The sequence below is a fragment of the Hydra vulgaris genome, chromosome 02 (genome assembly GCF_038396675.1).
Source record: "Hydra vulgaris chromosome 02, alternate assembly HydraT2T_AEP".
NCBI classification, from domain to species: domain Eukaryota; kingdom Metazoa; phylum Cnidaria; class Hydrozoa; order Anthoathecata; family Hydridae; genus Hydra; species Hydra vulgaris.
This window is the reverse complement of record NC_088921.1, coordinates 37,932,546-38,004,634: the sequence shown is the minus strand read 5'-3', so window position 1 is coordinate 38,004,634 and position 72,089 is coordinate 37,932,546. Positions and strand designations below refer to the sequence as shown.

Genomic DNA, 72,089 nt, shown 5'->3' with positions numbered 1-72,089 from the left:
TTGGTTTAGACTTTGGATCATTAGCTTTTGTAGAATTTGATACTTCAATGCATTTGTTTGCTAATACTGCAGAGTATGCTGGAAATGCTTTTTCATTTTTAAAATTTATTTTATCATCATGATTTAACACAGGTAATACACAGGCGTTTTTTTTAAAAGCTTGCTCTATTGTTGTTTCCCATTGCATAGGTGTGTATGTTGTTCGATTTCGATATTGTTCTTCAATAATTGAGTGAGTGACATCATTTCAATCTGACTGTGTCCTGGTACAAATAATGTAAGCTTAGTTAAATCTAATTTGAATAGAGTCAATGCATCTGACAACATTATGTTCATCATTTTACTATGATTTTGGCCCCCACATCGATCACAGAAGAGATAAAATTGTGTTGCTCCTTCTTTGCTTTCAGATTTAACAAATTTTAATACTCCTGTACTTACTTCACAGTTTGCTTTTCCCCCTTTAATTTCGTTCTACAAATATAAATATGTCTTTAAAGTATCAATTTTTGTAACAGTGAGGTTATGATTTTGTAGACGCCTTGAATTATAAAAAGCTCCTGTTGTACTATATGGTGATAAAAGAACTTGACTAAGTCAAAAGCCGCAGTTACAATCAACTGTGTTTTTATTGCTTGATTCTTCTTTTCTTCTTTATAAGCTCGAATAAATTTTTTGTTGCTAACATGTTTATTATACTTTTGACAATCTTTATCACCCCTTTCTATTTTGTTCGTAAAATTTTTACAAGTTCCACACTGATCTTTCTTGAGCTTTTGGAATTTTAAACGAAGTCTACGTTTAAAAACTGGTATAACTTTTATTCCTCTATAAGATGATTTTTCTCAATGCAGTACCATATGAAGAGCCTATGCATTTCCTTTTAAGGAAATGAAGAGCCTATGCATTTCCTTTTAAGGAAATGCATAGGCTCTTCATATGGTAGAAAATTTACAGTTTCTTCCTCACAGAAAATTTACAGTTTCTTCCTCAAGAGCTTTCAATTAAAATTGAAAGCTCTTGAGGAAGAAACTGTAAATTTTCTGTGAGTCTCACGTAATGGGATTCAACAACTCTAAACGTCTGAACATGATTGATGACATTTTCTTCCCGTTCAATTAATATTTTTCTTAGATTTTTGTGACGACCTCTTAAATCTTTTTTGACATTCTCTGGAGCAGTTTTTTTGCCATCGCTGTGTTTACCGTCTGTTGTGATATGGTTAGAATATTAAGGAACATGGGTGCACAGGTACCCGTTTCAAGAGCATCATTTTCTTGGCATGGAAAGCTGTATGTAAATGTTCGGTGTCTGTTTCTTTCTTTTCCCACAATCTCCTTTTTCCTTCTTTGTTTTAGTTCTTTCTCTGTTTCTCTTGCCACAATGTATTGGCGCCTTTCATCTATACGATATTTCTCCGTAAGATTTACTATACACTGAAACAAATATTTTTATCACATCCTTTTCGCATTTCCTTACCCTGTACCACTACTTCCTTTCCTTTATTCAGGACAGTGATTTCTTTATGTACCAGTCTTCGGTACATAAAGAAATCACTGTCCTGTGTTTTTGAGGTTGTATCACAGAGAGTTGGGATAAGATCTTCAGTAATAAGTTTATTTATAAACAAAATACTTAAACTTTATTTTAATAAATATTGAAATACACTTCTTTTAATAAAATAAGTGCTTGCTTAAACTTTAACCCTCGGGCATATTAGTCAAGTTATGTACGCATTATGTTAAAGTACAAATTGTGTATAGATAAATAAATACAACTATTGATAAACAACAACAATAGTTAAAACACATAAAACACTTTGAAACAAAACACTTAAAATTGAAAAAAATATTTAGGAGGAGACCTTGCAAAAAAATTGAACATTTTAACGACCACAATGCAACGCCATTGTCTTAATAATTGCATAAAAAGTATAAAAATGTTTTTAAAATACAAAAAATATTTTTACTCAAAAATAATATTTAATTTTATTTTTTTGATTAAAAAAAACAAAGCATTATACAAAAAACTATTTTGTAGCAAAAAACATTTTGTCATGACTTTTTTTTCAGGAAGCCGTAACTCTATTCCGTAATATATTGGCGTAATTTAAGGAAGCCTATTTTCTCTATTGCCGTATTTTCAGGTAGCCACAACTCTACGCCTTTGGAATTCGGAGTCTTATTGTATTGTCAAGGAGAAAACTGTCCGCGGAGTAAGTTTTCCTGTCGGACATTCTTATCCGGAGTAGAACGTCCTAGTTTGTCCTATCCATCCGTCTAGGACATTTAACTCATGAACTGTCCAACGTTGGAGTAAATTGTCCTACTTTTTTGCGGATTATTTACTCCGGACCACTCAAGTAATGTGTTTTGGCGTTTATTTAAACGACGGTTTGAGAACTCTCGCATTATTCTACGACATGAAGAAAACTTTGATACTTTATATACTATGCATAATATTATTATAATTAACATAGTAATATTATGCGTCATGGAACTCATGCAAATAAACCTGAAGCTTTTTAGTTTAAGGTCATTTTTTACCGGTTTGAAAGTATTAAAAAATAAAAAATATGTTAACATGTTTAGAACTTTATATTTCGTTTAAGGTTTAAGTTAAAAAACACTAAATAATAAAAATTATTATGTTACCTTGATTGAAATTTATTCTAGATTCAGAATATATATATATATATATATATATATATATATATATATATATATATATATATATATATATATATATATATATATATATATATATATATATATATATATATATATATATATATATATATATATATATATATATACACACACATTTAAACTCAGTATTATAAGTAAAATTGATTTTTTTTAAAGTGAAGTTTTTTCACCATCTATAGCAACGCCCCTAGTAACGGCAATTTCCTGACTTTTTGCGACCTTTATTTCAATTTATTTATTATTTAATTAATTTTTGCGACATATATTACAAATACATGTTTTTAAATGTGTTTAAATGCAAACAGAATTCTTTCTTTCGACCTTATACAAAACATAAAATTGAAAATGAAAACTTGAAATTTTCAAGGTGTGCTCTTTAATAATTAATTGAGGGACTGTAGCAGAATCACAGAAAACTCATGATAATATTTTAAGTTTTGAACTATTGTCTGAAATAAAAAATGGATTTTTTCTTTTTGCTTTAACCGTTTAGATCTGTCATTTTGATAGAAAAATTTTTATCGAAAGTTTCCAGACCAGTTAAAACGTTCTGAAACCTTGTAGTGCTTGTTCTTCCAAGGTGACAAGTAGGATGTTTACTATGACAGAAACAAATAATTTACTTTCTCTGCTCTTTGCTAAAAATAATCTCAACCCATAAACCCTTCTTTGTCATATATTTTAATTGATTACCTTCCATTCTAAACCAGGAAAATAAATAAAAAATTAGTCTAAAACACACAAAACTTTACTGTCTTGCAAATGAAACAAATTGAAATACTGTGTGTTCAGTTTATATAACTTGTATAAATCAAAGATATAAAAATTACAAATGGATAATTTTTAATAAAAGTAATTAGAAACATTTTTAATGTATTTAAATAAAAAAAAAATAAAAAATAAAAAATAAAATAAAAAGTCCTTTCTAAAATATATGGTTAAAATCATTGAATTTTTTTATGCACCGCCGATTCGGTTCGTAAAGTCCGCAAAAAGTCAGGCCGACTTATTTTGCGGATTAAAACAGTCTGATCGTTAAATTTTTTACAAACCATAATCCGAAAAATAATTTATGAACTGCTAGCAGATTTTTATTTTGCGGATTTTTTTTGATGTTCGGATTATTAAACCGAAAAACTTTTACGAATCAATTTAACTTTAATTTGCTTAGCGAATTAAAGTTAAATTGACCGTTCGCGTCACCATTAAATGGTGTGGTCCAAATAAATTACATTTTTATTGTGCGCGTCCTATAAATAGTAGATTTCTTTTTTATTTTCAATCATTCCTATTTGGAAATCTTAAGCCAAAAAAAAAACGGTAAGCCATTATTATATTATTTTGATTTAAAAGTTAAGAATTTTTCAAACTCAGTTTTTGCGGGTTTTTTTTTTTTTTTTTTGTGGATCAAATTCTTTGGCGAATTAATTCGCTTTGCGGATTGCTTCAATTATTGAATTGATCCGATAAAAATTTTATTGTTTTATTTCTTCTACTTAAATAGAAATAGAAATAAAAATAGATAAAAATAGAAATAGAGATAAAACTAGTTTGAAAAATTGTAACGTTCATTTCAACAATTAAAGCAAATAATTAGTTCTTTTGTTGAAAACGTTATGCATGTCTTTAAAATATCATTTATTGTTAAGACAAATATTTAGAAAAATTTTCAAATAACTTTTAAATAATTAGTTCTTTTTCGGAAACTGTTGGGGTAGACCCCTTTAGTTAAGTAAATATTAACATGGAGAAAGTCTTGTTCTTCTTTTTCATCATTCACTTCATCCATTTTATTTAAGAAATTAAAGTAAGTTTTTTAAAAATTGCATCTACCAAACTGATTGACTTTTGTCAACCAAATTATATACTTTGACAAAAAAATCTTATAATGTAGGTCATTTACGAAAAGTTTAAGTAAATACCAGCTAATAATATTAATGATACAAATAACAATGATAAAATAAAATAACCAAATGAAACAATTGCAAGAATGATAAGATAGTTTTATAATTAAAAAAAAGCAGTATTCATTTTTAAACAACAATAATTATAAACTAAAGCAGTTGGAAACTGCTTTAGCTTATTACTATTCTAGTTAAATTCTATTAAATAAACCGTTCCATTAATGACATACAACTGCATAAACAACAATGACATGTTTGTTTGATTAGATAAGTTATACTTTATGTGGTTTAAGAAATAGTACAGCAGACATAATACAGGAGAGTTATACAATATTTCTAAGAGCACGTTAAAAGTAATTAGAATCTACAACACAACAAACACAATAACATTACGGTATAAATTATTACAATAACACGTAAATGGTATAAATTATTACTGTAAATAAATGGTACAAAACAGCAATAAGATATTATATAACTACAGTTAAATGATATTTTCAATGTTACCTGAAAATTAAACTAATCCTGAATTAATTGAGTTGAATTCAATTTTTCCTTAACTATTGGCAAATGATTTATAAAGTAATCTTAAATTCTAAGAAGTTTACTAAATAAAAACCATATTTCAACATTCGGCAAACTAAAATAAATTAATGGCAAAATTAAAACCAATGCACAGTGAGACAGAAAGTGCCAAAATACCAAATAATCAATATCAGCATTGTACGGTGAAAATTTATTATAATGGTGAAGAGATGTTCATTAGAGGAAATATCCAGTTAAAAAAACATTAAATATTAATTTAAGCGTAATTTTATGCGGTTATTTACACGTTAGTTTGACATGTGTTCCAAACCGCTATTTTGCATTTTTTATTTATCAACTTTCTTACGCTACTATTTTTTTAAATTAACTTTAACTAAAACAGACAGTTTTCGATATTTTTTTTGCTACTAACCTTTACTATTAGGTATCAGATAAACTATCCTTTAATATCCTCCAAACATTTGACTATGTAAATCTCATGATAAATGTATGTAAATATCATAAATATTTTGCAACTTGTAGCTGTAAAAAAATGTTATAACAAAAGATTGGTCTTCGGTTAATGGTCAGTTGATGAGAAATACTGAACATGTAAAAAAGATGTTTTGCACACAAAGAAAATCTTTCATTACTGTTATAATATATAAGTTTTGTAAATATAAATCTAAAAAAGTTATTTTATGACAAAAACATGCATTGAAAAGTAATATTTTTAATGTTTACACTGATAAAAGTTATCTTCTTCATTAAAAATATTTCGTATTTTTCACCAAAATAATTAATTTTTTCAATATTGTTTTTTATATTATATAATTACATGTTTATTACTTTATTCATGTATTTTATATATAAATATAGCTATTCTAATAAAAAAAACTATGAAAATAATTTTGGCACAAAAAAATCCGATTTTGTCCCACTGTGCAATGGTAACAATTTGTTACATAAATATACTATAGTTAGGTACGTGATATGAAAATTTTAAATTGATTAAACACTAGGACGTTATATACCATTATAAAGCCCTCTAATACATTATCTTAAAGACGAAAAAATTATCAAAATGGGACAATTCTACAATAAGTTATGCGATTTTAGTAGCAAATTTGTGATATACGGAATTGTTAAAGAAACTGCGGTCAAAATTTAGTTTTTCTTCACAAAAATTGTTATAACTTTATCAATTTTTATCCAAATGCCTAAAACTTGGCATCAAAAGATAGATGTAATAGTGGGCTACAAATATTTAATAGCATCCACCCATCAGGGGTATCCAGGAGGCTAGAGGGGGTGTTAAACCACCATCTTTACCGTCCCAAAATGCATGTCTTTCATAGAAGAGCGTCTTTTTTGTAAAGTTGGTAACTTTTATATATAAAAACTCAATGTAATTTATTTTTCTACCACCACCAAATATGATAGGTGTACTTTTATGTTAGGGTGGATAAAGAGATGGTGGTTTAACACACCCTTCTTTCAAAAATGTTTCATTCCCATAAATACTTGTATATTTATTAAAAAAAGAAAATTTAGTATCACAAATGAAAATCATATTCCACTTATTTACGACATATACTAGAGGTGAATACAGACTTATGAAAGGAGTGTCTCCCCACCCACCCCCCTTCCTTTTCCAACCTATAAAAAATACTGATTATTAAAAATATGAATATCTAAAAAAATTCTGATTATATACATAGAGAGAAAATAATATAAAAATATTTACCATGATGATGCATCCAAGTGACCATTTTTCAGGAAAAGGGGCAAAGGTGTGTATTTCCAATCCCCCCCCCCCTTCCTCCCTCTTCTTTAAATCTAAAACAACAATAAAAAGATTTTAAATATGATTATTTACTAAGAGAAGTTGATATTAAAACATACTTTACTTCAATACAAGATCCATATAAGTAAACATTTTTCAGAGAAAGGGGCAAGAGTATGTGCTAACCCCCCCCTCCCCTCTCCTCCTCAAATCTAAAACAAACGAGCAAAAAAAGATTTTTGAATGTGATTATTTGCAAAGAGAGAAAATATTATAAAATTTACTAAATATATTATTAAAAAACATATAATATCCTTTTGTTCTTGGAGGACATTTAAACCCCCTCCAAGAGAAAAGGATCTGAACAATTTAAAATTTTTTTAAATTGTCAAAAAATCAAAAGGATTACAACATTATTGATTACACGTATTGTTATACGCTTAGTTGTTTTTCATCATATTAATAGGTGGTATAATTAAAAAAAACTTTTCTTACTCAATATTTTTTTTATTTGATCTACATGAAAACAATAATACTAATAAAAATAAAACCAATAACCTTGTTTGCAACAATATAAAATCATTAAAAAAGCCTAATGTCAGTAAAAAACAGGAAAAAAAAATAAAGTAAATACCGAAGAGGAAAGCAGTAAAGAAATAAAAGAAAAAGGACTGTGTATAAAAATTGCATAGAAAAATAACTTTACTTAAATCTGTATTTAAATAAGAATAATATATATATATATATATATATATATATATATATATATATATATATATATATATATATATATATATTATATATATATATATATATATATATATATATATATATAACTATACTACAATTTATATTTTTGAAAAAGGTCTTAAAATATATAATACTAAAAAAATAACTAAACATAAGAAAACTGACTTATCCTTTGAAGCACTTTTGCACTTAAACAAGCAAACTAATATAAAGACTTTAAAATTTTTAGTAATTTTATTTATAGATCACTTAAAAATCAAAGTGCTAACTAAAAGTTATAGATAAACTAAGCTAACTAGCTGATATTACCTTTCTTCTAAAGTGCAAACCTTTTATTCGTTTTATTTTAATTGTCCTAAGATATTTACTTTCTTTCCATCTCACCCCCCTGACTCTCGAATTCAAGACGAAAAAATGAAATTAAGGTACTAACCAAAAGTGCTGCAAAAAATAGGGATAGTGCTGCAAAAATTAAATCGATGAAATTTGGCATGTGCATAGTAAAGGTGTAAACTTAAAATAAAGAATAGGTTAGAAAAAAAAGATAGCATATCTTCAATATGAACTAAGTGCGAGAAGAACAACTAAGTTTTGAAAGTCATTAAATCCACATAAAAAATTGAAAATTGTAATCAAAAAACACATCGTATTAAAGTTTACTCATTCTAATTTTTAAAAAATATCTATGTTAATATATAATTCTAAAAAGAAACACAAGAAAACATGCTTCTTCCTTGCTGACTAAATGCAGACTCCAAACAACGTGGCATAGAATTTTAGAACAAAAATCAGTTCCGTAAAACGGAACCGATTTTTGTGTTATAATTTTTGTGTTATAGTTTCATATACTAAGTTTTATTTTATTTTATTCTGATTCACTCCCAACAAGGTTGCAAGCAACCACCATTAAGTTGGGAGTTACTGGAAAAAAATAAAAGTGTTATAGAGGAAGGAAACGGTTGACATAAAAAAGTTGAAGGTTGTATGAGTTAGGAAAGCATGAAAATGGAAGAGAGTTCTAAAGCCTTTGGAACTCTCTCCCATTTTCATGTTTTCCTGACTCATACAACCTTCAACTTTTTTTCCTCGCACTTCAACCTAGGCAAAGGGTTGAAGTGCGAGGATTTTAGTTATTACAGTATTAATATTATTGTTGTTGTAATTATTATTGCTGTAAATATTATTATTAAATAACTATAACAACTAATTTCAGTAACTAATAATAATAACACTCTTACAAATAAGAACTATGGTGACAGTATTTCTAAAACTTTTAGAAATACTGTCACCATAGTTCTTATTCGCAAGAGTGTTGTTATTATTAGTTCCTAAATTTATTTACAAATAAAGAAAGTACTTGGAGACTTTATAGAGAAGAAGAGGTTTTATTTTGTATAATTAAAGTTACTTTTAGTAAAAGTAACTTTAATTATACAAAATAAGTCTCTTCTTCTCTATAACTCAATGCAACTAAGGCATGGTACACGTTTTTCCGAACAAATTTTTTCAATTACAATATATGTAAGTTTTTTTTATCAAAAAGTATGGCATATTTGGTATGTATGGAAAGATTATTTTAACCACTATTATAATCTGGTAAAAGTTATGCGGTTATATAAAATCGTCAAGCCTAGTTTTATTTAGAAAAGATGTAGTTTTTAACATAAAGTACCTTGGGGCTCGGCTATAGATAAGTTTATGGATTTGATTTTTCATAAAAGCATGTATTGGTGTTTGTTTTCAATGAATGTAACTTGACATTTATCCATCAAAAAAAATTATCCATTAAAAGCCATTTTATCCATGAAAATTGAAGTTATTATTTTCAATACTACACCTAAATGAGTATGTTTAACGATAATGTCACGTTAGATTCAGATAAACTATGGTAGTGTTAATTTTTCTACAAAAGTTCTTTTTTGCATAAATAATCATAACTTTAAGCCCTATTTTAAAAACTATTTTCTGTATTTAGTATCATTTTTTGAAATACTGGGGACTTAATCGGCCATCTTGAAAAAATAATTTATTCCATTCAGAATGCGTAAACAATTAAAAAACAGAGGCGGCAAACTTTATAAACAAGTTACTTTCATTATCATACTCGTTTCGTTTTTATGTCAGTTGTAAACTTCAATTAACATTTGGTTTCTTTTATTTTTGTAACAATAATTTAAAATTAACATAAGTTACATTTAAATTATTGTTATAAAAACAATTATATCTTTGAACACTAAGTGGATAGAAATATCTATTATGGCTTCAGTAATGTATAAATACTTTTTGTTGTTAGCACAGCGCAAAATGAAATATATATTACATAATTCATTCCAACTACTTTTGAATGTAGCATATTTTTTTAAATATACCAACACAAATGTATCAATTTGTAATTAATTTGTAGGTTCATACCAATAAACTTTTTTTTTACGAGTTTGTTTGTTCTATGCCTTAGTTGCATTGAATAAAGTCTCCTAGTACTTTCTTAATATGTCTTACTTAAAAACGTCCGCAATCTTTTTTAAGCTACTTTGTCTGACTTTATTCAAAGCGGACAACTAACTCCAATGTAAGACAATCTACTCCGGAGTAAAATGTCCTACCGGACAGTTGACTCTGACGGACAGTTTTCTCCGTGACAGTATAGTCATAAGAAATATATTTATTCTTATGACTATGATACGCGCATTCATAATGACACTTTCGTTAAATATAGCTGTTTATTGTTTAAAAGTGAAAGTTAAAGCGAAAGGAATTTTATGGAATTTTGTGCCAAAAGTACCACGCCGTATAAGAGTCTATTTCTCATAAGACGATTTTGTCCAACTAATGTTGCATGAAAATAAAGTTTAGACTATCTATAAAATTTTAACAAGTATGTTAAATTTCATCATTAGGGATGTACAAAATAGATTTGGTTTTGCACGAATCTGGTTTTTAAATGTTTTTGGATATCATCAAGTAATGAGGCCAAATAATTTTTTCCACTCCGCTACCGTAACATAAATGTAACTACATCTGTGAATTATTATTATTTTTGTAACAAATTCTATTTTTGTAATGAAATATACTGGGTACTATAACTACAGCCTACATGTAAAGTAATTGCTAATTATTTGTTATTTAAAAGCAAAACAGTGTAAGTTACATTTTAAATTAAAGGGAAAATCTTAGTATAGGGGAGATGGGGGCACCTTGATCCTTTTCAGGGTTTATGGTTGATTACTTGAAAACCATTGCAGACAACACTACTATTTCAATATTTTTTAAAAAAGAATATTTATTTCTTTATTCAAATCAACTAGCTAATTTTGGTACAAATAATATTTAGTAAGCTAAAACTCAACTTTATAACATCACCTACAAAGGATCAAGGTGCTCCGTACATGGGGCACATTGATCTGCGCTATGGGGCACTTTGATCCTATAAACAGTTTTTTACAAAATCAATAAAATGTTGGCAATAAAGCATAATTAAAAACATAGTTCTACACATTTCTGCTGAGAGGTTCACATTTAAAGTTTAGTGCAACGGTTTTTTCATCAGAAATCTTAAGAAATGTTTGCAAAAACTGAAAAATCAAAGTCGAAAATCAAATGTCGACCGACACGAGCCGTGCCACCATGCTTCATTGGATCGGGAAGCTTGCAGACGATATCATCTCTGATAAACTGGTGTAATTGCTTACTGACAGAAATAAATTTATATGATTTTAAATTTTCTCTTTTCAAATATTTGAGCATTCACACATTTTCTTCTTCACAGATTTGTCCAACATAATGAATCGTTTTCTTTTTCGTATCAAATTTAACGAGAACAAAATTCTCCACCTTCAGTGCATCAAAGTCAAAGTTCAGGTCTGATGATTCAACTATCTGTTGAGAAGATATCACGTCAAGATCATTTTCACTGTCGTCACTTTCAAGCAGTGGTAGGCCATCAATATTATCAGAATCATTGGAAAGTTCCATTGGCTCATCGTCTTTAACGGCTGCACTTGTAGCATTTTTTTTCTTGATACGTTTTATCTTTCGAAGTCTCAACTCTTCCTCAAACTCATCATCGGATTCTTCAAACTGAAGTCTTGTAGGAGCACTTTTTGTTTTAGGTTTCGTTGTGGTCTTTTTTAAATTTTTCTGAACAGTTGAAACTTTTTTTTTGGTCGGTTTTTTTATTTTGTTTTTTTTCTTTTGCTAAACAAATCTCATTTCGAACTGGAGTGTCTGTCAAAATTCTTGTTTCTTGTTGCCTACTTTTAAGCCGTTACTTTTTAACATATCTTTTCAATGTCATACGATCGACACCAAATTCTCGAGCAACTTGGTTGTTAGGCCTGTTTTTCAATAAAACTTTATTTACAGCGGCTCTCATTGTTTCTGGAGGTATCATTCCTCTATCTGTCTTTCGAATTCTACTTCTTACCATTTTCAGTCTATACCAAATCTAAAATATTGAAAACAAATTCAAAAACATTTTTAGGATTTGATGCAATATGATACAAATTAATGTCTATCAAAAATTCAACAAATTTAAATCGAGTATTATTACTATATCTTTATAAAATAATTTTACCTTTTTATCTAAATATTATTTATTTTATTTATCTAGCAAATAATAATATTAGTTCTTTGTGCAATGAATGCATTTCAATAATTATTTTAATGTAATCAAATACACAAAAACCAGATCAAATTAAGCATGTATTATTATAATTTTAGTATGGGGCACCTTAAACCTCAGATCAACCAGCCCCATGTTAGAGAGATCAAGGAACCCCTATAAGTATACATCATGTAATAATGGCTGTATCTCGCCGATAAATAACATGCGACGCCAAAATCATACCATAAAATATAGGTCAATAAAACACATAGGGACTCCAGTTGATATTTTACAAATATTTAACATAGTAACAATAATATATAAATAATTCTCATGTTCATCAAATTTACCTTTTATCGCGAAAATCAAACTTTTATTTCTTAAAATTCGTAAAATTATTTTTTTTGCAAAACAGCAACAAAAATAAATAGCCGGTTGTCTATGCGGAAAGCAACTTATGACGTCACGCAGATATAATTATAAATAGATGGTGTAGCGCAAAAAGTTCAAGCTGCCCCACAGATCAAGGTGCCCCTATCTCCCCTACAAATAAATTCAGTACATTGTCTCTTTTTAAAAAAGGTAAAGCGTCTTTAAAAAAAGAAACTAACTCGACAAAAATCTTTTTCGGATTTAAATTGTATAAATACTGTCCGCTCCGTTACTGGATCATTACCATACGTCATTAATGTGAAGAAAGTCGTGGTCGCTCACAACATGATTTGCTTCAATCAACAAGATATTCAAATTTTCATCGAAACTAACCAGATCAATGATATTGTTGCTTAAATGTTGAAATTGGTAATCATTGACATCCATTGCATTGGCCGAAGTAATACTTTCATCACTGTTAAAATTCTGCAATATTAAAAAAAAATTCACGGAAGTACTTAAAATAAATTTAACTATTAGGGCAAAGTGACCTAATGGCCACAATTTTTTTATAAAGTGTCGTGTAGGATGTCTTAAACTAATGGTGAATTTTTTTTATACTGCTTTATTAATGAGCAACGCCTACACCTTATACAAACCTTTTTTATTTTTAAAACATTTTTAATTCAGATAAAAATGTATTTAAACTGAGATTTTAAATTTGTACCAATTATTGGCCGGGTAGACCAAATAATAGCCAGCAAATCAAAAAACGTTACCTATTATGAGCCACTTATATTACCTAAAATCAATATATCTAAGAATGCTTATATATCGAAAAGTATTATTCAGACAGACGATTAAAGCCTAATAATGAACTAGGATCTACTTTAAAGAACTACAAACCAAGATAATTTCTTTATAAGTAAAATATTCTATACTTCGCTTAAAAATATTATTTTGGTTGATATTAAAAAAAAAAATTAAACAGTTTTTATTTGTTATTCAAATAAAAAGATAGTCTATCAAAAAGGAAATACAAAATAAGTTAAGAAACTTTTTAATTACTTTTATAGAAAATCAAGCATAAAACAAATTTTAAATAAAAAAATAGCTTCAGCTGTTATAAGATTTCAACTAGCATTTAATAATGCAATTTTCAATATATGTACAATAAGCTTTACAATAATATGTTAGAAGTTTTGATAATATTAAAATAATAAGATGAAGCTTTCACAATATATTGATAATGAACTTAATAATAATCTGTTGATAATAATCTATTTACATTTGCTCATTATCGATGGAGATAATTGCATTATCTGGTACTTTAATACAGATATTTTGATTATCTGAAGAGATATTGAATTCCAATATCTTAGGAGTTGAACTGAATTTTCTCATACTAACTGAGCTAGCTTTTTTAGATAGCTTTTGTATCTCTTTCTCCTGTTTTTGTTGTGCTTTATTTTCTTTTTCTTTTTGTTTTTTCAATTTTTTCTCTTCAGCTGCTGCGACTTTCTTTTTTTTTTCTCCTCATCATTTACTTTAGATTGCATTGCTTCTTGAGAAGTTAATACAAAATATTTTTGAGCCTTTTTTCGATTTTCTTTTGACTTGATAGTATATATCTTTGGATAAGGCAAAATATCATTGTCACTATCATTATTTGAATGGTTTGTACACCACATAATTGGTGTTAGACTAGGCTGAACAATGGCTTTAATTGGCATCTGATTACAACCATTAGTAGTTTTATTTGGAAAAAAACTAGATTGCCCAGTTGTTTCATTTGGCACAGGAACTTGCTGAATAATAGTTTCATTTAGAAATGGAATAGTAACTATAGATTCATTTGGCATCGGAACAGAGTCATCTATTTCTAAAATGGTATTTGTACATGAAATCTGTTTCAGTTTAAATTCTTTATATAATTTATACAAGGGATCTGGGATGTCGTAGCCATTTTGAATATAGAAATTAAAAGTTGTAAACTGCTCATGAGTCAAATGGGTATCCCATATCAAAGAATTATTGTAAAGGTTTATCAAATTATTATCTATTTTAGATTCAGACATATTTCCAGGTTTATTAATTAATTCTACTTCAAAATCAACTTCCTCTTCTATTGCATACTCTGATCTTGTTATTTTAGTGTCAGTTTTGATTGAATGCAGACTTGATTCAAGCAGATCTATTGAGTCAAGTAGCTGTTGTATGGAATAGACAGAATTAGGCAAGTAAGCTATGCTTGGAACAGCAGACGGATTGTATGGAAAAATGCCACATGATCGAAACCCTGAAATAATATTAGCAGCTGTGAGAGCTCGATCCCAGGCTTTCTTAAAAAGGCCACAAAAAGTTGACTTGTCAATAGTAACTCCAGGATATTCATTCATTAATTCATGACATGTTTGATTATAATAGGTTTTAAGAGGACCAAATACTGTGCAATCTAGAGGCTGCAGCCAATGCGAACAATGCGCTGGCATTTCGACAATATAAATGTTATTTTCGATTGCAACAGACAATAACTCAACAAAGTTATGAGAGTCGTGACCATCAACTATGAGAATTTGTGGCCTATCTCTACCTATGTTAGGCAAGAAAGTATTAGTGAACCAAAGAAATGCAATTCCTTGCTTTGTCCAACCTGTCTCACTAAAACTCCAATTTGAGCCTGATGGTGCATTTGCAGTATTAAAAGAATGAAGAGATCTAGCCGTTTTACCTTTTGCTATTAAATGTGGAGATACTAAACCACCTGCAGCATTTACAGCAGCAATAATGGTTATGGTTTCACGTTTTCCAGATGTCAAGCATCAATATAACCTAAACTCCCAGATTTGAAATCTGGGAGTTAGGTTATATTGATGCTTCTGCCTATCGTATATTGACGAACAAAACAGTTTACATAATAATATTAAAGTACACAACAGATCAAAATAAACCAAAAAGACATACTTGAAAGAATATTGCGTTAAAATATGTCTCAAAGTTGCATGAAAAAACCAAAAATTACTTTTTACGGCATAAAATATTCACTTAAACTAACCTTGAGAAAAATAAGATTTAAAATCAAGACTGAAAAAAACATTTATAAAAGTTAGATTAAAACATAGATATATTAAAGAAACAGAAAAGTATAATCAACAACTAGATAAATGTTCCGCCAAATAAATGAATGCAATTAAAGCGGACCCAAATTTGGCTCTTAATAAGACCCGGCTATTATTAGGGCTCTTTGCCCTATAGAAACAAATAAATTAGCAAAATAATAAATTACAGAAATATTTTTTTACCGTGCTAGTGTTTTTGGAAAACATTTATCGCTTTAAATTGTAGCATGTGCAAACTGTAGCCCTCTTACAGAAGCAACTTAAATCTCGATACAAAACATTAAATTTTCTGTCTGTGTGCAGCTGATGCAATTTCATAGTGCCTGTAATAGCCTTTATTGTTTTGAAACATTTTAAGTCAAAAGAAGTAATTTTGGATCCCTCAATAGAGTAAAACTTTATTAATAAATGTCCGTTTTAAGAAAATTATATAAACTTTCTGCATCTGGAAGGTCACAACCCATATTAAGCAATTGATCTTCGTGACGTTTCACAGATCCTCCTATCGTATCTGGTGTTCCCTTGCCATGCCCATTTTCAAAAAAATTCTAACTGGCTAAATTGAATTTTAATTCGTATATCAATGTAGAGAATAAGGAGAAGTTTTGCTTATTCTTATATTGTGTGGTTGGTCCATCAGAAAAAAAATAAAGATATGTAATTTGTGGATTATCTATCTTGAGTTCAATTAGCACGGGTTCCAGATGTGCCCATATAGAAGGAGGATCATGCCTCAAAGAGTCCGATATAGTTGTTAATGACTGATATCCATCCATTTTATAAATTACTCCTGTATGCAATGTAGCTTGTTTGTTACTTGCTCCAAAATGTGAAGATTGAATTGCAGCAAAATTCTTGCACACATAGTTCTCAGAAAAATCTATATGTATAACAGCTTCGTTCGCATTTACTGTTTCTTTTAATTGTTTGTACATTCTGAACTAGTGTCTTATTGTAAAAACATGCTTACATAGCTCGTTTCGAATTGATTCACAGAATTTTAATTTAAGATCTTTAAGTGTTCCACGCTTCACACTTTTCCTGATAACATTTGCTGCTTTCTTTTCTCCCATCTTTTCATACTCCTGTTTTTCTTTTTCCCACTGGAACCAAACTCTAATACTTTCATCTTTTAGAAATCCTTTTGCTTGAAATTGAACACGAGACTTAAAACAAGTGTTACATTCTCTGAACATGCATTCTTTTTTATCAGTACTATAACAAACATGTTTCACTACTTCTTCAATATTTTTTTCTTTCAAAACACGCAGGTAATAAGTTTATCACAAAGTAGTTGTATGTTCTCGTTTTTTTTGCACAGAGATGTATCTCTATCTTTAGCCGACGGTTTGCGGACAAAAAATGGGCGATAACAAGTAAACGTTGTATATGAAATGTTGTTTCTCGTATATTCCGCGCTAAATTTTTCATAAAGATTTATTAATGAATCGAGTAGTAGTCGCTTTTGTTTTTTATCTTTATTTTTCGTTACAGTCTATTTCTTTCCAGTTGTTATTATAGAATTGTTATCACGTGTAAGAAACTCTCTGATCAAATCCTGTGTTTCAGCATCAAGCGATGCATTACCACGATGGCATTCGCTGTTTGGAGTTGTACTTTTTGATGAAAAAGAAGATGTTTTATTACCTGCTAATAAATTTGACATCCTGCTGGTTTCATTTGTAAGAAAACCGTTTTCTACAGAAGAAGTAGATGATCTATCAGTGGTTGTAGGTGAATTTGCTTGTAAACCAGGCAGGAAACTATTAAGCCTTAACCAACGTTTTTTGTATTTTTGGGCTGAACAATTAGCCGTTTCAAACTCGTCCGTTAATGTTTTTATTTTTCTATAAGCCTTTGTTTTTCGGTAAGCAACCTTTGCTCTGCTTTTTTATTTGCGTTCGTTATTCCTACTTAACGCGCGTTCCGGTGACTCTGATAACGATGTTTCAATCTTTCTTTTTGCAGCTCTAAATTTAGCTTTCTGGACGCGCCAACAACGACGAACAGTTTTTCTTTCTGATAATTCTGATATCACTTTAATCTTCTTCTACTCACGCCGCATATGCCAACGTTTGCGTTCTTTTTCACGAAATATATCTGCATTTTTTTCTAATTGTCTGTCCTGAAACGCTTTCTGAATTTCAGCACGAGACTTCTTTGAAGTTTTCGCGTTATATGCCTAGTTGTATTTCTTTTGGAAAAATTGTATAATAACTGTAATTGTTAATACACCTAAAGTTTATTTATTATTTATTTATTATTATTAAAATATATTTCAAAATTTACATTTATTTTAAAAGCCAAACGTATTAGAGTCAAATGTAAATAAAAACCAAACAATAAATGAAATCCTAATACTAAAATACTTACAAATTACTCTTACAACAACTTGAAAGTAAAAGAACGCAGCGTACATATGGTAATCATATTTAACGCTGCAAGGTAATCATATTTTATCGCTGCATTAAGTCCCTAATGGTTGACGTGTTTATTTAATGCAGAAAATAGCTTAGTTTAAAGCTTTTGATTTTTTTTATCTTCGTGATGTCAGCTCCGTTATGTTGTTGTCAACTCCGTTATTAAGAGGAAATCACGGAGTTGACAGTAACGGTGTAGATATAATTATACATAATCAATAATATCTCATTATTACTCATTGGAAAACATCTATAAAATCTTTTATTGCTACATTGTCCAAAAGATATAAAGAGTATTAAAACACGCCATATAACAATTTGTAATTTTACGGAATAAAAAAACGTAACGGAGTAGACTTCGAATAAGAATATCATTTTTAAAATAAGGTAATTAGGCTCTCATTTTTATATAAATAATGCTTGCAGAACGATATAACTTTAAATGTTAATAAATTCCATAGAACTGGACTTTTTTTCATTATTTTAATTGGTAAATAAGTAAAAACTACAAACCTGTGGCTATTTTAGAATATAATAACGGAGTTGACAAAAAATGAGGGGACAGCAAGTTTTTGACAAGAGCTACAACAGGATAAGGTGTAAATTAATACATGTATTAAAATACCATATATTAGCATGTCTAAAGCACCAAATTGTGTCCCCGATTAGCCTTAATACAAAAGAAAAAAAATTATTGAGTATAACAATATAGTCCAAATGCAGGACATCTACGGAGTGGACATTTTTGATTAACAATTGTGCCCACAAAATTTTAAATTTTAGTTGAAAATATCCGATAAAATGCTAGTTTATATTAACGATAAGTACTACTACTACCCATGGTGCTGTTTATGTTACTTGTACAAGAATTTCGTTTTTATAGCTGTAGGACAAAATTTCAGTAACGGAGTTGACTTAATGAGAAAATTACTCATAAATCTTTTTCTGGGAACCGCTCGACAAGCGTTTTCTAGGGTGTTTTTTCAGAAGTATGAATAAATAGTATAAGTAAATAGTCAGAAGTATAAATAAATAAATGGAAAAAAACACATACTGAAACATTTTAGTCCCTGTGTAATAAGTAAGGTAATAAGGTAGGCATTTTTGAAGCATTGTCGTGATGGCGAAAAGTTATGCTGGTGCATTATCATCTTCAGTCCCATCCAACGCTCAAGCCAAAACTCAACTTGGAATTTTCAAATCCAATTCATCCAACAACAGTGCAAATGTGTTGGTGTGCAGATATGGAGATTTAAATATCAGTGTGAACGATTTTTTATTTGCTTTGTCTGGCAAAAATCTTTTATCTAATGTCTGGGGAGTTACAAGGCATTACTCAAATAAACTTTTCGAGTTTGTGGTGATAAACAATTCGGCAGTCGAAGTGTTTCTGAACACCGAAATTGAAATCAAAGGCTGCGCACTTAATTTCCAACAAAAGTTTGTACGTAAGGTGCACGTCCTCGTGCAAAATATCCCAATTGGTATTTTACGAAATGGATGTCAAAGCGCTTTCATCTTGCTTGGAAAGCACCTTGCGACAGGCAGAGGTGAATTTGACTCTTTTTACCTGCAAAAGGTTAAAGTACAAGGTGAAGACATTTACACAGGAAACGTTATTATTATTATAAAAAATTGGAAAAACCCATCTCAAAATCCACTGCCACGCTACCAAAACGTTGATGGGCTTACCCTCAGATACAAACATGTCGGTCAACCAGAAAGCAATGCTCAAAAAGCTGGCCCAACCACTTCACCCTCTGAACTCAAACATATCGAACCCACGGAGGTCAACAATGAAGAAAAGAAAAGTGATGACAAAGATAGTAAAAATTCCGACGAAAACCTTTGCAGAGTTGACACCAATGTTCATAAAGATCCTCAAAACAATAAAGTTTCTTTGAAAACAAAAAATCTACCGAAGACTGTCCAGTCAACTAGAAAAAGACTTGGACAGTCGGAGGGTGAAACTCCCAAAAAAGTAACGAATACAACAATTTTGGTAAATGACACAACGACCTTGGAAACACCAGAAGAAATGAACATGGTGGAAGAATTCGTACGTGAAGAAACAGACCAAAAATTTGATCAGGACGAGGCCAATTTCTTATTCATTGATGAGAACTATCAAAGCCAAACATGTGCGGAAAAGAAATCGTAAGATTATTTCTCTCTCTTATTTTTTCCTTTTGTCTTACTTTTTTAGCTTTGTACTCAAATCAGACTATTATTTCGAATTTTTTGTTCTAAACTTTTATTTCTTTTTTTTCTTCAAAAATTCAATTTTTACGTTCTATTTTTAACTTCATTAATTATGCATGTCACGTTTTTAAATAAGCGCTTAAGCTGTCGTAATTCGTATTGTTGTAGTTCGCGCTTTTTTGTGTAATGTTATGGTCCAGTGAGTCCTATTGTTCGTATTACGTCAGTTCAAACGAAAACTCGTGCTATAAGGTTAAGGTTTACATGTTTATGTTTTTTATGTCAGGTTGTAAAATTATTATATTCATGTTTAAGGTACACGAGTTTTCAAATTAGGAAACCTGATCCTCTCCATCATGGCTATTAATATTTTAACGTGCAACATAAATGGTCTAAACGACCAAGATAAACGCAATAAATTTTTTGGGTTTCTCAAAAAGTCCTCCTTCGATCTTATCCTCCTTCAGGAAACAAAGTCCGGACCGTCCACTGTTAAACAGTGGAGTGACGAATGGACTGGCGAGTCTGTTTGGAACTCAGGTCCGAGTCATAACTGTTGTGGGGTGGCGATACTCCCTAAATCCAATGTTTCTTTGCACGATCTAAAAAGGGACAACAACGGAAGAATATTAAATGTCATGATAAAAACTGATAAACGCGAAATGCAGGTGCTGAATATTTACGCGCCTAATGTGCCGAGAGAAAGGCGCCTCTTTTTTGGCGACCTTGAAGATTTCTTGCAGGACACAGGACTACCCGTCCTGATGGCCGGGGATTTCAACATGGTTGAAAGCCTACCTCTTGACACAGAGGGCACAAACAATGCTAAATATCACACCTATGGCATTGCTGAATTCGGGGTCCTCCAAGGTAAGAATAACCTCGTAGATGTTTATCGTTATAAATTTCCCAACAAAAGAGAATTCACATGGCGCAATCAGACGGTAAATGTAGACTCGACAGAATCTACTGCCCTGAAAAAGTCGCCAAAAAAACCACATACAACAAAATTCTCACCAACCCTTTTTCCGACCACGAGTTCGTGTCAACAACTGTCAATTTTAGTAAAACCCGGAGAGGACCAGGATACTGGAAATTAAACTGCTCCTTTTTGGAAATAGAGGTACATAGGCAAAAAATTGAGCTCTTAATTTAAGATTGGCAAACTAAAAAACGGTCCTATACGTCAATTTTAAAATGGTGGGACGATTGTAAACTTTTTGTTAGGGCTGAATTACAACGCATATCGATACAGGAAAGTGCGAAAAACAAAAAAAATATCAAAAGAATTGAAAACGAAATCCAACGGGAGCGACAAAACGCTAACCCGAATTTAGATAGCATCAAAGAAAAACGAAATGCTCTTTTCTTGCTCCAGTTTCCCGGAGCGTTTATTTGCACGAAACAAAAACTAATCGAAGAAGGAGAAAAACCTTCAAAATTTTTGTATAATTTGGAAAAAGTTCAACAGCGGAACAAGTCAATTACCGAAATTCGCAAGAATGACGGCACATTGACGAGTGAACCTGGTGAAATACTAAACTCCTTAGTGTCATATTATAAAAACATTTACACCATAACTAGTTTATGCAAAGACAGCCAAAATTATGTCATGTCACACATCACTAAACGTTTAAGTGACGATGAAAACCAAATTTTAAACACCCGCCTAACCGTCGCGGAACTAAAAGAAGCCCTTTTTAAATTTGAAAACGGAAAATCTCCGGGCTATGACGGACTTCCAGCGGAATTTTATAAAACCTTTTGGCACATTTTAGAAAAAGATTTTGAAGAACTTGCCAACGAAATACTTTTCGTAGAAAAAAATACCAGCCACTCTATGAAAAATCTATTATTTCACTGATCCCCAAACTAGGAGATCTTACCGAATGCAAAAACTGGAAGCCCATATCCTTAATCGGCGCTGATTACAAAATAATCACAAAAGCGCTGGCCCTAAGACTTGCAAAAGTAATGGGGAAAATTATAGAACCAAATCAAACTTGCGGAATCCCAGGTAGAACAATATTCTCAAATTTACATTTAGTCCGTGATCTTATAGATTACGCGCAATTTAAAAATCTACCTAGTTTCATTTTATCAATAGACCAAGAAACGGCGTTTGATAAAGTCGATCGTGCGTTTCTGCTTCAGATTCTCCGAAAATTCAATCTCGGAGAAAATTTTGTGTCTTTTGTCAACACCTTATATTCAGAAGTTTCGGCATCTGTTCTGAATTACGGTTTCCTGTCAGCCTCCTTTCCTACGGAAAGAGGAGTTAGACAGGGCGATCCCCTCTCCCTCTTGCTGTATGTTTTCGTCGCCGAAGCTCTCGGTTTGGTGATCAGAGCAGATAGCAGAATAGAGGGTTTCCCGCTACCAGGTACACCCAAACCCCTTAAAATACAGCAGTACGCAGACGATTCGAACCTTTTTGCCAGGGACGTAAAATCAGTCCGTTTTTTCTTCGAAAAAGTAAAACTGTTTGAAAAAGCAAGTGGTTGAGTGATCAATGCCTCAAAAACCAAGGGTCTCGCCCTTGGGGATTTTGATCCCAAAATGTACCCTGAATTGGACGGCATAGAGTGGAACAACAACACCGGTTTCAAAATTTTAGGTGTTACTTTTTACACCAGACTGAGCGATACTGCCAATTTTAACTGGTTAGTAACTCTAAACAAAATAGAGAAAATACTCAAGTTTCTGGGACTACGTACTTTGTCACTTAGGGTAAAGACTATATTAATAAATACGTTAGCAATGTCAAAAGTATGGTTTCTGGCAAACGTGCTGCCCGTTCCCGAATGGGTAATAGAATGTCTGCACAGAGTTATTTTCGAAAATCTGTGGCAAAAGACCAATTACAATCCGGTCAAGAGAGAGACACTTTTCTTACCCGTCAAAAGCGGGGGTCTCGGAATTTTATCACCGAAGGAGCAAGGTCTTGCACTTCGCCTCAAAACACTCTTTCAACTGAAAGAATGCAAAGAGGACAAAACTCACGATTATTACTACTTTTCAAAGTATTGGCTGGCGAGTTCACTCATAAAATTTACGAACCAAAACCACAGCTGGAACTTTTTAAAACAGAACGATTTTCCAAAACACTGGGACAACAAAACGTCTCAGTACTACAAAACAGCAATCGAAATGTTAGGCAAAAACGGGTCCCTTTTTGACATCCCCCTAAAAACAACAAAAAATTTTTACTTAGAAGTGGCAAAAAACAAAAAGACAGTCGTGCCAGCAGAACTTTTCTGGAACAGTTCAAAAAAAAACAACGATGCCGTTGACCCAAATTTGGAAAAAAAACTTTACCTCCCACGTATGCGGACCGACTCAAAACATCCTCTTTCGTTTTTTACACAACAGTTTACCTTCTGCAGCCTTGCTAGCCAAAAGCACAAGGCAACAGATCCTCAAAAATAACAAATGCAAAACTTGTGGTAAAATCGAGGACAACATCCATATCTTTGCCTACTGTCCTCCTTCTGTTGAAATTTAGGAGTATTTTAAACATGTATATAACTCCTTGACATCCCGAAACAACTTTTCTCCGATAAATTCGATTTTCTCGATTGAAACAGCAAATTTATCGGTGAAAAACCCCACTTCGCAGCTGCTGTTGACACTCACTCAAACCATAATGAGTGCAATATGGAACAGTAGATGCCACCACATGTTTAGTAACAAAAAAATTGACCCAATGGCAGTGATCAGGGTAATATCAGGAACATCAGGAATATTATTACCTTAAAATATAATTATCATGTCCTTAGAAACACCGCGGACATTTTCTGTGAGCTTTTTTGTATTAAAAATGTTTTCTGTCAATTAGAGAATGGAAGTCTGAAACTAAACATATGAGCTGAATTAAAACAACGGCTCGTTGTATGTTTAGTAAAGACTTCCTTCCCTCTTGCAATTTTTTTTTTATGTTATACAACAAACTTATTATTATATAAAATAAGCAAATCACTGCCAGCCCTTACTTTATGAAATATTATTTTATCACATAAATTTTTTTATCTATAGTGTTCGTAACGTAATGTTCATTTAAAAGTCCTGTAATTCCTTTTTTAATTTTTTTGCATATAAATCATTCCTTTTACCTTAAGAACCTTTCCTTAACCTATTTTAAAATTTCTTCTTTTTTTAACTTAATCTAAACTCTCGATTTCTTTCCGTACAACGGCAAAAAAATAAAAAAACAAAAAAATATTAAATCAAAAAACACAAAAAAATAAAAAATACAAAAATTATGTAATAAAATTTACAAAACAGAAAATGTATATATTTGTGAGAAATTGTAAAACCATATATTGTAAAAACATAAAACCTTTGTTAATGTTATTAAAAAATTGTAAATATTTATTATTTTATAATAAAAGAAAAAAATAAATAAATAAACTCAGATTAATTTAAAAAAAAAAAAAGGTGAAGCTTGATTTTTATGTAACATTTATGTATATTTAATACATTTTTTTAAGTAACCGTTCGACAAATGTTTTTTGCGATGAGTTATATATATATATATATATATATATATATATATATATATATATATATATATATATATTATATATATATATATATTAGGGGCGGATCTAGGATTTATTTCTCCTTTGGCAAATTTTTTTTTGAAAAAATGACGCCCCCCAAGCTCCATAACCAAATTCCTTCCAGATACCAATTAAATACTATCCCTCCTCCGTTAATTATTTGTGAACTCCCCTTCCCCTATTCACTCGGATTCATATTTTAAAAAGTTTCCATTTCCCAGGTGTGGGGGGCTACCAAAGAAATGCAAAGCTCCCCCTATGGGACCACCCTAATTGCATAATTTGAAAAGATTTTTTTTGTAGTCATTGACACTTGGCGATAGCATCCCTTTATAAAAATAAGAACGCAACTTCTTTAGTAATTTTAATTATAATAATCTTAGTGATGTTGAGATTAAAATCAGCGCTATCTTCAGCGCATCATATAGCATCAGCGCTAACAATGGTATTTTTTTACTTGCCGATTTTTAGCCAATTTTGAGGATTACTAATATCATTATTCACATATGACCAAAGATATTTTTCTACAGTCTTATAATGGATTTAATGGAACTTTAATTAATCTGCTTAAAAGAAACTATTTACCTTTTTAAACTATTCATTAAGTTGCAAAATGAAAAGAAAACCAAGAGCTTTATAATTAAAGATAATTTTTTAAATTAAATATAACAATAAATATTAAATATAATATATATATATATATATATATATATATATATATATATATATATATATATATATATATATATATATATATATATATATATATACATATATATATATATATATATATATATATATATATATATATATATATATATATATATATATATATATATATATATATATATATATATATATATATTTATATATATATATATATACACATATATACATACATACATATATACAAGTAAAGTTTATACAAACTCTGAATTACTGAAGCGTTCGTGTTCTCACGAAAGGTTTAACTTACGATTACCATTTCTTTGCACTAATTTTTTAATAACTTCTTGAGTATCTGTCTCTATGTGTATACATCAATGCTAAACCATTCAAACGATCTCCAGACATAGTTGATCTTGACCAGGTTTTAAATCTGCGAAGATTTGAAATAGATTTTTCACAAGAACATGTTGTCACAGGTGAAGTTGCTAATAACTGTAAACAAACAAAAATATTGGCAAAAGTTTTAATACATGAAATTGACTTTAGAGTATCAGACATATTGTTTGGAATGGGATAATTAGTGGTAGTCCAGTATATCTCCCAACGACCACACTCTGCTTCTAAAGCTAACGGATTTGGCAAATCTTCAGAAAAAAAATCTGAAAAAATCTTAATGCTCTCCCTCCAATTATTTTTTTCTGATAGACCATTTAGCAAAGAAATTATTTTATCAGGGATAATACTCAAGCCATGGAACAAAGTTAAATTGTCATTGCAAAACCTATCAGAAAGAGCTAAATCTAAGTGATCAGCTACAGGGATGGTTAAAACGCGTTTAAAATATTCTGATGTATTCTCTGCTGGATGATTATCGCAGTGGATTTGCCTCCCAACAGTTCTTTTTCGACATTCATCAACCCCAATTTGTTCAGCAATAACTTTGGCATCAAGATATCACTTATCATGAAAACTATCAATTTTGTTTTTAATAGTCGTAATTCTATTAGTCAAGCAAAAAATAAGATCTATACAGGTTTGAATATCTAAACTGCTAGATTGTAACATTTTAGTAACTACATGTGTTTCATCAAAAACAGCTCTAGTCACAACCAAAGAAACAATAAATTCAAAGGTGGTAATCAATTTAAATAAAGATGTAGCTGTTTGGGAGTCTGCCCCAAACTTATTTCTGTCATTGCTTATGGCTTCAAGGGAATAAACTATTGGAACATACAACTCCTGAAATGTGTCTAATCCATCTATTCTTTCAAGCCATTTAGTTCGACAAACATCTCTTAGTTTTTTTTTTTTTTTTCATCGGGACGTGTTCTGAAACCATTGTCTCGAGGATAGAATTTCTTTTAATAGAAAGATTAAAATAATAAGAAACCTTTTTTATGTGGTTCATTGCATTACAGAGAAATTGAACTTCGCAAGAATTACACACAGCTAGATTCAATCGATGGCTAAAACAATGAGTGTATAAAGCCTTGTTGTTTAACTTTAAAATTCGTGCAGCAACTCCCTTTTTTGTTCCAGATACAGCTCCAGCACCATTATAACCTTGGCCTCGACAATTAGTAATATCTAAACCTAGGTATGCAATGGTGTCTAAAATGTTAACAGATAAACTTTCCCCATCTAAACAACGTTTAGATGGGGAAAACGTCTTCAACAATGTTATTACCACTGTCAACATAACGCAACACTAAAGACATTTGTGATTTGTTTGAAACATCAATAGCTTCATCTGATAAAATAGAAAAAAATTTGTCAGTCTTTATATTGGAAACAATTTTATCAGAAATTATCTCACCACAACAGAATATTATTTCATTCTGCATAGTTTTTGAAAGATATGATGCATTTTTCTTGTGGTTTTTAAGATGATTTTCTAATTCAGTATCACTGCCTCTAACATGATAACTTCTGAGTGATACTGAGAGTCATCATAATGACCTCTTAGAGCAAGTCCTTGACGGCCACATATTATAATAGTACCAATTATCGACCCAAGTTTTTTTTTATTCTCAGATATCTCTGCAAGGGTGTTTTGATCTAAGATATCATAAATAGGTTTTGTATCACCAGCAGCTTGCCTCATAACAGCATTAAAAAGGCTCTGCGTTTGAGAATGCAAACCATTTATGTTCGGATCACAATGGCGTTTTAAGGCTGGGAAAGCATCATTAAAATTTTTCAGTGGTTCTTTAAACAACACTGAAACCTTGTAATTCTTTGTTGGAAAATCATCTCCAAATAATACACATGGCAAGCAAGATCCACCATTTAATTTTTTAGAATAACAAAGCCAAGAAAATGTCTCTAGCCATTTCATTGAAAACTTTCTATTGTTTTTGCCTTGTGGAAAATTAAAAAAATTATCTGGGATAAACACATTCTTTACTAAATGAAGAATTTTTTGACGAAACAGCATTTTGTTACATTGTAACTCTCTTCGTTGTTCTCGAAAATTTGCAACATCAAACTCGTCTAAAGATTTATTAACAAAGTCAATTGAGCTTTCAACATTAGGTACAATCAAACAATTAATGGTATCACCACTGAAATTATATTTGGCAGACAAATCTAATTCAGATTTTGTTTAGTAGCTCCTTTAGAGGATAAAAAATTCAAAAACAGTTGCTTTTTTTCCTTTGTTGGAGTTTCATCAAATTTTATTAATTTGGCTGGCATCATAACAGAAATAAAATTTCTTTTACGTGACTCTTTAAAATCATAAACAACAAGCGGTACAAAATGATTGGGTGTAAAAGCAAACCCTGATGGTAACTTACCTATCCGACAGAACATTATATTTATTACTTTGTTTCTTGTTGGCTTCAACTCGTTAACCCTTGGTTTTACTAATCTGTTAAATGCAAAAAAAAAACCGATCAAGTCCAAATTCAGGATATTGACAAAAAATTTGTGAATTGACAACAGATGAAAGGCCTAAGATACACATAAAAGATGACCATTGATTTTCAAAGCAGTTATTAATTGCTTCGGACTGAACACATTGTTTATTTTTAGTGATATCTTGATCAACAACAGTTTTAGACAATGTCATCTTTAAAATGTTATCATAAGAAAAAAAATTATATTTACCACTGTTAATTATATCATTAAATATTGGATGTTTTTAATAAAAATCAGCATTAATAAACAATTCCATTGAGGTGAGAACCCTTAAAATATCAACTAATGAATTATTTCCTACAATAACTAATGATACTGAGCTGTAGAGACAGTTACCAGATGAAGTTGATCTAAAATGAATTTAAAAACTTACTTTTACAATTAAAATTACAATACTTACATATATATATGTGGCTTTAATATTACAGATTTCTTGATATATTCTTGATTTCTTTATATATATTATATATATATATATATATATATATATATATATATATATATATATATATATATAAAATATATACACATAATATATATATATATATATATATATATATATATTTATATATATATATATATAAATATATATTATATATATATATATATATATATATATATATATATATATATATATATATATATATATATATATATATATATGTATATATATATATATATATGTATATATATATATATATATATGTATATATATATATATATATATATATGCATATATATATATATATATATATATATATATAATATATATATATATATATATATATATATATATATATATATATATATATATATATATATATGTATATTTATACATATATATATATATACATACATATATATATATATATATATATATATACATATATATATATATGTATATGTACGTATAAATATATATTATGTACGTGTATATATGTATATATATATATATATATATATATATATATATATGTATGTATATATATATATGTATATATATATATATATACATATATATATATATTATATATATATATATATTATATATATATATATATATATATATATATATATATATATATATATATATATATATATACATATATATATTATATATACAAATTTTATATATGTTGCTGTCATTTTAAATAATAAGAACCAACTAAAAAAAACCCGCAATTTTTTGTGTACTTATTTCTTTTTCAATGAAGGACTGTACATTGTAATGTAATGTATTTCTTTGTTTTCTGACCACATAAACAGTAACCGGTTTTGCAAAGAGCCTTTTGTACTGTTGTCGCTATAAATCAAATGCGTGCATTGTTTATATTTGGAAAACTTCTTAATGAACCATGGATAAGAAAGTTTTAATTGTCAGCAAAGAATGCAATTTTTGATGATTCACTGGGATCCAAATAGTGAAAGATATTTTGGGTATCAATAAATACGAAACTAATCTAACTACACTGTTTTGCAGAATAATCAATTATTTTGGGAAATTTTTCTCCCAAATGTTTTAGAACTAATTACAACATTATGCTCAGTTGGTGACCAGCTTCTAAATATGACTTCTAATTGTCTTCATACATTGCAGGATGTCTTGATTTAATTTTATAAATGATAACTCTCTCTTTCTATTACAGCAACATTTAAGGAGATAGCTAGTGCAAAGCTTTACATTATATATAGACAGTAAAGAGCTAGTGATTATGTTTATTGAAGCTAAAGAAAGATCTCCTAATGCAAGAGTTGGTAGTCAAGTGGGTGTTTCTACAGCATGGTTACAAAATATTCTAATTCTATTAGTTTAAAAAAGTAAAATACAGAATTGATATAAACAACAGTCTACCAAGCAACTTTAAGTTTGAGATGTCTAATTGAGTGTCTAGCAGATTTTTTGATAGGAAGCTCTTCCATAAATAGAACTCTGCCATACGATGGAAGAGTAAAAAAAAAAAAAATTAACAAAAAAAAAAATTTACATTATTTATTCCTAAAAAACAGATAAAACTAATACAAAAACTGTTGGTTATTGCATTATAAGAATTATTGTTTTTTAGATAGTAATGTGTATTATTTTTGTATAATGTTAATGTGTATTATTTTTACAATGTTAATGTTTAATAATGCAAAAATAGATATCACAAGTGTTATGACATAAACAAAGGTATAATGAAGTGATGAGTGATAAAATGTGATGAAAATAGCAAAGTTAAGTTTGATAGATAGCTCCAGCTTAGTTTCTTGTTGTGTCTGTTGTTAAAAATAATTTTATCATAGTTTTATTAATGGAGTTTAAATATTTTATTATTTTGTACCAAACAAAACTATATATAAAACAGCCTTAAAATAATTAAAAAAGTTTTTTAGATTTTATTATTACCGAGCAAGCTTGTTGTTAATCGAACTTTTATCAAGTTTCATATAAAATATATTACTGTTAGAGGTTGGTTTTACCTGGTTTTGCTATTTATGATTACTATTTTAATATTACCAGTATTGACTAATCATATCAGTCTCTAAATAGTAGTTGTAAAATATATTGATAACTTTAATCATATTAAAATTTTTATTTCAAAATATTAAAATTTTTTTATTTGGGTGTAAGTGGTAGGTAAAAAAAAGGGTGTCCTTAAGACAATGTACATAAGAATGCATTGAAAAAATAAATGTTGGTTTCTTTAAACGTAATAGCAATAAAAGTTGCCTTTTGCTTAAAAATTATCAAATTCCATATAAAAAAAATAAAAAAATAATATTCTTCAGGTGCCCTGAAAAGGGAGCCTTGAAGTTGTAAAAAAAATTTTTAAAATTTTAAATTTTAGAATCAATTTTTATTTTATCTATTTTCAATGCTAATTGTAAAATGAGCTTTTGGCACCATTTTAACCTCGAAACCATTTTTTAAATTTATAAAAAAAGTTTTTGTTCTTTTTTGAAATTTTCGGATATTGATATTATGTATTTTGAAAGCTAGTTATAAACGTGCTTGCAGTAATTATTTGATTGAAACAATGAAGCCCACATACATTGTGTATCAATATGTGGTTATAAAATTAGTTTGCCACTAATAAAAAATGTGTCGAGTTATGTTTAAACGTTATGGGTTTGGGGTTTTGAACAATCAATTTTTTTGTTTAAAAGTTATATGTTTTTGTAAGATACTATATATAATATGGTTTTAATATATAATACTATATATGCTATATGGTTTTAAAATTAACACATTTTCTCCTCATCTATTAACATATAATTTCTTCTGTAATGGTTTACAATCAACTAGCAGGCCCAAAAATAAGAAAAAAGTTAAAGTGCCCAATTATTGGTTCACCACAAGAATTATCTGAGATCATTTAACCAACCTATGAGAATGTTATGAAATGCTATTTACTTTTTAAGCATGAGCTGAAACCAAACTTTCATACCAAAGATCCTACTGTGTAAGAAATAGCAGAAAAGGTTTTTACAAACATTGAAATATTTGATTGAAATCATCTATTCCGATGATATTTTTTTTTTTTTTTTTTTTTTTTTTTTTTTCTTGTTATTCACCTCCTCAAGGCTGAGAAGGCCACTACAGATGAGGAGGCTATCACATACGAGGGTTTTAAAACTAATCAAGACTTACCACGACCAATAAATGAAACTGATTAAGCCACTCAAGATCCAAAATAATGACAAGAGGTATAAGGAGAAGTGCAAAAAATACTTTTATGCTTCAGAGACGAAAGCAAATTTTGTCTCTAAAGTGGGCTTCGGAAGATTGCAACTGCTGTAAAGTACGTAAGGTTCCAACTGCAGAATAAGAGTCCCTAATCAACCAGCAAACGAATCACTTAATGTTTATTGGCACAGAAGAGGCCTCTACTCTAGCATCACTCATCATAGAATTTAAATATACAGAATCTTGTAACAACTACTGTCCATAACCAAAAATCTTGCTTCGTTTGAAAAATTCAAAAACATTTATAATAAAAAAATTATCAACATCTAGCTATTAATAAAATATTCAAAAAGTCCATTCATCAAGCATCCATTCTAATTGAATGGAACTGTCCAGGTGGGTACTATACTGGTACTAATCTATAGGTAACTTGTTTACAAAGCTCTCTGCACCACCAATAAAGAATCATAGGTAAATGGAAGGATAATCATTGACATCTGTGTGTTTAATTAATAAGGCTAAAAGTTGCAAAGATTGAATTAGAGTTCTAGAAAATAAGGACGGTGTGCTAATATCTGATGAATCTGAGATATGCAACTTGCTGAACAAACAGTTCTTTTCTGCATATAGCAAGCACCTCCCTATGGTGATCCTCCTACTTTTCCTTCAACGCGCGGATGAGATTTTCAACTTAAATGAAAACATCTTTTCTCAAGCTGCTGTCGATTTGCGTTTCTAAATTGCACAAATACAAACCGCGAGGCATTGATGGATTCCATTTGTACATCCTCTCAGAAGCTCGATCTGCACTATCCTTGCCTTTTTCGTTGGTATACAAAATATCTTACACTATCAGTTCTGTTCCTACTTGCTGGAAGCAAGTCAACGTTACACCTTTTTTTAAGAAAGGTAGCCAGAAAAACCCAGCAAACTACCATCTAATTTCACTAACTTCTGTTCCTTGCAAGGTAATGGAGCACCTAATTCGTGATTGTATGCTCAAACATATGATTTACCACAACCAGCTTGACATCAATCAACGTTGATTTGTACCTGGAAAATTGTGTATAACGATCTTGATCGAAACCTTAATAATTATTATGATTTATCTTGATTTTGCTAAAACTTTTGAAAAGGTTAGTCACAGGTTCTAATTTTCAAACTATGCGCATATGGCACAAGTACCTGTGGATAGATAGAAGCCTTCTTACAGTCAAAGAGTTGTACAAGGTGAGTACTTTTTCGATTGGTTAAAGGTCCTTAGTGGAGTTCCGTAAGGTTCTGTACTGGGGTCTCTCCTCTTTGTGATTTTAATTATGACATGCCAGGCCTTACTCATTGCGTTTGTAAGCTTTTAGCGAATGATGTGAAACTAATAGCGGTTCTAAAGAATACCTATGTCTATCAAACTCTCCAAAATGACATAGACTGTCTCATCAAATGGGCCTACACCTGGAGCATGAGTTTTAACATAGACAAATGCAGAATTATTTTCTTTGATAAAAGAATTAACAACTGCTTTAACACCACTTTTATTGACGACCTACTGGGTTTGCACATAATCTTCACTGTGACCGACCAACTTGGTGAGATCAACACACAGCAACAACCACAGCCTTTGCGAGACCATTTCTGAGTGTGACCTTGGCATTATTGTCAACGACCAACTTAAGTGGCAGGATCAAGTCACACACACTGTTGCCAAGGCTAACATGGCTCTAGGTATATTAAAAAGAACCTTCCACCATTTGAATATTAATAGTTTTTGTATATATAATACAACTTATGTACGACCACATATTTAATTCTATTCTTCCACATGAAACCTTTATTATTGCCAAGACATCGGCACTCTTGATGCAAAGCAATAAAGAGCCACTAAGTTTGTGCCTCATCTTAGGTCCTTAAAGTTTTGTCAAACTAACCTCTATAAATATACAATCTCTAGAGGATAGATGGCATAAAGGTGACCTCATCCAATGCTTCAAGATGTACCACAGCCTCAACAATGTCAAGCTCCAAAGACCAAACCAGTTAGCTGCAGTATTAAGTGTGCAGGGATCTGGTAAAAGCCTCTGAGGACAGTGTCATCAAATTCAACACCAAACAGTAGCTAACTATATCCAATGAGAACTGTTTTTCACCAATTGGATTATATCTAACTAGAATTTCCTTCCGAATTTCATCATATCTGCTGGATTATTGAACAACTTTAAAAACAACTTGACAAATATTTTTCTGAATGTTTATTGCAAGAAAAAAAGAACTGACATTTATCAAAGCAGAGCTTTGCTAGTTTACTGCTTGCAAATGCTTAAACATTTTTGTAAATACTTATATTGCTATTATTTTTATTATTATTATTATTATTTTTATTAATTGGAAAAAAAGAAATAACTATTTTTTTTTTAACCTTTAATAACTTTTTTTGCAGATATGGGATCGGTGGGGACTTTAAATATTTTATTTGTAATAATATCCTAAAGGAATGTACCAATTTTCAGCTATATGCGAATTATTGTAAATTGAAATGTTTATTTTGACCGGATTAATATTCTGCGCAGCCATTTCCACTAAAAATCAGCCTCTTAATTTCCTCCTCAAAAATGTAAGTTATACGGCTGCGAATAGTAGACTATGGTGAACATCATTTTGCTAGTTCATCTCATTTTACTTAAAAAGACAACAACATTTAGGAGCGTTTAGATTAATAACTTTACTTTTGCTATTTCATTTTGATCACTTCTTTTTCCCAAAATAAATCAAATTACAGAATTTCTAAATAATTAAGTTATAATCTAGATAAAAAAAAATGTTATGTTCATCATGCAAAATATTTATATAAAAATTTGTTAAAAAAATATTTAAAAATTTATATTAAAATTTAAAAAAAGAAACAGGGTAAGGTGTCCTGCTGTTCATTATGCCCCACTGTTCTCTACTTTATAAGTCAATGGAAGTATAGTGTAGAAAAACATACAATAAATACAATAACTAACAAACGAATAACTAATAACAAAAAATAACTGCTAAAATTTATTTTATTAACTATCGTTATTATCGTTTATTATCGTTATTGTTATCACTTAGATTATTAACTCCCTCGCAGTATTTCAAAGTAAAACAAATCAATATACTTGCTGTCGACTGCTAATTGAGCTTGATACTATTGAAATATTCTTCAATTTGGCTTATTTGATCTCTTAACTCAAAAGCTTGTTCCCTGAACGGTCTAAGTGGTTTGAAACGAAGAAGCTTTGTCAAAGTCATGATTCGTATCGTTGACATTTGCTTTACTGTTGTACCGGTAACTTCGTCCACTTTATTACATAGCTTAGCGTTGAGAACAGTTAACATGTCTAATAGTGACTCACTGACAGCATTTTCTTTTAATACTTCACACAGTGCTTGAATGTACCACGAACCATCTTTCGTATTGCGCCAAGATACAGTACCTACATTATAAAAATATTCAAAACCTTTTGATTCAGATTTAAAAATTTAATATAAAAAACAACAATAAATAAAATAACAACAATAACAAAAAATAAATGTTAGAAAATTACAAATAAGACAATTTTTTTTTTAAAGTAAACTTTTTGCCTTCAAAAGTAATTTAAACTAACCTACATAGATCATAGAAGGGTTTAGGACTTGCTATTTCTAATTAGGCAAATACAACGAAACTTGGAACCTAATTAACGTTTCTTTATTGACAAATAAAAAAAAAGAATACATTTTAATCAAGTGTAAACAGTAGCACTCAAGCTTTTTCAATTCAAAGAGAGCGGTAATTTGTATTCTTACTTAATAGTTCGATAGATATTTACTGCATGAATTTTCTTTATCTTTTTTAGATACAGCTAACCAATCAGTCGCAAGAAAAAAATAAACACGATGAATAGGTTCATTCATTAAAAATTCAGCTCGTTAGGTAAAGTAAAAAGATTATTAGCTATAAATAATTTTATTTTAATTGAAAAATGAGAATATTCGCCAATTAAACATCATCAGCATTTTAAATAAAACCTATATAAAACCCAAATCACCCTATACAATTAGAAGTTAATTTATTATTATAAAAAACTAAATTAACTTAGAATCTGATGATGCACAAAGACAGCATTGATGAAATAAACAATGTTTATTTCAAATTTTAATGAAAAACGTTTTTATTCATTAAAATAGAGATAGCATCAGATGCATAGCTTTAGTGAAATCACATTTAATAGAACTAACCCACATAATTAAAATGCGCATCAAAACTTATTTAAAATGTAGAACATTTTACAGCATGATAAAATATTCAGTAATCTTGTTATCAAACTATACAAACTTGGTTAACAGAACGACAACCATAAAATTTAGCTTTATAATACTGCATTTTTACGCTTATAAAATAGAAGAAATTTTATTTGAAATAAAAAAAATTTACCTGGATTTGCAGAAACAGAAAAACAAAAGTCGGCATTTTCAGGTAAACTTTTTCGACCACCTGAAGTTTTATGCCCATGGTTAATACCAGGGGAGTCAGCAAGTAAAACTTCCTTTTCATAAGCATTTCCCTGACAAGCTTGAATAAAAAAAAGTTTTGGTTTACCAATTAACCATTTAGCAGAACTGCCACAAATAGCAGTTTGCATATCGCTAAAATCCAATTTTTTACCATCAGCCCCATACACACCATCTTGGAAACCATGTGACAAAATACAACACACAAAACAATCAAACTTTTCTTCATTTAAAGGAGGTGCTTTAATAATATCTAGTATGCTCTGAGCATCTTTATCATAATGAAGATCGATTTTAAAATTCAACCATGAAAATGCTTTTACTAGCTCGATCACATCTTTTTGAGTACCAGTGCGCCTCGACAATCTTTCTTTATCTTCAGATTCAACAATTTCATTAAAGCTATTGCTTATAATATGACAGATTCCAACTGGATTTCTATTCAATGTATAATATAATGAAGAGTCTAAAAAAAATTTTTTTATTAGAAATCTCCTGGGTTGTCTGCTTATTGTTTGCAACAGATTGGCAGAGAGATTTAACTACATAAACAGTACCTTTAGGTCTTGTTTCTTGAACAGATATTTCTAGACTGTTTTCAGACGGTTGCATATGATTAGATTTTGAAGGTAGAAACTCACCTGGTTTCATCAGTTTTGGTTGAATGGTTTGGGGTTTAGAATCACGAGAAATAATTAAATTCTTGTTTCTTTCATCTAATAAAATATTTTATTATTTTAGCAAACAGAATACTTCTATAAAAAAAAACTCGAAACTGCTGATTAGTAAAAAATAAAATTTATTTATATTATAACTTTCATATTATAATTATTATAACATTTGTTAATAAAATATTATTAAAACAAATTGTTAATAAAATATTATTAAAACAAACTGTTAACAAAATAATGGCAATTAAAAGGCAATTCTTGTTTAATAAAAATGTTAAATATGCGGTACTAGACAAGTGGTAGAACACTTAATGTGATTCATGTTTTAAAACTCTACTGCGCCATATGTGAGTGTATATATATATATATATATATATATATATATATATATATATATATATATATATATATATATATACCTCCAACATCGCATTAGCAATAAATTTGTAAAAATTTTAATAAAAATCACAATATTTTTTATTCTTGACATGTTTCGTAGTCTTACTACATTTTCAAAAGATTTAATTTACAATTAAAACTCTGGTAAATAAATTTAAAAACTGAAGACGATACAGAGAAAAATTAACGGACAAATAAACTTGTTACAAACCAATTAAAAATTATATTACAAATTATGACAAAATAAACTTCCTAATATTAAAATATTAATAATAATAATAATATAGTAAGTTAGATAGATAAATTTATAATATAATGAGATGTTTGTTTATTTAAAGAAGGATTTTCCCATTTAATATGAAGTGCTTCTTTTATTTTTAATTTGCTAATGGTAGAGGCAGTATCTAAAATCTGAAAGCAATCATAATTAGTTAGTGTTTTACAATTAATGGATGAATTTAAATGTTTAAAAATATGCGATTGCTTGTCACTCGTAAGGTGCTCATTTATCCGTGTTATCAAATGTCTGGAGGTTTCTCCAACATAACTAGCGTTACAGCCAGCACAAGAAAATTTGTAGACAACGTTAGATTTAAGCATCTTAGGAAGTGGATCTTTTATGCAAAAATTGTTTTTTAATTAATCGGTTGTGAATATAAATTTGATTATTACATTTTTACAATACTTTTTAATAATTTTATCAATTTTAGTTTTAGGGAAATTTGAGTAAAATCCAATAAATGGAAGCCTAAAATATCTTATATTAGTATTATCAACAGTATTTATAACAGGTGGATTAATTTTCTTTTCAACATATAATTTAATTTCAGTGTCGATAACTTTTTGCGGAAATTGATTATTTTCTAAAACTAAAGAAAGATTTTTTATATCCTTATCAAATCCAAACCACGTGTTGTTAATTTTATATGTTCGATCAATCAAGCAACGTATAAGACCAGTTTTGTAACATGAAGGGACAAAACTAAAGAAATTTTGTAAAAGACCCGTGTATGTTTTTTTGTGATAAACTGATGTGGAGAGTGAATTCATATTAAATGGGAAAATTCTTCTTTAAATAAACAAACATCTCATTATATTATAAATTTATCTATCTAACTTACTATATTATTATTATTATTATTATTAATATTTTAATATTAGGAAGTTTATTTTGTCATAATTTGTAATATAATTTTTAATTGGTTTGTAACAAGTTTATTTGTCCGTTAATTTTTCTCTGTATTGTCTTCAGTTTTTAAATTTATTTACCAGAGTTTTAATTGTAAATTAAATCTTTTGAAAATGTAGTAAGACTACGAAACATGTCAAGAATAAAAAATATTGTGATTTTTATTAATATATATATATATATATATATATATATATATATATATATATATATATATATATATATATATATATATATATATATATATATATATATATATATATATATATCAGTCCTCGGAATTTAAAAACTTGATTTTATTTGCTATTCTAAATAAATAAAAAGCCACAAAACCAAAGCTTTTTTTAAATTTTAAATAAAATATTTAAAATAAAAATGCCAGACGACTGTTGTATTCAAAAGTTCTAAATAATAATGTTAATATTGCTAAAATAAAAACAAAAAATAAATTAACATTTTATTTAAATTATGGGTAAAATGAAGAAAATAGCAAAAGCAAAACAAAAATTAGCAAAAGCAAAAAAAAATTAAAATTTTGAAAACTTTTTTTTTGCTTTCGCTATTTTTTGTTTTTGCTTTGCTATTGTATTCACTTTACCCATAATTTAAATAAAATGTTTATTTTTTGTTTGTTTTTATTTTAGCAATATTATTTAGAATTTTTGAATACAACAGTCGTTTTGACATTTTTCTTATAAAGTTTTTCTCTCAATTTTATGCAAAATGTTTGCAGTTTATTGATTTTTTGAACCCTGTTTCTAAATTTTGTGCCAACTCTGATATATATATATATATATATATATATATATATATATATATATATATATATATATATATATATATATATATATATATATATATATATATATATATATATATATACACATATATATTAGGGTGTCATAGCGCCCCAACTTTTTTGTTTGATGCTGTTCATAATTTTGGTATTGTATGTTGGCATAAAAATGACATATACAAAAGATTTTTCTTGTATGTTGGCATAAAAATGACATATACAAAATTGACAACAGGTTGTCAAAAAATTGACAACCTGTTGTCAATTTTGTCAAGGAACGGGTTCAGTAATTAATTAATATTACCAAATCCATTGTATACTGATTTTTTTATAGTCTATATTATTAAAGATATTTAAGGTATACAAGTTACAAGTATAAAGATATTAAATTTTATAAAATTATTAAAGATTATTAACTTCTTAAAGATATGTAAATGTTCAAATTAAACTAAAAATACCAGCTATGTATTATAAAATAAAATTAACCTGACGGACTCCTATCAACTAGTGAAGTCATTTCACACTCATAAGTCTTTTTACCGATAGTGTGTTTATCATTAGAGTCTGGCAACCCGTGAGGGCTAACAGATAAACTACCAGTAGGCTTTGATTGATCATTACATGATTGATATAATTCTCTATTGTTTGTCTGAACATCAACTAAAAACAAATCATGAAAAAGAAGTTTTTCAAATCAGCATTTTAACACTCACATTTTTAGAATAAGTATTTATAATGATATAATAATCTACTATTACACAATACTAGCATTAGCTGTAGTAGTAGTAGTAATATTACACAAGGTGAGTTCTTGTGTGGGGCTCTGCATGTTGATCTTGTTCAACAAGAGAACATGGGTTATTTGAGATAAGATGTCATGTTTACATATAGTTATTTTTGATATGCATTAAGAGTTATTATATGAGAAATATAGACAAAGTCTGGAAGTGATGTCTTCAAAATGTCTTTATTATTAGATATTTTGTAGAAAATAATGAAACTAGGCTGTTGTCAAATTTTTTTTTTGAGAACTCTTATTATTTGGGGAGATATTGAGTCCAAAAATTCAGCCAATTTTGTCAAAAATTTGTGCATGGAGTACAATTGCTACTTTGAAGAGCAATTTTAGCAACATGAATTTAAGAGACAAATTCTTTTTTTATTTTTCTGCTACTCCAGGTAGATTCCTACAGTAAAAATATAAATTCAATACGGTTATACTTTTTGTTGTCTATAAATCATCATTCAAATCTGCTAAATTTGACATTTGACACATACTTTGAGCATTAATATCTTATAAGGCTGTAACTTGCACATAAATTCCGTATTCATTTTTTACAAAAAAAATCAAGTGGATGCAAGAGCCTGGGAAGGAATAAGCTGCAAAAATGGATTTTTGCAGTTAATACGCTATGTTACATTACCAATTACAATCCTGGCCTTAGGTCTGCCATGAAATGTAAAATCCATGTGCTCAAGTGATAAAAAGCCTACAGAAGTCCTAAAAGTTGACTTATTTTTCCACATTTTGAATTTAAAAAATAACCTACCAATGGTATAGATATGTTTAGCAAAGGCTATTTTACATTGTAAATAATTAGTACTCTAATTAAAAGACAAAAGACATTTTTGTAATGAAACTCTACAAGAGTGCTTAATGTAACAAAAACCTAAAAATAGGTTAAAGTAATGGAATGGCAAAAGTGTAATATCCAATGTAAGGGAGAAATATATTTTTGATATGACTACCAATTTGGTGTGACATTTGTGCAAATGTAATGATTTGTACACAACTAATTTTCCTTTGAAAAATCAATTTTATATTTGCTTTAAACAATTGTTATTGATAGCTACACAAGCAATTCCCTTTAGACAATTATTTGTAATACTTTCTTTATACAATTATTAATAATTGCTTTTGAACAATTTGATGAGGAAACTGGATTTTGGCTGAAAGATTTTGGACAGAAAATTTTTCCAGCTGACTTCTGTGAAGGTAAAAAAGAGTAATTTAGAATAAAAAGAATGTTGATGTCTTCTTCTTCAATGAAAATGATTAAATGAGAAATTTTTTTTTTACTGCTGTATATAGCTGTATATAGATGAGCAAACCCTGTTGATGTACTCTGTCTCGGTGATGTTATTTTGGCAAACATTAAAAATGATTATCTTGTTTAAAAAATCTTCATGCAAAGTCAGATAATGCATCATTTTATCGTAGAATCATCTACTTAGAAGCCATTTATAAAGTTTTTAGCAAAATGTGACATATTTTATTTAAAATCTTTCTTAAAAAGTATAACTACAACGAGCCTTCACATGAATAAAAAATCAATGTGATAGAGTCAGCGGGAGTGAAATATGTCATCAGAAGTTTTTTGATGCTGGAATTACTTTATTGACTGCAAAAGATCTTTATAAAACTCTTCATATAAGAATTCAAAATGCTGTTACTGTAGTTGAAATAAATTCAAAAGCCTCTATTTTACAGGACCCAATCTGATTCCAACAAAAATTCAGCTGTAATTCTTTTCATTTGTTTTCTGATCACATGTTAATTTGGAGAATTGGTAAAGGTAAAAAATGGAATTATACAATAATGACATTTCATACTTTAGTTTTAATTTTAAATTGCCCTTTAGTTCATCTTGCAAAAATTATACTGTGACAACAATTTCCAAAAAACTACATGTTAATAGAAGTGTTAACTCTATAAGGTTTTGTACACAATTTAATTAATATGGGTCATGCTAAAAGGGGATAATCATGAAAATTGAAAAATATAATGGCGTTGATGTTTTAAAAACAGGGTTTAATTATTTATGATAAAATGAAACATGTCAAACGCTTGGTTACTACAGTAAATGCAATCGATTGTAGAGCTGTTCATGCCAAAGGGAGTTGAGTCACTGACTTATCCCCTATTAGCATAAAAATTCTTCTTATGTTGTTTATAGCCTTATGTACTTATATTATCACATTAAATCCTATTAAAATTATGATAAAACAGCTGTTAGAAAATGCGCATTTGACCGGAAGCCAGACTAGAATTGAATAGTTTTATGCATGTTTAGTCAAAAATATTAGTTTGGATTTATAAATTAAAATTTTTTATAACAAATACTTTTATTGTAACACCTTGTCAGATAGAAAGTTTTCACGAACTGACCAAAATAAATATAGTAAGAAAAAAAATTCCCCCACCCCTTCTGTTTTATTAAAATACTCCCTTTTTTATGTTTAACTTTGTCTTGTGTTCTTAGTCTTATGCTATTTATTTTTCTATGTAGCTTAACTTAAATAAGAATTAATTTTATAAATTAACTTTATATTTTTCTTCATTACTCTTATCATAAGTAAAACATGGAAATAAATTCAGAAAAAAGTGATAAGTTCCTTAATAAAAAGTCAGCAAAGAAAAGGAAATCTGATCCAAGTCTTTGGAAAAAAAACATAAAAGTTGCCAGAATAAAAAGTGATGAATTAGTTAACTTCCAAGGAAATACTGTAACTCAAAAGTAGCTTGGCTTACCCTGCAAGTAAATTTTTTTGTATTCAATGTTACTAATAGTTTTTACAATTTCATTTTCACAGTTTTTTTTCAAAATTTTAATAAAACGCAGTATAAAAGTATTTTTTATTTAGCTGTCAGAGAGAACAACTGTCTCAAAAAAATTAACAAAGAGGATCGAATGAATATAATTAACCATTTTCATACCTTCCACACAAAAGATAACCATGATTTGTTCCTAAAATTCTTGATTGATTCCCAAGAAAAAAAGTAGAGACAACCTAGGAAGGAAAAGGTTTTTTTTAAGTAGTGCTTCTCTTAAGAATCACGTTATTGCGGGTTCTAATTGAATGCAGGTATGTTTTAAAGTCCTTTTAAGCTTACATGGTGTTACAAAAAAAAACGAATTGAAAGATTGCGAGCTTTGAAAATGATTGGAAAAAACCCAGAGGATAAAAGAGAAAGTTACATAAAAGAAGCATTGTCTGAAGAAACTAAACTTTTTATCAGACAGCACATTCAAAGCTTTCCAACTAAGAAAAGTCATTACCTTGGAGAGCCTATATGCTACCTAAATACAACTTTAAATATTAAAACTATGTATAGGATTTTTAAAGAAAAATACTTTTTTATAGAAAGCTTGTGCGAAACAGAATTTTTTCAACTACTTTAAAGAAAACTATGAATCCTTTCCTTTGGAAGGCCACAAGTTGACATATGCTGCACTTGTGAAGAAATCAATTAAAGTTAAGAAGTCCTTATCTCAATGAGGCAGCAAAGAGATGTGCTTAATCTGAACTTGAGGTACATAAATGCAAATCAAAAAAGTTTTATGATCGAATCCAAAAAGATTGACAAGGACAATAGTCAAATTATATCATTGTGTTTTGAGTTTATGCAGAACATACAAACCCCAGAAATACCAGTGCAAGAAACAGTCTATCTGAACCAAATTTCAGTTAATGTTTTTTGTGTTCATAACAATAAAAGTAACAAAGCACACATTTTTTTTTTAGCACGAAGGCACAGAAGACAAGGGTGCAGTAATGAAACCAAAAGTAAGCAAGTTAAAAAGGACAAAAAGCAGTAATTTTCAATAAGCAAGTTCATGTACTGCACATATGATATAAAATTTCCATCTAAGATTATTGGCTGACCTTTCATCAATTCTATAATGAATCATAGCTTTTCCTTAAAAGCAACTGGTTATCCAAACTTACCCTAAGCTAACCCTGAATAAAAATTGCAAAAATGGCAGACAGAAAAGAGTTTGAAGGCTTTCATGCTAAAATTTATGTGTCCAATAACAGAAGTTGTTGAAGCTGAAAATGATGATTAAAGAGATTTCTTTGTTCTCAGACTTAAAAGATTTCTTTGATGAAAGTATATATTTATGTAATTAGTTCATTATATATAGGAGTGTATGTAAATATTGATTTCTTGATGTTTTTAGTAAATAACATTGATTTTTAAATACATTTATCTGTCTTTTTTTCAAATATGCTAAGAAGGTATATGTCAAGCAACTTTAATGATTTTTTTTCATGGTAAATGTCATTAAATAAGTGTGATTCATGATAACTGGGGTTATAAAGAATTTTTATACAATTTATTAAAAAATTACATTTTTTTTGAATAAAAATAAAGATAATGCAAAGTTTTATTAAAACTTTATGTTGTTGAATTCTCTTCTTTTACCATGAGCCGACTCAATTGTAGGGAGTCATTTTTCAATAATGAATCATTAGAAGAACATATGTTTTCAGAAAACCATAATTTTCAACCTGTGAAGAAATTTATGATAAACAGAGCAAGACTATCTTACATTAACAAAATGAAAATCTCTAACCTAAATTCTTTTGATTATCTTCTATTATCCCATTTTGTCATTAAAGAAGGGATTAAAAACTTTACAAACATCACTGGATGGGCATTAACAAAAAAAAAAAGTGTTCAGATATACTTCAAAGCAAAAAATATTCTTAAAATAGATGTTTGTGTCTGGAGAAAAACTTGAAAAGAAAATGAATCCAGGTTCACCAGCAGCTCAGGACAAAGTTAAAGCTAACTAAATGTGAGAACTCAACAAGCTTAATCATTATTCTCTAGGCAAGTAAACTAATTTGCATATATACTAATAACCAAAGCTTGCATTTAAACTATAAAAAATGTGACTTTATTCTATTCTAAAGAATTAAAATCAATATTTTGCAATTTCCTTCATGATTCAAGTTTATTTTTTTAGAAGGAGTAAATAAAAAAGATCAGGAATACTAAATAAAAAAGATCAGGAATACTATTTTTGTGAAGAGTTTAATATGCAACTCAAAAGAAAAATAATGATTTAAATAAGGATATCTGACAGCAAAGGAGTTAGCTGCAGATATTCAAGTTGGTGATTGGGTTGTTGTTGAACATAATATGCAATAGTATCATACAATAATTTAAAATGTAGGACTTAGTAACACTATTATATTTTATATTTGAGTATAAGGTCTCTTTTAATAAGATCTATAATTATTAATTTATCAATGACGTTATTTAAATGTAGGAGATATTCATATTATCTTAATTTTTTTAATTATTTAAGGTCATTAACTTTTTTAAACTACCGCAACAAAAAAATTACAGCAAAACAAGTTTATTTTACTAATTAAGAAAAACAAATTTTGTAAATGTACATATTGTGGAATGTCTATTTTGTTTCAATTTTTTTCTTAAAATTATAAATAATTAAATTTACTTTTTTAATATCACTTAACATAAACTAATTTCTTTATTTTCTCAACATTTGTATAAATGAACTAAAGTATGTTTTTTTTTTTCATTACTTCTTAAAATTGCGGCTTCAAAAATAATGATTTTTTACTTTTAAAATGTTATTAGCAAACAAAAAATATTTCTTGTTGCAAAGAAAAAAACTCAAGTTTACTACTTTACAAGCATTTTTTTTTGTGTGACAAAAAAAGATTTCAAAGTATTATTTATTAAAAAATATATACCGTTGCGCTTTTATTTGCCTGAAGACAAAAATGTTAAACGTACACTTTACGAATATATTTGATGCAGTGTTAAAAGTTATAACATGTTTACAAAGAATTCAACTTTTTGTAAAAAATAGAGAAAGAGGAAGAAAAACCAAGAAAAAATAATAATAATAATTTTTTTAATTAAAATAACTTTTTTAATCAAAATTCTTTCTTAATTATAAGGAAATTTCTGTTTTTACTTTTTTAATATCGCACAATCTGTTATTTATATAAAGCTATTATAAAATATTATTTTTCTTAACTATTATTTTTCGCAAAATAAAACGTATAAATATAAATGAAAACATTGCAAGAGCTTTCCATTTTCACTTCAACCATAAATCCAAGCATAAAAATTGATAATAAAGTTATATCCATAAAAGAAATTGTTTGTTTTTTATTATAAAAAAATAAACTCTTTATAAAATGTCATTTAAAGTTTGTAATAATTAATGCTTTTTCATTTTTTTGATAAAATGAAAAAACATTTTGTTGTGAAACCATGTCATTTAAAGTTTGTAATAATTATTATTTTTTCCTTTTTTTTTTTGATCAATCATTATAACAAAACAAACAAACAAAATATAAAATATCAACACTGACGCTAATATAAAATAAAATGTGTACTATTTTGTATAAACCTTTTTTTCTTTACGTTTTTGATGGAAAAGTTAGGTAAATAAAAATAAAATTTTCTTTGTTTTTTAAAAAGTTAATACGTTTGTAAATGAATATGAAATGTAATTGTCATGCAAACTTTTTTACGTAATCGCCATGCAAACTTTATAAGTGGTTAAGTGGTTTTTATAACATTAATTACTTCTTTTATCTTACCACTTGTTTAAATATTAAAAAATGATTAAAAAAAACCTGGAAAGAACTATTTCAAGTGGCTAACCAAGGAAAATTTCTCCTATATTCATCTATTGATGTTTTTTGAATGATTGATGCACCAATACACACTAATTAAAGAGAGGACTATTCTCTCTCAAAAGATGACAACTTGAAAATTCAGTTTAACGTTTGATAAACTTCTTTAAAACTTTATTTTGTTTATATTATTAAAAAATCCTTTTTCTTAGATAAGAAAAAGGATTTTTTATATAAATGTTTTTAATATGATATTAAAATGATTTTAAAATGATTTTAAATAAATTTTATATAAATGTTATTACAAGAAAAAAAGGGAATCCCCTTTTTTATTGTAATAACATTTATATAAAATTTCTATTATTGTTTTTAGAATGATATAAAACTCTAAAGTGTTTGATGTTTGGTTCTTTCTATTATTGAAAAAAGTAGCTGTTGCTAAGCATATTTATATTGTTGCTAGTGTATCTTGTAAGTTCAAAATCTGGCAAAATAAGACTACTTCTAGGTCTTCTTAGGCTTTTTATCACTTGAGCACATGGACTTTTTTTATATTGGAAGATACATGCATAAGGAAACCAAACAACTTTTACATTTAATGGCAGACCTAAGGCCAGGATTGTTATGAGTTGTCTAACAAAGTGCTTTAACCACAAAAATCCATTTTTGGCAGCTTATTCAGCCCCAGGCTCTTGCATGCACATGATTTTTTTTTTAAAATAAATGTATCGTTAGTGGTAAAAACAATTATGGAATTTATATGCAAGTTATGGTCTTACAAGATATTAATGCTCAAAAAACATGTAAAACTTCAAATTTATCAAATTTTGAACTTTTATTTTTACTGTAGGAATCTACCTGGAGTAGCAGAAAAATAAAAAAAGAATAAGTCTTTCAAATTCATGATGCTAAAATTGCTCTTCAAAGTAGCAACTGCACTCCATGCACAAATATTTTTAAAAAATGGTATAAATTTTAGGACCCAATATCTCCCCAATTAATAAGGATTTCAAAAAAAATTTAACAGTGGCCTAATTTCATTTTTTTCTAACAAATATCTAAGAATGAAGACATCACTTCTAGAATTTGCCTATTTTGTGATAAATATTATACGTGATAGAATATTGGTTTAATTAAAATACTTTAAAATTTTTCTTATCCAAAAACATAAAAGAGACAAATAAAAGCCTAATATTTAAAAGTTAGCTTACAGTTTACAGTTTTTCATGAGTTTACAGAGTTTCATGATATCTAGGTAATATGTAAATTAATCCAACATTTGAGAATTTAATAAAAGCAAATGAATATTACTAATGTTTCATATTATATATTTAATACTATTAAAAATTCTTAAATATTATGTAATATAGAATTTTTTATAAGCATATTGCTGAAAAGCATAAGTAGCCTCACATTTTGTTAAAAAATAAGCATTAAAAAAAAACATGCAGACTCTAAATTTGAAACATAAGCTCAAATATCTCAAAGATAGTTCATACACAAAAACCATATACTAATTTCATGCATAAAAACCATATACTTACACCATGCTTAAAAACCATATACTTATTTCATATATAAAATCCTTTTAACAAAGTAACTGCTTGGTTGCTCTCCTAGCTGAAACTTTCTTGTTTCAGCTAGGAGAGCAACCAAAACCTGCTACCATTTTTAAGGCATTTATTTTAGCATTATTATTGCATATTTAACCAAAAATTCAAATTCAAAAACATAATTCAAGTCTAAAAATTCCTTTTTCATAAGCATGTCAGGACCAGCTTTTAAATATTGCTTATATAAAAAAAAAAGATATAGTATCTAAAATATAGGTTTTTAAAATGTGGAAACAGATCAGATACTATGACAATATATACATAAATTATGAACACAACATGCTGTTATATAATACTGCTGAATGAACTGCTGTTATATAAAATGCTATAATTTATGTCTAAAAAGATATTTAATTTTGTAAAAACATATTTAGTCAAGTCTTTCGTGTGTGGTAAAAGATATGTGTTTTGTATGACCGTGACATTCACTTTTCTTAGGTTATATCTGTCGATGGTTAGTTGGGTCAATATTATCAATAATCCAGCCATGTACATATCTTACTTAAGAACTCTCCAAAAATTCCCAATAAGGTAAGCTTTTAGCAAATTTATTGCATTCATCTCTCTAAGAACTAGTGGTATCTTTATGGCATCACACTAAATCACTGGGAGTGATTTAGTGTAATGGGGTTAAGCAAATCTATTTTTAACTCTACATGCTATGATTGAATATATTATCAATTTGAGTCCTTTGGAATCTTTATTAAAGATACTTGATCACTTCATTAAGTCAAATATGCCTATAAACAGTTAATTATCTTAAGCTAATTTGCAACAAAGAATTTACTTTTGTTAACATTTTCATCCTAAAAACTAAACAATAGTTATTTCAAATTTTGATTAGTTTTTATTTCTATTTTCTATTTTTACTTAAACATAAATTCCCAGAGAAAAAAATTATTAATACCCAAAAATATTGTGAGATGCGCTAAATATTTTTAAAAATGAAAAAAATAACTACTTGTTAATTTGCAAATGGTGATTAGATTTTGATTTATACCAATATTATATTTGATATATATATATATATATATATATATATATATATATATATATATATAATTAGGATACTAAATATATACCTATACTAAATATATACTGAGATATATATTACATATAAGATAATATAAAGTTTTAGCATATATATATATATATATATATATATATATATATATATATATATATATATATATATATATATATATATATATATATATATATATATATATATATATCCCAGAAAAAAAAAGACTATTATTACTAAAAGATATTGTGAGATTAAGTGCTAAATATTTTCAAAAATGAACTGTTGAGTGCTAAATACTAAAAAAAATGAAAAAAAATAACTACTTGTTAAATTGCAAATGGTGATTAAATTTTGATTTATACCAATATTATATTTGATATATATATATATATATATATATATATATATATATATATATATATTTAGGATACTAAATATATACCTATAGTAAATATATACTGAGATATATATTACATATAAGATAATATAAAGTTTTAGCATATATGCTTAAATGATTTTCAAATATTTAGTCATTTATGTCTAATATAAAACTTTATACTGATTTTCATCAGCAACTTTTCCCAAAAAACAGCTTAACAAGAACACCATAAACAAGAAAAAATGTCACATTTATGTAAAACTGTTATTATTTAAAAAAAAATTATTTCGTTATAATAAAATAGGTTACTTTCAGAAATACTGCAAGCTTGAAACTTTTGAAAATTCATACTATTTGCAAATAAAAATGCTTAAAAAATAAAACCATAAACACATAGTGAAATAAAATGCCATAAGTTAAGTACAAACGTTGTTGCTCATTAAGTTATTTTCTAGTTTATTTATATATTTTTAAAGAAAAGGTTACCATGTCTGTATTGCAAACTCTAAATGTATAAAAATTATTGTGGTGATTGGATACTGGGAACAATAATATAACTTAAATTTGAATCACTTTGTCTTAAATGGAATTTTGATCAAAAAAATGAATTATTTCTATTTGCAATTTCTTAGACTAGATCAAAATGAATTGACAGATTTTTTATATTTTAATAGTAAAAAGGTATTATTATTTATAGCTTATTATTCCCCAATTAAACACAAACAAATAACTTCAATTTGACACAACTTTTAAACAACAAATATTTAGGGATGAAACTTGAACTCTGTTGATAAAATGTGATTTTTTTAAATATAAAACTTAAAAAAATACCAAAAGACTTGCATAGTCATTGTGTTAGAGGTTTGACTCTTTTTGTTTTGATTTTAAGTTACATTTAAAAAAAAATTAATACAAATTTATATAGAGTGTTTATTTAGTTAATAATTTTGATTTAAAATTGTACTTTTTAGAAACTACTTTTTCACATTTGTATCATTGATTCAGAATAAACCATATTCTACTTTCACAAAAAATAATATATACATAATCAGATAATATTACCTTACCTGCACCCTTATTATACGATGACCTCTTTAGATGCCTTATAACAATCTAAGATACTTAAACAAAGATTTGCAGATTAAAAGTGAAGAAACTCATCTATGACTAGTGACAGGTTTTAAATAAATCTGAATAAAAATAAACCAGAGACAGAGATCGGATTCTTTGTTAATATAGAAAATTTTTTAGACTTAAATTCAGGTAAAATAATGACTGAGACAGAAAAAAGATCAAACCTTATGGTTTATATAAAACTATTGACTTTTTTCCATTTCTATTCAACAACTTCCATAAACTTTTTTCTGTTGTACTTTTTTTTCTTCTGAGACTTTTTTGTTATAAATATTAAAATAAACTATGTTTGTTAGTTTTATAGCAGGGCATAGGAAAGTCAGAAACAGCCTGTAATTCTGTAAATAAGTTTTAAATTGTCTTAAATTTTTGCCACATAATTTAAAAAACTCATTATTTTTTACAAAAATTACGTTTTTTTATGTTTTAACAAAATGTAAAAAAATTCAATTGCTATTTAGGTAAACAATAGACATAAACTTTTCTTTTCACTTTTGTAAACTTAACTTTTGTAAACTGAATAACCTGACAGATGCAATGTTTACTACAAGTACAGTGCAGTGTATATTTATAACCTTGACAAAAATTCCGGATTTCGCATATAAATAAATGATCATTTCTAAATTACTCAAATGCTTAGTATTTTATTAAATCATTTTATTGTTTGTTTAGTAAATGAATTTTTTTCTTTACAAACGAAAAATTACTCTATTTAATAAAGGTTTATTTTGTAGCAAACATAAGAAAAAATTAATTAAACATTAGCATTTATAATTAAGTTTAGAATACATAATTTTAAAACTTTGACCCCTTCTAAAGATTTTTGGTAAGCTTTTAAATGAATTTTTTTAATAGCTTTTTAAGTTTACTTTTTTTTTTTTCTTTCAAAAAAATTTCTCTAAAAATTTTTAGTGCTGTTTTTTTACTTTTCTCTTTAGTTTCATTAGCTTAGTTCTTTTAGCGCATTTAAACACTTGTAGTGTCAAAATAAAGTGATGCAACTTTGGCAGATGCTAATTTTGCAACTGATTGATACATGGTTTCCAAGAAAGATCAGAAGTAAGAGTAAATCCTAGAAAATGAAAGGTAGATAACTCTTCGAGTACATTGCCATTCAGAAATATATAGGAAGATCTAACTTATAGCGATAACGATTGGCTGAAAAAAATTGAGTTTTATCTGTATTGAAGTTCACCAGCCACTGTGAGCCCCATGCTGTAGTAGAAGTGAGATCCTTTTCAAGCTCAAATGCCCCCTCAAAGCTATCAGAGAGTGTTGGCTTCTTATCATGACAAGAATAAATGGTAGTATCATCAGCAAACAATGCCACCTTAGATGTGAGAATATCTGGAAGATCATTAATGTAAATTAAAAAGAGTATAGTGCCAAGGATAGAACCTTGAGGAACCCCTGAAGTTACAGAATAATAAGAAAAGTGCTGTTCATCAAGGACAACTTTTATACTACGATTGGAAAGAAAAAATTCAATTATCTTAAAGATGTTGCCAGATACACCATAAGAAGAAAGCTTATGGTGAAGACCAGCATGCCAAAGTTTATCAAAAGCTTTTGAAATGTCAAGAGATATGGCCTTAACCTCTCTACCTTTATCTAATGCATGACAAAACCCATCAGTTATTACTGTAAGCAAATCAGCTGTAGAATGAGAAGATCAAAATCCATATTGACGGTCAGAAAGTTATTAGATTCAAGATGAGAAATTAAGTGTTTGTTAATTACTCAAAAAAAATTTGTTAAGACTCAAAAACCTTGTTTATGATAGAAAGAAGACTAATGAAACGGTAGTTAGACGAATCAGATCGCTCTCCAGAATTTTTGAAGATAGGGATAACAGATGCCGCTTTCCAGCAGGCTGGAAAACAAGACTCTGATAAGCACTTGTTAAAAAGTTTTGAGAGTATAGACAACAGCTCCAGAGAACACTTCTGCAAGACAATAACAGGTATGTTTCCCGGCCACAAGCTGTAGAAGAGTATAGGCAGGAAATCACTTTAGATTTAATATGAAATTCACGCTTTCTAACAACATGTATCAAAGACGATTGGCATTTCATTAGAGTACAACCTAATAATATGGAGTACCAAAATACTACTTTATACAGTGTTGATATTTCTAATCTTTATACTAGTATTTCTCATGAACTAGGTTTAGAAGCAATTAAATTTTGGATAAGTAAATTACGTGATGATATACCTATCAGATTTTCAGAAGCTTTTATTTTAGAAAGCGTGAATTTTAGAATTTTATTTTAAAGAACAATAATTTTACTTTCAATAATGAGTTTTTCAATCAACTAATCGGAACAGCTATGGGAACAAAAATGGCTCCACCATATGATTGTTTAGTACTAGGATATCTTGAGGAAGTGAAATTAAATCCAAAAGTTTTACCAAATTTCTTCAATAAAATTGAATGCGAGAATATTCAAAATAATTTCAAAAGATACATGGATGATGGTTTTGTCGCTATATTAAAATCAATTAATGTTAAATTGTCTCAATTCTCTACACCCTGATATCAAATATACAGAAAAACAATCTAAAATTTCATATACAAAAACCACACAGTACCAATTTTTAAACTTTTTAGACATAAAAGTTTTTCTACATGATAACAACATTGAAGCAGATATTTTTTATAAACCTACTAATTTCCATGACTATCGAAATTACAATAGCCATCACCCTAAACACACAAAGGAAAATATACCTTTTACATTAGCTAAACGGATCATTTTTTTGTATCTAATCCAACAAAAATGGAAATCAGACTTCAACAACTAAAACAATTTTTAGTTTGATGCAATTACCCAGTAAAATCATTAATAATGGAATTTTTAAAGCTCGACTACAGGGACCAGCACCTCAAAAAAGAGAAAAGAACAAAATTATACCTTTGTAACTACAAATTTTGCAAATATTAATTTTGAAAATTTGTTAACTACTCTACATGGTATTTTGAAACTATCTGTTTTAGACAATAAATTAAAATCAGTTTTTGAAAACACTTCTATAGTACTATCACAACGCCAACCAAAAAATATTCTAAGACACATAAGTACATCAAGTTTTAATAAGAAACCAGTTTTTATTAACAATGAATGCAAGGCTTTAAAATGCATTACAAAACGTTGTAAGTTATGTACTATGAATCTTCAGTTTGTTAACCATTTTACCACATCATCTGGTAAAGTATGGTACATTAAAACTTCAATATTATGTAATTCAAAAAATGTTATTTATTTTCTATCATGTAATGGATGTGATGGAAAAACAACATACATTGGTAAAACTAATAACCTAAGGTTAAGAACTAATCTACACATCCACACATGCAGAACAGGTATTGGTTCAGATAAATTTGATCAGCATGTTTTCAATTGCCTTAAAAATGAACCTTTTTTTAAATTATTTCAAATGAGAATTTCTTATTTATGAGATTTAAAATTCTCAAATGAGAATTTACTTCTTATTTATGAAGCTCACCTACATAAACAGGGACATGATACAATGAACATATAAGCAGGAAGTAATTATTTTCACATTACTTTTAAAATTTACTTACCAACAAGTATTAAGTTATGCTATATTTTTGTTAATTATAGTTTTTTATATAAACCTTAATTACTTCTTTTTTAAACTTTTTATAGGAAGTTCAATATAAAGAGTTTTTTATAGTTTTGTAAATCTCATACACAGCTAAAGATTTTATATAAAAGGCTTTATATACAGTGGAGAAAATAGAATTAGCCTCTCCATGTGCTGATCAAATGTTTTGTATATCTCTAAGCAAATTTGTGTGTTGCATCTTTTGTATCCACACATATATAACTATTGTTACAAACAACAACTTTTTAGATTATAATATAGCATAATTAAATTGCGGTACATTTGATAAAGCCATAAAATGTATAATACTTAATATTTTCGGTAGCAAATAGAATTAGCCTCATCAATAATTATTTTCAGTTTACTTGTTTATATTGATCTGGCGATACGCATTTGTGACTTAGTTTTTTATTATTATTTGCAAGTAAAACAAAGACTGTGATATCATGGCTCATTAAGTTTTTAACATTTAGTTTTTGATACCTGAATTTGAAATAGGACGTGGTAAGGGTTTAACAAATGAAGTATTAGCAGTAATCAAAGCATGTAAAGATACAGACTTATCTAATCGGGAAATTGCAAAGAACATTAAAAGATCTACAAAAGTGGTTAATAATTACTTCAAGTTTAGTGTTAATTATGGAACTCATAAGGACAGTGGTGGCAAAAGTAAAATTGATAATCGTACTAAACAAGTTATTGTACGTCGTTGTACGTCATTCTGCTGCTCAGCACATGACTACATCTCAAATTCATGTTGATTTACAATTACCTGTAACTGTTCAACGTGTGAGACTAATTTAACATGAAGATCCAAACACAGTTCGGAAAAGCGTAAACAAAGACCAAAACTTACTGTTCGCCATAAAGAAGTTAGATTACAATTTGCAAAAGAACACATGTCTTCGCAGGAAGATTGGCATCAAGTTCTCTTTAGTGATGAAAAAAAGTTCAATCTAGATGGTCCTGATGGCTATCAATATTACTGACACGATAATCGAAAAGAAAAAGAAACTCGAATGTGTCGTAACTTTGGTGGTGGAACTGTTATGGCTTTGGAGGCTTTTGTCTTTGCTGGAAAACAACCATTGGCATGAATTTCAACAAAAATGAATTTACAGAACTACATTGACTTATTAAAAATTAGTTTGCTTGAACATGGTGAAGAATTGTTGGGTAAAAGTTTCACTTTTTAACAAAACAATGCTGCTATCCATAACTCAAAGCTTACAAAAGCTTGGTTCAGAGAGAAAAATATTCACATAATGGAATGGCCCGCATGCAGTCCAGGTCTTAACCCAATAAAAAACCTATGGGGAATACTTTCAAGAAAGGTTTATGAAAATGGTAAGCAATATGAATCCGCATTGGAGCTGAAAACTTGTATCTGAGAAGCTTGGAATGAAATATCTATAGAAACTATCTATAATCTTGTGACAAGTATGTCAAGGCGCATATATGAAGTCATTAAAAATTCAGGAAGCAATACTAAATATAAAAGAGCGTAAAACAAAATATTTTTTGTATTTTCTTGTATATTACGTAAATGAGGCTAACTCAATTTTTTCCACAAACTGAATACTTTTAATTTTTTTTCCACTTATAATTAATTAAACATACCAATTTATAAACTTTTTAATTGTAATAGAAGATAATAAGAAATTCATTATTTCATTGCTATTTTTGTTAAATTAGAACGAAAAATAAAGGTGAGACTAATTTTTCTTATTTTCTCCGTTGTATATATATATATATATATATATATATATATATATATATATATATATATATATATATATATATATATATATATATATATATATATATATATATACATATATATATATATATTTATATACATATATATATATATATATATATATATATATATATATATATATATATATATATATATATGTATAAACAAGTTAAATGTTTTAACTTAAAACATTTATAATAAACCTACTTATAATTATAATTGTATAATTGTTAATATATATGTTTTAACAATTTAAATGCTTATTTATATATATTACAAATTTAAATGTTTTAACTTAAAACATTTAAATTGTTAACATATATAATAATTGTTGATATATATACATTATCATTTAAATTCTTAAAACATCTTAACCATCGTGATCAAATTGTAAAGACAAGCTTGCCACTATAATTTTTAAAGTTTTTCCTTAAGTTTTCCCTGAGTTAAACTTTTCAAGTTTGCTGAGTTTTCCCTGACTTTCTATATTCTTTCTGGTTCATCAACGAGATTATTATTTTCCTTACTTAAACACTATCTTTATACTTGACAAACTAAAACTTTTACAACAACACCTACATCTTGCAAACTTATTATTATATGTATAAGCAAGATATTTTTGAAAAAAAAATTATTGTACAAGACTTCAAAAAAAAATTATTTTCCTTAGTTTTATTAAAATTTTAAAAAATCCTTGAGTTTTCCAAGTTTTCCCCTGGGATTTATGCTATTTGCAGGTATTCCAGGTTGAGTGGCAACCCTGAAAGAAAAAATATTAAAAGTGTGGTCAGTTACAGAATGCGATTGCACGCCATTCCTGTCCAAGCCTGGTGTGTGTGTGTGTGTGTGTGTGTGTGTGTGTGTGTGTGTGTGTGTGTGTGTGTGTGTGTATATATATATATATATGTGTGTGTGTATGTATATATATACATATATATAAATATATATACATACATATATATATATGTATATATATATATATATATATATATATATATATATATATATATATATATATATATATATATATATATATATATATATATATATATATATATATATATATATAGAACTCTTATATGTTGTCAGAAAGTTTTTTCCTTACTTTGTTGACAAAAAGTAAAAATTAAAATGCAAGACCGGAATTTTTTTTTTATTAATTGATAGACTGCCTGCCCCAACCAAATCCTCAGTCGATGTAGGAGCACTCCCTTGCGAGTCAGGCTAAAAGATAGTAGATGTAGCAGCACTCCCTTGCGAATCAGGCTGTTTGTCAGTTGATATAGCAGGACTTCGTTGCAAGTCAGGCTATTTGTCAGTCGATGTAGCAGCACTTTGTTGCGAGTCAGGCTATAAGATAGTTGATGTAGCAACACTTCGCGCATGATTTACAGTAAAAAAAATTAAAATAAAACATTTTATTAAAAAAATAAAAATAAAAACATTTTTTATATTGTTAAAAACATTCAGAATGTATTTAAAAATATTCTGATCAATTAAATTTGCGTTTTTGCGGTTTTTTTAAAAAACGATTAATTTGTATATAAATTAATGGTTTTGACTTTCGTCCAACACGCAAATGTTGGACGAAAGTCAAAAGTAATTAAAAGTGACGTATGTGTTGGCGTAAGAATCATTTTTTACCTTCTGTGCTTCCCAAATGCAACAATATATATATATATATATATATATATATATATATATATATATATACATATATATATATATATATATATATATATATATATATATATATATATATATATATATATATATATATATATATATATATAATTTCAGGACAATTAATATTTTTTATTTATACTGTTTATCATAAGTCATAACTTATTATCTTATACTGTTGATTTTATTAAATTAGTTTAAGATGAAAGTTTATGAACAACAAAAACACTAACCTGATTTATCTGGTTGCCCAAGTTGATCATTTTTAACAAACTCATTTATTTTTCTTTCAAGATCATTTCTTCCAATTAAACTAAAACTTTGTTTAAGAAAGGTTAAATTGTTTCTAGTTATTAATTCTTTATTTTCAAGGGTTTCCATATACATGTAAGCATCATTAATTTTTTCTATGACACCAGCTATAAAATAAATTAGCCAATATAAAAATTCTAATGCAACCACTTTAAATTAAAACAAATGTAAATGTTAAAAATTTTTAATGAAACATTTGATAAACACCTTTTAAAATAACTTTTTAGTAACATTTGATATCTTCCAAATAAATAGAAATACCAATCAAAATATTTAATTATCTTTTCTTTTTTTTTAATAAAACTAATATGGTCACTACACTAAATAACCAAAAAGCTTCAGTTTATAAAATTTATAAACTTTGAAAGAAATTTAGATTTATTAATAAAAAAATTTTATCAATTAAATTATTATTAAAAAATTTTGATATAATAAAAAAAAAGTAGTTAAAACTATAATTTAAGTTTAGAATTTATAATATTTAAACTTCTTTCTTTTATAATTTTTTTATAAAATTAAGCGACATTCTTTTATATAAAGTTACAACTAATATCTAGTGCAGTTATGGTTCAGCCATTAGTCATAATATATAATAAGTCATAAATATAAATGTATAATTGTGTCTTGTTCAAACCTCTGGTGCGGTGTTCATCTACTTGTATTTCACTTGCATGTTTGTGTTTATTTGCTTGTCAGTTAATGAACTTTTATTTGATTATTAGTTTTATTAACTTTGATGATTATCATTTTTTAAATTTCATTCAAAACGCGGTTGTTGATAGTCTTGTTTTTATAAAATCAAACGTTGAAATTGTTAAAACATTTGATTGCAAAAAAATGTTACAAAGTTAGCGTGCTAAAACTTTTTTAAAAACATTTTTGGAACATACATAAATTTTAATGTTCTTTAATCATCTAAAAAGCTGTGGCCGAGCTGTCGCAGCTGTATATTATATGCTTGATGAGTAATAGAGTGTGATCACACCGGCTTCTAGACATATATATATATATATATATATATATATATATATATATATATATATATATATATATATATATATATATATATATATACATATATATATATATATATATATATACATATATATATATATATATATATATATATATATATATATATATATATATATATATATATATACAACCCTCGGAATTAGAAAAAATGAGGTCATCAATAATTTGCTGACCTCAATCTTTCAGGTCAGCAAAAAAAAAATTTATACAAAGGTCTTACTATAAAACATAGAAGGCTGTATATATATATATATATATATATATATATTATATATATATATATATATATATATATATATATATATATATAACCGCATATGAGGGACACTATGCCAACTCCCCTTTGCTTACATCCTTTAACATTGGCAAACTTGGATCTTTATTCAAAAATCTAACTTTTCTATTGGTTAACTGGCAATATATAGACAACAATGAGACTGTATTCATTTTTTTTAAATAGTTGTTATTTAACAAACATAACTCTTCACAACTCTTTTTTAACTAAGTAAAAAATTTTTAAGCAAAAAAGATATTTTAAAAAATCATTTTATCATACCATAACAAAGTTTCAAAGTTGTAAGGGTTATATAAACATGCTTTGACGCTTATCTACAACCCAGTTGTGCAACGTTAAAAATCTTATTGTATATTAATAATTGAGAACTTTAATAATGTTATAGTGCATTTTTTTAAAGTAATACACATGGTTATTAATAATAATTCATACTTTTTTTCTTACATCATTGATTGATTGTTTTATTTGCTGTTTTTTAGCATTAGATTTTGACTACAACCATCATGACATAAAAAACATGAAAATGCTTGTAAAACTTCAAGTAAAAACTATGAAACTCAGCATATAATATAATCAATATTTACTAAATATACACACCAAACATTTTTTTTTTTTACCATGCCGTTTGCTGCAATAAGTCTAACAAAGTTATCTTGTACAGAAATGGTAAAAAGAAAGAGTTTGGACTCTCACACTACGTAGAGTTAATTCTAAAAAAAGTTGAAAATTTTAACACTTTAACTTTTACATACTAAATTATATAATAGTATTTCTACTATAGCATATTTATGTGAGCATTTGCCCACTTATTTCAAGCAACCACTAGCTAGAGTTGGAAGTTACTGGAAGAGAAAAGATGAAGATTGTAGAGCAAGATAACAACTGACAGACAACTTAAAAGATTGCAAATTATATGAATCAGGAAAGCAAGATAAAGGAAGCAAAATTTGAAGAACTGATGTTCAAGGAAAAAAACTAGACAAATAAGAGTTTTTGGAACACTTAGGAACAGTCAGAGAAAAAGGATGAGACTTAATTGAATGACGAGTAACATGAGAATGAACTTTATTAGATGGCACAAGAGACACTAGCTCTTTAGAGCAGTGCCCATTAAAGCATTTGTAGGAAAATGAAAGAGAAGCAACATTACGATGATGTGAAAATGGTTGAAGGTTGGCTGCAAGAGCAGGTCCAACTATGTTTACAATGCGTTTTTGCACCTTAAAAAGATAAAAGAGAAAGGGCATCATTAGAAGATCTGCCTCAGATATGGCAACAGTATTCCATACAAGGCTGGATTTAAGAATTATAGAGGTAGAGAATAGAATCCGAAGTAAGAAAGTGTCAAGCTCGATAAAGTGATGCAACTTTTGGCAGATGTTAATTTTGCAATGGATTTGATATATGGTTTCCAAAAAAGATTGGAAGTAAGAGTTAATCCTAGAAGATAAAAAGTAGACACCTCTTCGAGTACATTGCCATTCATAAATATAGGAAGATCTAAATTATTGTAATAACGATTGCCTGAAAAAATTGAGTTTTATCTGAATTAAAGTTAACCAGCCACTGTGAGCCCCATGCTGTAGCTGGAGTGAGATCTTTTTCAAGCTCAAATGCCCCCTTCATGCAATCAGATAGTGTTGGCTTCTTATCATGACAAGAATAAATGATAGTATCATCAGCAAACAATGCCACCTCAGTTGTGAGAATATCTGGAGGATCGTTAATGTAAATTAAAAAGAGTATAGGGTCAAAGATAGAACCTTGAGGAACCCCTGAAGTTACAGAATAAGAAGAAGAGTGCTGTCCATCGAGGACAACTTTTATACTACGATTGGAAAGGAAGGATTCAATAATCTTAAAGACGTTACCAGATACACCATAAGAAGAAATCTTATGAAGATTACCAGCATGCCTAACTTTATCAAAGGCTTTAGAAATGTCACGAGCAATGGCCTTAAACTCTTCACCTTTATCTAATACATGATAAAACCTATCGGTTATTACTGTTAGCAAATCAGCTGTAGAATGAGAAGATTGAAATCAATATTGATGATCAGAAGATAAGTTATTTAATTCAAGAAGAGAGATTAACTGTTTGATAATTAAAGATTCAAAAACCTTGTTTGTGATAGGAAGAAGACTAATGGGATGATAGTCGAATCAGATCGTTCTCCAGAATTTTTGAAAATAGGGATAACAGTTGCAGCTTTCCAGCAGGCTGGAAAAAAAGATTCTGATAAGCACTTGTTGAATAGTTTTGAAAGTATAGACGACAGCTCCAGAGAACACTTCTGCAAGACAATAACAGGTATGTTGTCCATACCTGTTATTGTCTTGCAGAAAAAGGCTGCAAAATCTTTCTGTATCTAAAGTGATTTCCTGCTTAGAAGAGTCTAAGCAGGAAATCACTTTAGATACAGAAGCTGGAGTAATATGAATGTCAAGCAATGGATCAATCTGTTTGACCGCAATACCAGGTAGAAAGCAACTAGTGGAATCAAGAGATGATATTGATGAAAAATTCTTAGCAAACTATTCAGCTTTGTCTTTAGGTGAGGTGACAAAGTCTGAACCATACAAGAGCGGTGGAGTTACAGATTTGCCCTAATTGTTGATACTATTAAAGATTCTCCAGAAGTCAAGAGAGCCTAATTTTTGTGATGAAATACAAGATTTCATGACCTGAGAATAGCGAGCTTTGGCGTTAGACAAAACCTTTTTAAAATGGTTGTAATAAACAGATGTCTGTTATCTGGAGAATTGTTTTGCTGATAGATATGGAAGTAACGGTTTCGATTTCCAATCGAAATCGTTACTTCCATATCTGTCAGCAAAACAATTCTCCAGAAGTCGAGTAGAGAAGGTAAATGATTTGGGTTGTCAAGAAAGCAAATTGGAAAGTTGACTATTTGAGTTAGGGATTGAGAAAGGCAAAAGTTGTGGGCTTTAATGCCTGCAGAGTCACTGACACTAAAGCCAAGGCATTCAGTGTGATGAGCATTTAAGTCCCCGACAACAACAATATTGGCTGATGGATAAAGAGAGAGGGCTTGGTCAATATGATCAGAAATAACATCAAAAAGTGTCAAAAAATAATTTGATGAGCATATCTCCCAAAATCAGTTTTGGGAGATATGCTCATCAAATTATCTGATTGGGACTTTGGTAGAACTACATCACACTAGTTACCAACTATTTGCAACACCAAGGTCAATTTTATTTGTTTCCTAATTGTACACCAGGAAGAGATTGGTATAATCTTTTCATAAACCGATGTAGCCATAGTTTGAGCTTCAGAGCCATAGGCAATATTTCATCACTCAGAGCCGCTGCTTGCACGCGAGAAATAGTAGCAAAGTATTTCGACACACTGCAAAGAGAATTTAACAGAGTGGGTATCAACAATAACACTCCATATCATTTGTGGAACTTTGATGAAATTAGCTTCTCTGTTGACCAAGGTGAGCAAAATATAGTTTGCAGACGTGGTGCAAAATGACCATTGATATTGTTTGGCAACAATAAAAAAATCCATTATAAAGCTGGAAATTGCATCAAAGCTGCTGGTAATCATCTAGCTCCATGCATTATTTTTATATCAAAAAAACATCTATACAGAGAATAGTGTTTAAGTGGTCTAGATGCATCATCTAGACCAACATATACACTATATCTCTATCCTGATTGATGGAAGTTAAGCAATTTGTGCAGTGGCTCACTAACGTGTATGTTTATTTTACATTCACAAAAGATTACAACAATTCAATTATAGTTATCTAATTTTAGGTATTCATATTTTAGTCGTAGATGGACATGTGATACATGTCACTTATCAGGTCATACTTATTTGCATCAAAAACAATATCTTGCTAATTTGCTTACCAGCTCACTCGTCACATATTTTTCAACCACTAGATGTCGGTGTTTATTGCCATGTCAAAAGAGTTTGACACAAATTACTTCAACGGTTTTATGCAGAGACAAAGTTTAGAAATTATCAAAAGAATGTTTTAGTCACCTGCAAAAAAAACTTTTCAGCTCTGGTGAAGTTTTTACACGTACCCAAATAGTCGCTGAGTTTCAAAATACAGGCTTGTTTCCACTCGACACCAATTAAATCTGTCAAAGTTTTGAAACACCACCATCTGAACCTGAACTTTCATCATTTCAATAACCAGAATCTATGATACTAACTCAACCACTGCCCTCTAAATCTACACCAACATCTTGCATTAGCATGTCACATAGCATCAGCTCCAAAGCCACCTCAAAAGTCACCCTGTCTGCAAACAACTTTCAATATTAACATATAGTAACTATGGCTATTTAAAAGGAAATTCAAAAAGAGGTTAAAAAACAACTGCAATCACCCCAATCACAGTTTTTTTAGTATATAATCACATAAAAAAAACATTTGTTGCAGCTTTGCAAGTCAAAATAAGGAACGGTACCAGTGCGAAAATTCAAATTGCAAGGTTTAGCTATGTCAAACATGCATACCAAAGTGAAATGTAAAAGGTGCTGAGTTTTATTGCACCAAAATGTGCTGCACAACTGAAAACTCAACTCAACCTCTAGTTCCTTTAAACAACTCAATATCATCACAAGAATAAAAAAGTTTATTCTAATTGATTGACTTTTTAATTGTTATTACTGACTGTTTTTTTAATTATTATTATTGATTGCTTTTGTTTTTTAATAAAGTGTTGTTTTTATTACACATATATTTGTGTATTTCATTCTCCCTGAATGCCAGTGTAGAATGGAATAATTTTTTTTTTAATTAATTAAAGTTTCATAAAAAACTTAAAAAAAAAATGATTTAATTTTTATATATTCTCTACACCTTTGAAAAAAAATTGAAAATCTTTTTTCTGTAAAAAATAGAAAATTAAAATCTTTAGCGATACCATTTGACCCTGTTTTACTCCATATCTTAACTAAAATAGTATTTTTATATATATAAAATACAACCCTTGGTTTAAAATGAGGTCGGCAATAATTTCCCAACCTCAATCTTTTAAAGGTTGGCATCAGGTCGGCAAAAAAAATTTGATACAAAGGTCTTACCATAAAACATAGAAACGAGGTCGGCAATTTTTTGCCGACCTCAAACACATTAAGGTTGGCAGTTAGGTTGGCATTGCCGATTGCCGACCCTAATTCCGAGGGTTGAAAATATATATAACAATAATATAATTTAATATAAAAGTGTTTTTGGAGTAAGAAGTGCACCTTGGGCATCTGATATATACTATTTCTATTTTTGTTTTCACTGATACATTTTCTCCATAATACATAGGAATACTACTGGAATACAAATTAGGTTTGCAAAAACACAAATCAGATCAAAAAACTCCCACCAAATGGGGGAGACTTGACAAGTACGGTATTACCATCTGATAGACTTCTATGTATACAATTCAAGGTATACTAATTATATTTAATGGCAGACTGGTAGACAATATTTTAAAAAAGCATGGTAAAATCTAATAAATGAATTTAAAAAAAAAATAATGTCATTAAAAATCTACATTTTTAATATTTTGTAGACAGATGTAGTCAATGGTTCTCTTGCCCCACTTATATGCCTTTATTATTTAAAAATTTTTTTTTGAAAGATCTTTTATCTTTATACAAAGTTGTAAAAACTTTGATAAGAATAAACACTTTAAGGTCACATTTTCTTAAACAAATTCATACATTAAAAAAAGGTATTTAAAATTTTTTGTAGAATTATTCAACTTTGATAATTTTTTCACACCTAAAATACTGCATTAAAGCCCTATCAGAGCGGCCAGCTATAAGTAAATTTTAAACTCCAGGATGTTTCCAGGATATTTCAAGGAAATTTTGGGTTATTCAAGGATATATTGATTTTTTCTCGACAATAAAATGGACCAGTAAATGCGAAATATACTGTCGTTGAACGAAACAACTAAATATTTATATTTGAATACGCATATAATTCATACATACATACATATAATTGTTTGTGTGTTAAATATAAATCATAGATACATACATATATTTATGTAAAGTTTGTTCAAACTCATACAAACGTGTGTGTGTATATATATATATATATATATATATATATATATATATATATATATATATATATATATATATATATATATATATATATAAAACAACTCTTTTATTTTATTTCTTTTTTGGATTGCTCCAGTTTTTTCAATGAAAGATTGAGGTCTTTAATTGTTTGTTCTTTTTCTAAAATTGTGTTTCTAAAAGAATTTGCTTTTGCAAGGACAGTGAAGTCTCTCTTTACTTCTGCATCAATGCTTAACTTGTCAGCATCAGATTCGAGAACTTCAATGCACTTTCTAACACTTTCTGTTTTTAAAAAAATAAAATATCTCCATCAATCAATTGACATTTCCTGCTTACTTTATCTAACTTTAACTGATCCTTGTTTTCTTTCAACACTGCATTGTAGCGATTGTATGCTAGCTTACAACTTTTTAAAAGATCGCTGGGGAGCTCATATTGCTGAATAACAATGTCATGAGAATTGATGTGATCATAAACTATTCTTTGAGAAATAAGAGATCTCTCCTGCAGATTTTCGACCAACAACTGTTTGTTGACACTGAATCCTCATTCTATCCCAGATTGGCCATGAGATAGTACAAAAATGATAGCACAGACTTTCCACAATGCTGAATACTTCAGAGTTTTGTGTAAATAGACAGCAAGAAATTTATCAACAGAATCAGTTTACTTGTTAAAAGACTCAAACTTTTCATTAAACTGAACACTTTCTGCACTAACAAATTCATCATATTGTTGTTTTGCATCATCTGCATCATCGGTTGAAAGCCATTTTAATGCACTTAATCTCTCAGCTTGAGCCTTGAATTTAACAGCGGATATTTCCTTGTTTTGAACCATTTCATTTGGAGCATTGATTGTTTTGAACCATTTCATTTGGAGCATTGATATTTCCTTGTTTTGAACCATTTCAAGATGAAGCATTCCTCACTAAAGAATATTTCAATGGGCATCTTTCTTGTAATTTTTGCAATAACATTATGATAATCTGCTTACATTCCATTATAAACTCTAATTTCTCTTCTGGTTTACAACAAAGAGAACTTAGCATCTGTTTTAGTGCTGTTCCGAATTCAATTTTGTTTACATCTAGGTAGTTGTTTGATTTACCTACTTCAATCTTAATTAAACTATATGCAGTTGCAGCTTCATTTGAAATGTTTGGTTTGAGAATCATTTTCATCAAACTTCGCAACATGCTTTCTAAACTGTTAGATCAAAATGCAACCATAGGTCTGTCTGTTTGAAATAGAACTAGAAATCCTTTCAATTTTTTAGCAAGATCTTTGAAAAACTGCATTCGCAAAGCTACAAAATTGTGAAGATGATTATCTACCAGAATTTCATAGTTCTTATTTTTAGGACGTCTGCTTTTGCATAGTGATTTCCAATACTTTATAATTTTAACCATGTTTGGCCATACAATAATGCCTCTAGAAGCCACACCTTCATCTACTACCCAGCGAGTTGCACAGAAACTGAGAAACAATAAAATCCAAAACTATAAATGGTGAAATGCTCTTAACTTATATGTAAATATAAAAGATAAGATAATTTATTATAATATTTTTTTCTGTTCAAATATGCATACTTACGGCAAAGCAAGCAGATCAGTTTTGCTAACTCTAATATATTCATCTATTTTAGCTGGTGACTCTTTGAAAAGATTATACATTGCACGAAATATTTTTTCTAACTCCCACTTTTGGGAATTTATTGCTGTCTGTAGGGCACCATGAACAATGTGCAAACTGCAATTGCCCATATTAACTATATCAGAATATCGTTTTTCCTGTCTATGTTCATCTAACATTTTTAGAACCTCACAATTAACATTAGGACCGTCCATTGATACTTGAATTAGTTTTCCAAGATCAAACATCTCTGTTGCTTCAATAAGTTTGTCAAATAAATTCTGTGAATTATGACATCTGAGGAATTTAGAATCAATATATCTAGCTTTTACAACACCAGAATTTGAATCCCAGTATCTAACTCCACAATCCATTTGTTCATTTTTAAAGATTACATTCATACTCTCATCATATGACAAAACAAAGATGCTTTGACTTCAGATATCAGTTGCTCTCGATAGTATGGTGCTAAACCAAAATTTATGAGGTAGCCACATTTTGCTTTGCTTAATGCAAGCTTTGATGCTATTGTACTATCAGAGAACATAGATTTGAATATTTCATTTAAATTTAAGCATGATCTTAAAGAAAAATGTGACATTACAACATTTAAGGTCCATATTATTTCTGCCTTGGTAACCAGAGCTGGAGATTGAAGATCCTCTATAGTAGGTTGTGGCATTTTGTCATTTAAAACCTTGTTTGAATTGGGAAAATGTTCTTGTAAGTTAACAAAAGCTGATTTATAGCCAGATATTTCTGTAGTAAAATCTAGCAATGAAATGTGTAAAAAAAAAAAAAAATTAATATCCGGTAAAGTACACAGCTAATCAATTTGCTCCAAGCATTCCAAAATTCAAAAACATTTTTAAAAATAAAAAGTAAAAAATCAAATCAAATAACTAAAAAATTACCTGTAAAGAATATATCAGCTGCATTATGTGTCCTTGCATGCTCTTTATGCTTCTTACCAATTGCATGAGAATTCAAAGCAAATACTCCCATGTTAGAAATATTAATATCTGTTCGACACCAATTACATCTTGCTTTCCTTGAATTTGAAGAATAAAATTTTACCCAAGAAGAATACTTTTTATTGTATAGCCATTCTGTTTGGAAACGACAGTTCTTTGGCTTGGGCATTATGTTAATTATATTATATATTAATTTTTATATATATATGTGTGTCTATATATATATATATATATATATATATATATATATATACATATATATATATATATATATATATATATATATATATATATATAATTTGTATATTTTACTTTCTAAATAATTAGTAGAATTAAAAATACATATAGTATAATTAATTAAAATATTTTGATCATTCCAGAAAACACATAATCAAACTAAAAATTTTGTAAAAGATGAAAACAAGAAAAATGAATATTTAATATTCCATTTTCTTGTTTTCATAATAAACGGAATATATAACTCTATAAAAAAAAGTTCCAGGATTTCCAGGAATGTAAAAAGGGGTGTTTTTCCAGGACTTTTCCAGGACCTATAAAATTTCAGGACTTTTCCAGGATTTCAAGGATTTCAAGGACCGCTGGCCACCCTGGCCTTTCTTTTGATACTAAACAATTTAGTAATCCATTTAAAAACTACATTTTGCAATTTTTAATTGGATTAATTAGGGTTGCCAGATGTCCCGATTTTACGAAGGAGAACTAAGTAAAAAAAATATTTTTACATATTTGGCGCAGAATTCTCCTTCGTAAAATCGGGACATCTGGCAACCCTAGATTAATTTTTAATTACCTATTTACTTTCTTTACCCAAAATTTTGATTTCAAAGAATAAATTTTATTTAATTTCTATTGATGAAATATTACATTAAAAAATAAGGCTAAAGTGAAATAAATGCCAGTTAAGAAAAAACGTCCTGATGTTATATTCAATATAATATTGAGAAAGAAGTCATAAATTGCATATTATGTTAAAATTAAAATATTTGAAGATTAAACTGCTTACCAGGTAAATTTTCTTTCAAAAGAAATTTTAATTTCCTTAGATCAAGCACGGTTAGCTCATCTGTTACCTTTGCTATAAATACTCTAAAAGAAGAAGAAATAGCAGAATCAGAAGCTAACGCCATTACTAAATCGAGAAAGTATTGTTATTATTTTCTAAACTTGTTATCCGAATATTTTCCATTGACCATCTAAACCATTTAAATTCCGATTGAAGATACGGAAAGTTTGTCTCCAGTTATTTAATTTGATCGGGTGTGCCAAGGTCGCGTTACATGTAATAGGAGGACCTCAGAATGCTAGCGTTTTTCTTAAAGTCCTAGTTAAGAAAAAATATTTGACAGCCACTTAGTTCGTACTTTTAAAAACTTAAAAGTTGAAAAAATACTCCTAGGAGTATTTTGGTAACTTTTAAATAATTTTTAATTTAAACAAACTTTTAATTAAGATACGTCGGTGATTGGCCAGGAGATGATAATATTGCGGTATGTGCATGAAGAGGAAGTGAAAGATCAGTTGTTTTATTTAAAAACAGTTATAGATGCAACAGGTGCAGGACTATATCAACTATTGAAATCAGAGCTCGAACGCAATGGTATAAAAATGGAATGAATTGTAGGTGAATCCTTTAATGGATTAGCAAACATGACTGACAAGTATCATGGAATTCAACGTTACATAAACGACGCTTCACTAAATGCTGCATAAATGTTGTTTACACGCACGTCTTGAGTTAGTCCACAACAGATATTGCGGAAAACATACAAGCTGTCCAAAAGTTTGGTCTCTTGTAGAGTACAGAAACTTACTTTGGTGATTCTTGCAAACGAATGAATATTTGGACAGATGTTCTCACTGGACAAAGGACTTGGATCTGCAAAAACTAAAAAGACTAAAAAAGTTGGTGAAATACGCTGGTCAAAACAGGTGACGCTTGAACGAATTCTTAGAACTTATGATGCTCCGCAAGTGGCACTTTTCTATGTTCTTTTGCAAGATTTCAATTGTGTAAGGATGCCGTCAAGATTCGCTGCAAAAATTAACATTCAACGCTTCATCACTACATGGCAAATGATGTCAATTCGAGCCTTTTTTCTTCTATGCGCGTTCATTATTTTGCAACAAGCTTTTGAAAATTTCCAAACAAAAGGTCTGGGTTATTTAAGTGCTTGGAGTATGGTGGAGATAAACTTGCAGTGAGTACTAGTGACGGCAATTCAGAAGAATTAAACTCAGCCTCATAATTGGATAATTCAAAAAAAGCTGCTGAACATGAGAACTGCTGAGATTTTCAGAACTTTGAACGTTGTGTAGGGTCTTGTAAAATATGTTTAAAATGTAGCTACAGTATTTTATACAAATATTCCTTAATTGCAACCGTTTGAAGACCACGAGTATTTGTGAAATATATATTGAAACAAATAGGTGGTGGTGATGGTTTTTATGCTAAATATTTTTAGTTACTTTAGACTAGTTTAAAGAGAACTCATTTCATAGGCATTCCAAGTAATGAGCCTTAGCATTCCAAGCAATGAGCTCTCCAATTGTTTAAGTATTCCTAATTAACTCAAACTCATAACTTAAGGTTCCTATTGCTGTGTTCACGTGAGCCAAATGTATGTAATCCTCCTCCTCGTCCCTAAAAATAATAAAAAGCATGGGTTTTTTGATAAATTTTTAAAACCACGATGTTTAGCTAAATCTAAAGTTGTAGTAAATGTTAATGGTCTACATGAATTTAGACTTTACTAAATAAAAAAAAACAACAGTTTTTTTTATTTGGTAAAGTCCAAGTTCATGTAGATCATTAACAAAGATTTCTATTTCTTGCTAAAAATAAAAAAGTTAGAAATAGTATATTTAAAGCGGTGGCTAATGAAATTAAAATATGTGGAAAAAGCTAAACTTTCTATTTGTACACAAAAATCTTGAGTTATAACGGGTGATGCGGAAGTTATCGGACAAAATAAAAACGTCAATAACTTATTTATAAATAAAAAAACAAACTACTGCTATATTTTTTTAAAATAAAGCATTTATCTTTTAATAAAAATATATTATTTTTTATAAGAAAAAACACCACCATCTGCAATTGATCTCAATTTTGCTCTGACGCCTTTCATATGCGACTGTAAAAAGTTTAAATCAATTTCTTGTAGTTTTAGTTTAATGCAATCATTCAAAACTTGCTCTGTTGAAGCTTGCCAATCTCCCTCGTAAACTTTCTGTGCCAATGTCCCCAAAAATTTTCAATTGGTTGTGCTTGAGGCACATTTGGGGATTGGATTCTTTATCAACGTTATAGGCATATTGGTCCATCCAATTTAG

General features: G+C 28.5%; 1 protein-coding gene across 1 annotated transcript; it reads right to left on the bottom strand.

The window, feature by feature from the left end:
- Positions 1 to 34,937: 34,937 nt before the first annotated feature.
- Positions 34,938 to 71,402, bottom strand: LOC105843821 (caspase-7). Its single transcript, XM_065790785.1, has 6 exons — positions 69,763 to 71,402; positions 58,644 to 58,829; positions 40,263 to 40,436; positions 37,279 to 37,437; positions 36,645 to 37,187; positions 34,938 to 35,664 (listed from the first exon to the last, which is right to left on the bottom strand). Exons 1-6 carry the CDS (start codon positions 69,884 to 69,886, stop codon positions 35,360 to 35,362), a joined length of 1,491 nt encoding a protein of 496 aa, XP_065646857.1. The 5' UTR covers positions 69,887 to 71,402; the 3' UTR covers positions 34,938 to 35,359.
- Between the last annotated feature and the right edge of the window lie 687 nt (positions 71,403 to 72,089).

Coding starts and splice junctions, on each gene's coding strand:
- LOC105843821 (XM_065790785.1), bottom strand. CDS start 69,886: ATGGCGTTAGCTTCTGATTCTGCTATTTCTTCTTCTTTTAGAGTATTT. Junction 58,830..69,762: donor TTTGAAAGAAAATTTACCTG/GTAAGCAGTTTA, acceptor TTTATTTTATAG/CTGGTGTCATAGAAAAAATT. Junction 40,437..58,643: donor TGGGCAACCAGATAAATCAG/GTTAGTGTTTTT, acceptor ATTTGTTTTTAG/TTGATGTTCAGACAAACAAT.